The 72,089-nt window shown below is 39.7% G+C and overlaps 3 protein-coding genes and 2 pseudogenes across 3 annotated transcripts; all 5 read right to left on the bottom strand.

Annotated features, from left to right (window-relative positions):
* Window positions 1-25,207: 25,207 nt before the first annotated feature.
* On the bottom strand, window positions 25,208-27,616 carry LOC118716706 (spermatogenesis-associated protein 31D1-like). The gene has a single exon (XM_036434256.2). It carries the CDS (start codon window positions 27,614-27,616, stop codon window positions 25,208-25,210), a length of 2,409 nt encoding a protein of 802 aa, XP_036290149.2.
* A 188-nt stretch (window positions 27,617-27,804) lies between these two features.
* On the bottom strand, window positions 27,805-29,493 carry LOC118716745 (spermatogenesis-associated protein 31D3-like). The gene is given in 5 exon segments (XM_036434279.1): window positions 27,805-27,840; window positions 27,842-28,031; window positions 28,317-28,377; window positions 29,238-29,296; window positions 29,471-29,493. Coding segments are annotated over 5 exon segments (369 nt in total).
* A 5,968-nt stretch (window positions 29,494-35,461) lies between these two features.
* Window positions 35,462-37,754, bottom strand: LOC123652170 (annotated as a pseudogene).
* On the bottom strand, window positions 37,613-39,477 carry LOC123652179 (spermatogenesis-associated protein 31D3-like). Its single transcript, XM_045580300.1, has 4 exons — window positions 39,455-39,477; window positions 38,986-39,041; window positions 38,374-38,434; window positions 37,613-38,111 (listed from the first exon to the last, which is right to left on the bottom strand). Exons 1-4 carry the CDS (start codon window positions 39,475-39,477, stop codon window positions 37,886-37,888), a joined length of 366 nt encoding a protein of 121 aa, XP_045436256.1. The 3' UTR covers window positions 37,613-37,885.
* Window positions 39,478-47,762: 8,285 nt separating this feature from the next.
* LOC123652169 lies at window positions 47,763-50,395 on the bottom strand (annotated as a pseudogene).
* Between the last annotated feature and the right edge of the window lie 21,694 nt (window positions 50,396-72,089).

Below are 72,089 nucleotides of genomic sequence, written 5' to 3'. Positions count from 1 at the left end.
CCATGGCTGGAGGCTACTTTATTCCTCTGACATAGATGACTGAGAAGTCTTGGAACATAAATATATGCAATAAGCCAATAATTCTGCTTGCCTTCCTGCTGCTCCTACAGGGTATCTCAGTGCTGGCAAACAGAAGGGTAATGGGAATTAGAAGGAGGGGAAAAACAGCAATAAAAATATAAATCAGAGAAAGAAGGAAATCCATTTGCTCCTTGGCAGCAGAGACAGTGCTCAGCTAATCCATGCTGAGTGCAATCCAATACTCCTTTATATAATCCTGTGCCGATGGAAGAAAATTAAAGTTTAATGCAATAACGGCTGACACAAATCACTTTTGTTGCCCAGAAGCAGATTAAAGAATAGTTAAAAATCATACAAATCTAATTTCTTTTTGGAGGGTTGTTGTTGCTTTCTTCTGTAACATCTCGATGCTTTAATCCCTAGCATCGGCTTTTTATTATTAAACATATATTACCAACGTAAGAGAGGCTGTGGAAAAAAACAGTGACAGCTAGGAAATGATTTGTGCTCAAATGGTACATGTTAAAGCTCTTTCAAAATCCATAAATTTTTCATAGGTTCATAGAGGTTCGTACCTTTAATCAATCTGTGTCAAGGGAATTTTAAAATAAGCATAAAAGTAATGGAATGCTATCAAATATAATTGGAGCTGAAAAGAACCATTGCAGTCCATCAGCTATCACACTTGCATTCTGTGTGTGTGTGTGTGTGTGTGTGTGTGTGTGTGTATGTGTGTGAGTGTGTCTGTGCATGCGTGCACACACATATGTGCGTTGGCATGGTGTATTACCATTCTCTATTTTGATTACTGCCCTCAGTGGGACAATTTGAAAACCTTGTATAAAAAAAGACATGAATTTAAAAAAAATTTTTAAATGTTGTTTTCAACTTCCCCCTTTTTCTACTCCCTCTACAGGAATTACTGTCTTTGAAAAGGTAGTGACTTGCCTCATCTGTGAAATAGACTTGCTTAATGAGGAGAGAGGCATTTAAAAAACAGTGCCACGCCCCCCCCCCCCCCCCCCCCCCCCACACACACACTATAAGCTATATAAAATGTCCCTTTCTGGATACAAATGCTGTAAAAGGTTTAGAACTTCCCTGATCTACCCAAAGACTCAGGACCAACAAATGAAACGAAGATTCATGCAAATTTCTTCCTAACAACATTTTGATGAAGCTTTTGCAGAAACTCCTGTTGGAATTAAGTAAAACCTTTGCTGTGATGCCATGGGTTTCAGTAATGCTCCCCAGGTGATTCCTATAAATGGCTCTAAAATAATCTCTGTTCCATTTCATGGGGACTTTGTGGTTAATAGACATTATCCACATTTAACTCATGATGTCAGAAGGGATTTCCAAGGAAAGAGCATTCTAGATGCATACTTCATGTGTCCTGTCAGTAGGATTTTTTTCTCCCCTTAAATTTCATCTGTGTGTGTGTGTGTGTGTGTGTGTGTGTTAACTTTTATGATAGAAAGTTTCAAACACAAAAGCAGAAAGTATAGTATTACCCAACATGAGTAATTATCCACTAATGTCCAATTTTGTTCACCCATTCTTCTCCAGCCCTGACTATTTTTAAGCAAGTCTCTGATATCATATAATTTAATTCATAAATTCTTCATCAATATATCTCTTCAAATAAAGGATTTTTTTTCAAAATATGGCTAAAAACACTAGGTCAACTTAGAAAATTTTCTAAATATCATTAAATACCCTCCGTTCAGGTTTCTACAATATTATTATTTCAAAATGTTAATTTAAAAAAATTATTTGCTTTAATAGGATTGAAATAATGTTTCCAATTGCAATTGGCTAATACATCTCAAATACTTTTTTTTTTTATTTATAAGCTTCTCCTCTCTCCTATCTCAATCTCTCTCTGCCTCTCTTATTTTGAATTATTCAAACTTCTATATAGAATTTTCCATTATCTGAATTAACTGAATCCCCCTGGTGTCAGTTAATATGTGCCTTTCTTGGTATTTCTCATCTCTTGGTAGTTCCAGAGATGTGTTCCAGAACATAGGCTCCATGTGTTCTAGAATATGTCCTCTTAGCTTAGTACTCGTGTTCAAATGTTAACAGTATTTGATGGAAAATACTCAGGGTTGGGTTCGTTCAGACATAACCATTCAGTCTCCATACCAAAATTAATTATAAAAGTTGGGAGCTTTGTGCGGCAGTTTATTTCTGAAGAGCTCAGGCCTTCCGGGTTTCAGTACTCAGTAGTTGGCGCATATTATTTTCTTTCTTGCTCAACTTACCTTAGGGCACTATAAGAACATTTTTCAGTGGATTTATGCTCTTAGAATTTTTGACCTAGAAATGATTATAGAAATTCTAATCTGTATTACTAAATATTTATATTTAAAAAGAAACCGAGGCCAAGAAAAAATATATAACTTGTTCAAAGTTGTATGACTTTTAACACAAGCTGACTCTAGGATTGCCATATTTACTGAATCCCGAGGTTGGCTTTAGTTCGGTGGAGTTGGTATCTTCTCTGTTTTGTGTGACTCTAGTAGGGAAACACTACTATTCAGGGTGCCCTACAATTTAATATTTATTCTCTTATAGGAATACTAAGGGCCCAGTGCACAAAGATTCATGCACAGGGGGTGGGTCCCTCAGGCTGACCTGCACCCTCTCCAATCTGGGAGCACTCAGGAGAGCATTCTCCAATTTGGGAGTTTCAGTCTGTCTTTGCAATCATATGAGCAAATTGTCTGAGACCCCAACTCAGTTTAGTTTGTTACTCACAGAATAATAGAGGCTTTTTTTTTTTTTTTATTCACTTCGTTAATGGAGATTTCCTGGAAGTTTTAGGATATCTTCCCTTTAATTTTTCCTAGACACTCTGGTTTTATTTATGTCCCTCACCTTTGTTTACCCTCCATCTCCCACCACAACAGTAACTTGCTCCAGGCTCACTTTGTCTAGTTTCTAGGAGATCCTTCTGCCACCAGAACTACTACTCCCAGAATTCCAGGTGCTCCCCACACTCTGAGTTTTCCCTTCCTGCTCTGTCTTTGTCCCAAGGCCTCCCGCTCTACCAAGTCCTCCAAACCACCAGCTCTCCCTCTCTTCTCTCTGTCTGGCAGCTTGGGGAGCCAAGTTCCCCAAGCCTCTCCACTCTGCACCAGCTCTACTGCTCTGCTCTTCACCCAGCACCTGTATATGCAAATTAACCCACCATCTCTGTCATGTTAATTTGCATGCTTACTCCTAATTGGCTGGTGAGCATAGCAGAGGTACAGTCAACTTACATGTTTCTCTTTTATTAAATAAGATTGTTGATGGAACAAGGTTCAATAGTATTACTTATAGGATTGGGTTATACAAATTAGATTTATTATCAAAGCTGAAAAATAAATTCTGTAAGCAGATATGTATGGTCTAAATTTTATTTGTTAAAGACTACTTCAGTATCATTAGGCTTTGAAAATTAATAGTTTCATTGCATCATGCAGAAACTAATTTAGCCTTGTGATTTGCTGTATTTAAAACTAAAACACAATTTTTATGTTTTTACCATCTGTTTCTAGATGTCTTGAATTTAGAGCTTTGAGAGCAAGCCATTTCTGGTGGTAATGGTATTAATTTGTCTTCAGCCAGCTTGTTGTATGCCATACACTGTACCAGATTCCATATACATTTGGTTTAAATTAACATATATAACGTATATAAATTAACGTATATAACATGTAAACGTTAACATGTTTAACATATATACAACATATATAATGAAACTATGAAGTATATTGTCATTTTATCTATGAAGAATTGAGCTGTGCAGAGTTTAGGTAAAGTTTCTCAAGCTTGCACATCTTAATAAGTGAAAATGCTGAGATTTAATCAGTGTTATCTCAGTCTAAATTTCATGGTCCTTCTGCTGTGAAATGTTATCTTTGTGATGGTAGTACTTGGAGTCAAAAGATTGCAACTTTGCCTTTAATTATCTATGATAAAACTCTGAAAATCACTTGGCCTTAGGTTTATCAGTCCTAAACATTCTATATAATAAAAGGCTAATATGCAATTGTCCTCTCGGGAGTTTGACTGAGAGATGGGGAGTTCAATCACTATGATGTGCACTGACCACCAGGGGGTGGCATGGGACATGGTGGGTGACCAGCAGCAGCAGTGGGGCACTGAGAGAGGGAGAGAAAAGGGAAGTGGGGAGGTTGAGAAGCAGGGAACCTGATTGGCCCTGATTGCTGGCCAGGCCTAGGGACCCTACCTGTGCACAAATTTCATGCACTGGGCCTCTAGTGTATTATAAAAATAAATTTGTCATTAGAGTCAAAGGCTGGTGTATGTAAATAATACTTTATAAATGGTAATGTGTTGTACACATGCTTCTCATTCTTATCTTATACCCATGATAATCATTTTGCCTGTGTGGGCCACTAGAGAATTAGAAAAAAATAAAAATCTCTTTTTCAAAATCTGGTTTGACTTCCTATGTCAGTAACCCCTGAGAGTACTGTTAATCTGGTACAGAGGAGCTGTATAGTTTTGTGGTGATGTGTGGTGGGCATGGAGAAGCCGTCTTCAAATTCCCACTTAAGAAATGACTTGTCCAGCTTCTGGGAGTGCTATCAGCAGTCAGTCTCCAGCTCCCAGCCCTTTGGGATTTCTCCAGCTGCAGAAAGCTGTATAACTCAAGAAAAAACCTTTCCAGACTGGCCCAAATACCATGACTGATTGCAGCAAGGATATAAGGCCCAGCTACTCAGCCCATTTTCATGCCATGTAAACACCAAAGCTTCCTATGGAGTTGAATACTGTTTTGTGGGCCTGCATGACCTCTCTCTTTTCTCAAGCCTGCTTTTTTCTTCCTTCCAGATATGGATTCCTCATCACACCTAATCAGTATATAGCATGCCACACTATGTTTCATCATCTGCTTCTACAGAACCTAACCTGTGACAGATGTATTTTCAAAGATATCTCTGCTCACATTTTATTCTAGGGAAACAAACTATAATATGCCTGTCTGTTACAAACTTAAAGTTAGCTTCAAATGTAATTCCTTCAGACTTTCAATGAAATGCAATGTGTTTGAAAAATGGCAGATACTTTCTGATTCAGGTAGGGCATTTGAAGAGTACTTTCTTTGGAGAGCTGAAAAGGAATAAAAAATGCTTTCCTAATGTCTGCTCCAATGCCTGAATATATCAACTTGATGTCATCAATAACAGTGCCCACAACAAAGAGAGCATGTCATCATTCGGTTCTTTCTTGAGAAAATAGAGGAGTGTCTTTGTTGATAGATTTGATATTTTATTTGCAGCGGATTGGATTTGACTCTAGGAATATAGTATTGTGATTGAGAAATGAGCAGTGAAGGATGATGATTTCAAAATATAGTGAAGAAAATGGAACATAGAAAAATAACAGAATTAGAACCAGGCCGGAACATTGCCAGAGCTTCAAAATGTACCTAAAATCAAGTCGTTGGGAATAAAGAGAAAGAATTCATTGTACAAAATAAAGGGTGGGGGGGAGTGGGGTAAGAAAGTATGGTTAGACAATGTGTATTTTCTTTTTTTTTCCTTTCGATCCCATAGGTAATTTTAATTTTCATGCAAGTTTTTAGTGTTTGAAATATAGAAAAAATATAAGGAAGAAGTGGCCTGTTATTTCATTACTCAGGTAGTCCTTCTAGAAAAAAGAGAAAAGGAAAAAGAAAAATTTATAAAAGAGCAATAATAAAAAGCAAAGTTTAGAAATTTAGAGTAAAGATAGCCACGTTATGAAAAGGAAAAGCTTTCATTTTCTTTAAGCATTTATTCCTTAAAGAAGCCACTAATAAGAGCTCTTTATTAACCTTTTCAGAAAAGAAAATGTACACACTGTGTATGTGTGTGCACATTTACATATTTAGCCATCAATGTGTGTGCATAAATATGTGTATATTATTATCTTCTGATTATATTATTCACACATTTTACCCCAAAATTTAGTAGCTTAAACCAACAATCATTTTATTATATCTTATGATTTTGTGAATTAGGAACTTGAGCCAGGCTCAGCTTGGCGATTTTTCTCCACCTCGTGTGACATTGACTGGGTCTCTAGGAAACAGTCATCTGTGGCTGATCTGGTCTGGAGTATCCTCTTACGAGGCACTTAGAGAACTTGGGGCAAGACAGAAGCCAGAATAGACATTTAGGTCACTGTAAGTTTTCTGTTGTTCATCACAGTTACAGACTAGTTCAAATTCAAGGAGCAGGAAATAAGGCTGCACTTATTGATAGCTGGAGCATCACAGTTGCCAGGGGAATCTATTTTAACAGAATATTAGGTATAGTATGTACATATTATATACATATGTATATATAGTATGCATATGTATATAATATGTACATACTTATCTGTGTTCTGCAAGAAATGCACACAAAAAGGTCAATTAGATATTCAATAGTCTTAAAACCCAAGAGTATGTTTGATGTAAGATAAACTATCAGAAGTAAACTTTCTCTCTCAAATTTGTAAGATAGCCCAGAACTGTAACTTCATATTTTAGAGATAAGTCTCAACTTCTCTTCATGGTATTAAATGAATATATATTTCAGAACTTGAGATTGGACTCTGTCTAAATATAGCAGCATGTTCTACCTACTACTATAGAAGGTATCTATTAAACTACTTATCTTTTTATTTTAAATATATTAATCATTAATCTAAATCAAGCAACACAGTAAGAATATAGAGGAGCCTCATGATTGATTTTTAAGGATTCTTTTCTATTCCATTTACTCTTAATTTAGTTGTCATGTTATTACACAACATTCCTATAGTGTGGCTCTTTGAAAACTGATAAATCACAAACAGTAAATCCTGCTGCTATTTACTGCTTTTGGCAGCAAATTAGCATCTCTTAATTAGCTACAAGGGAATTATCTGAAGTGCGATTAAAGAGAGTAAACTCTATAAAAGTGAATTGAGTTTTTCTTCCCTCCCCTGGTAGCCTACTCTAAGGCATGAGTACTGCCTTTCTCCTCACTCAGCCCATTCTCAATGGTAACCAAACTGTACAGGACTGATGGTAGATTAGGGAATTGTCTATTCCTTATTGTAGACAATCTTCCTCACATATCCTTTCTTTCTTCAGAGAGATATATATGCTTGTGTATACTATTCAAAATATTTCTACTTATTTGTGACAAAAATGGCTCATGTCTTTATTCTCACCCAAGGAGTACTGTGCATTTGTATACACCCTTTTACCTCTTTAATTCTTTTTCACTGTCTTAGTTCTGTCTGTTCAGAATCACAGCAAAAATACAGAAAGTTTTCAATATAATAATAGTTATATTAAAGGAAATTAGATGTATAGATGGGATCAGGCACATTCAGGGTGGTATGGCCATAGACTAAATGTATACATTTTCTTCTTTTTTATTGTTATTGATTCCAAAGAGGAAGGAAGGGGGAGAAAGAGGTGGAAACATCAATGATGAGAGTGAATCATTGATAGGTTGCCTCCTACGTGCCCCCTACTGGGGATTAAGCTCAAAACCTGAGCATGTGCCCTTGAGTGGAATGAAACCTGGGGCCCTTCAGTCCACAAGCTGATGCTCTATCCACTGAGCCAAACCAGCTAGGGCCTAAGTGTATATATTTTAAAGAAGTGGCATAAAACAAGCACTCTTTGAACTCAGAAAAGCTATATAGAAAGATAGTGCTCCCACACTGTATTTCACATACTTCATGATTAATAAAATGAATTTGCTGCTATCATTATTTAATCAGAAAAACTGTGTTTCTATCAGCACACTTGAAAAGCAATGATGTTAGCCTCGATCCTTCATTAATCCATCAGTAAATATTTATTATATGTCTCATAGGCTAGACACTGTTTTAGAAACTTAGGAGCATAGCAGTGAATAAGACAGACTTAATTTTTTAAAAAACTTATGTTATTTATGTGTATGTAATTAGATATCAGGAGGGCACTAAAATTCTTTTTTTTTTTTTAATCTCTATTGAGGGCATTTAGATTTCAATCACTGTATTAAGCCAGCATTCAGAAGGCCTCATATATCATCATTTGTTTTATTTATGGCTCAACCCACATGGCTCTGTTTTATCTTTTGCTTCCAACAACTTTTTAAATTTTTCTTATTTATTGATTTATTTGAGACAGAGAGAGAGAGAGGTGAGGAAAATTGATTTGATGGTCCATGTAGTTGCACATAACCCACAACTTATGACACTAACCAGTAGAGCTATCCAGCTATCTAGCCAGGGCTCACCAACTTTTCAGATTTCATATTTCTAAATGACATTTGAGTCTCTTATTGTTCTGTTCATCTTATGAGCAAGGCATTTCCTGCTTTGTTTCAAAGTGTTTTTTCAAGGATTTTTATAGTGCTGATAGGAATAGTATTTTCCTCAGGAGCAAAGGGCAGGCATGCCCACTGTCTAGTATTATAAAGATGATTTCTCCCTCTGGACTGAAGGGAAGGGATGCTCATTATTAGAGATTTGTTCCCTAAGCCCAGGGTTCCTCTCCTGTAATGCAACCCTCTGTGTAAGCAGATGTCATCTGGCCTTTGTGTTACTCCATGGGAACTGGGGTTTGTAGAACTGCTGCAAAAGTGGCAATGTTTTGGTTACTGCTATTGCTATGAATTATAAATTGTCCTTCATCTATGACCTAGGGGTCTTATATCTTCTGCCTTCAATCAGGAAACTAGCAGGATAACTTGTTAGCATACAAGTAGGTAAACTCTCAGACCCTTCAGTTTTGAAGGTAACTTTGCCAAGGATGCTATATATCTAGAAATGATGGCTATTCTAAAAGTGTTTCTCTATTAAACTCTAAACTAGTCTAGAGTTTAATAGAAAAAAAGGCAGATATAGGCAGGGATAATGTTTCCTATACTCTAGTCCAGTGGTCGGCAAACTCATTGGTCAACAGAGACAAATATCAACAGTAAAATGATTGAAATTTCCTTTGAGAGCCAAAAACCGACTTCTGCGCATGGGCCACGAAGTTTCAATTGCACTGCAGGTGTGGTATTTTGTGGAAGAGCCACACTCAGGGGGCCAAAGAGCCACATATGGCTCATGAGCTGCAGTTTGCCAACCACTGCTCTAGTCCTTAAGAAACATGGCGATGTGCCCCACACTCATAGAGGAAAGCATTCAGAGCTATGAGGACAAAAGCAAACTGTTGATATGTCACTTTTGGCACTAATCTTTTTGGGGACTAACTATTTTCATGTATATTTTAATGAATATGTACTCTAATTTGATCTCTTCTTAAGCACACCTTATTCAACATGATTCAACTTTCTGTAGAATGCAAACTTCTCATTAAAAATATAATTTATTATAGTCATGCACCACAAAACAACATTTTGGTCAACAATGGACCACATATACAGAGATGGCCCCATAAGGTTACAGTGAGCTGAAAAATCTAGTGCTGTTGTAGCCGTAATAACGGAGTGCAGCACATTACATTCATCCATGGTGATGCTGGTGTAAGCAGACTACTGCATGACTAGATACATAAAAGTGCATAGTTATGTGCAGTACATAAAATACTTGAAAATAAATTACTATGCTATTGGTTTATGTATTTTATTTTTCTAATTTATTTTAAAGATTTTAAAATTTATTTTTAGAAAGAGAAGAATGGAGAGGGAGAAAGAGAAATAATAATTGCTGTGATAAGGAAACATCAATCAGCTGCCTCCTGCACGCCCCCATTGGGTATTGAGCTTGCAGCAACCGGGACAAGTGCCCTGAACAGGAATCAAACCAGCAATTTTTCAGTGTCTAAGACAATGCTCAGCTACACAAGATAGGGCCATGGTTATCATTATTTTAAAGTGTACTCTTTCTACTTTCAAAAAATATTGTTACTGTATAATAGTATGCTGTGCTATACCATGCATCTCATATTTACCTTTTTTCTTGATTGCATCATTTTCTCTTGTGCTTGATTAATCTGGTTTTGTTTTGCTCATCATGGACCCTAAGCATACAAAATTACAAAAACTGCTAATGTTGCCAGTAAGAAGCCACATCAAGTGATTCACTTGGAAACAAAATTAAAAGTGATTAAGAACTATGAATGTAGAAAATGAGTGACAATTACTACTTGCCAGTCAGGAATGCCCCATTCTACCATAGCTCGAAGATCAAGAACAAAGTAACAGAAACTATTAACGGATCTGCTTCATTGAAGGCTAACAAAAATTTAAGAAGGACCTACTAGTATATCAGAAATGAAGGAACTTCCAATGACCTGGATTGAAGACCAGCCACAGAAGTTTATCTCTGTCAGCACTATGATGTTCATGGCCAAAGCAAAGTATTCATATGCAATGTTGAAAGAAAAGGCTTGGCCTGACTATGATGTTGAATTTACTTCTATTTCTGGGTGGTTGAAATAATTTAAGAATTGTTGTTCATTAAATAATATGAAAGTGACTGGTGAGTCTGTGAGTACTGATGTGAAGGCGATTGAAGATTTTTTTGAAACTCGAGATAAGTTGATTGAAAAATTACTTGCCAGTGAAAATATTCAATATGAGTGAACCATCCCTTTTCTGAAAATGGATGCCTGAAAGGACTTTCATCTAGAAAGAGTGTAAGTCACTGCCAGGTTTCAAGGCTTCTAAGTACAGGATAACAGTCTTTTCTGGGAGCACTGTTGCAGGCTACAAAGTGAAAGCCTTTGTGACATGCCACAGTGAGAACTCCACGGCCTCCCAACATACCAATAAGCACACACAGCCAGGGTACTACAGAAACAGTGAGAAGTCATGGATAACAGTGCTTTTCTTCTAAGGTGCCTTCCTGAATTGCTGTGCCAGTGAAATGGAGAAGCACTGTTTAGAAGGATCACATACCTTTCAAGATTTTGCTTCTTATTGGTAATGCTCCTGGAGGTCCTCCCTTTTATTGGTGATATTCATTCCAGTAACAAAGTAGTGTTTCTTCCTCCAAATACCAGCTCTTTGCTCTAACCTATCAATCAAGGAGTTATAGCAGCTTTTGAGGCCTACCACCTGTAATGGACTTTGCCCAGGCTATTGATGCAACTGAGGAAGACACTGATGCAATTCTGGAAGAATTACAACATCTACGACTGCATCAAGAACCTTGTTTGGGCTTAGAGTGATGTCACTAAGGAGGGTATGAATGGCATATGGGAAAACCCCATTAGTTCATGTTATTGTTTCCTTACATATAGATGAGATCTGATGGTTAGGTTACTCATGCAATACTAGGCAGTCAATGCAAGGTGAAGTCTTCAAAGTCATCAATATTTTCATTCTATTTTACACAATGTCAGTCCAGAGTGGATGGGGGCGTGGAAGATAAAATAAACTGGTTCTTTACCTCAGAAAGTTTGAGAAACAGTTGCCTAATATTCATGCTCCACTATGAAACCTGGAGCTAGTCATGGAAGCACATAGAGAGACCATCCACATTAGAGGGAGCAATAGCAAATGTCCACTCTCATTGTGGAACCTAAATCAGAGAGAGGAAGGGCACTCCAAGACTCACTTTAGCTCTCCTACATTCTCATGTTTTCTTCCACATTGACCTGCTTTTATTGAGAGTCCTTGGTAAGAATTTACTCTGCTTAAGCTTTGCATATGGCCATTTTAATAGGCTAAACATTACAGGAGCATTCATCTATCCTCTCCATTGGAACTTTTATTGCTAGAATCAAAACATTCAAATGGCTCTCCTAAGCCATTGAGAGAAAAGCAGCGTTGAGCTAGACTAATGGGAGGTACTTACTAAACAAATCTGATTTTCTTTCCCATGTTCTTAGCAATGAGGCATGGAAATTACGGAACCCTATAAGAGGTCTGAAAGGAAAAAATGTAGAACAAATTTTGGTGATAGAAATTTCTCATTAAAAATGCATTTTAAAGAATATCGTTTTAGGTTAACTTGCTAGGGCAGTTGTATAGCAAGGAAATGTGTAACAGTTTGACAAATACTGGCTTATGATAATTTCTGTTTTTTCTTTTAAAGCACATTTTTATTTAAGCAGTGTAAAAATAGGAATAGAGAGATCTGGAGAAAAAGGCATCTGAAAGTTAACAGTAATTGTTTTGAAAGTGAGAATCTATGAGGTTCTTCCTTCACTTTACTAAATTTTCCAAATTTGCTGTATAATACTTTCTAAATGGGAAGAAAGCCACACACGCACACAAAAGGATCTCTTCCAACTTTTCCTAAAATAAACATGATGACAGTTACTAGTTAACAAAGAGCTGGGACATACCAGTAGGCCCTCATTAAATGCATGAATATATTTATCCTTGCAGTGAAGACCGTTACCTAGATGTTCTGTCTTATAGTAAGCCTGCAGTCTTGTCCCTGGGAGATGATTATGTCCCGCTGGCTTGTGTCCTGCTGCCTGGGATCTTGCAGGGTTTGACAGACCGATCTGCATCTACCTCTCTCTCCAGTGACACTGTGCTTTGATGGACATTTATCTGGGGTTCCCAGGAACCATTCCTGCTAGATTCACTGAGGAGCCCCAGGGGAGGTAATGATCTTTTTGGCTCCCCTGAAAACAACAAAATAGATGAGATGTGAAGCTTAGGTTACTTATGTAAGGCAGCCAGTGCAAGGTGAAGTCCTCACAGCTGTCAATATTTATACTATATTTATCATTATGACCACCTCCCTGGAGTTCCCTTGAGCCCCCTTCCCTTCCATGTTCCCGCAATCCCACCCCACAGCAAAAGGAAAGGGATTATGGCCATCAGCCATAGCCAAGTCCCCAAGCCTCTAGGCAGCCTCTGAGCCACAGGAACTCCCAGGTGACTGGCGAGGGGAGTGGGGGAGGGAGGCAGGTCTGAGAGAACTGGAGACTGGCAGTTGGCAGTTGAGGATGGAAATAACAGTTGAAAGGAAGGATCCTTCAGGTAGGGTAGAAAGAAGATAATTTGGGAGTCCAGAATCTCTCAGGGATTCTGTCTTTGAGTTAAATTTAAACATTTCTCCAAGTGATGGGAAGTAAACACAGAAGCCTGAGGTTAGGTACCCTTTGGTCCAGTTCGTATGAAGCCAAAAACTTTAAACCTCTCAAGCCCCACCCCCGGATAGAGCCACTTCCCTCAGTCCCTCAGCATCATTGGGTTTCTAGTTGGGTGGGGTACTTTGGGTGGAGCCTAACCATAGAAACTCTTCCCATTGCTGGTACATATCTCCAGAGATTTCTGAGCTCCACTGGGTACATCTGCTATGATGAGATAAACATAGTGTTGGTCCTCTTGGAAGGTAGATCATTAAGCCAGATATTCCACACGGTGTGAAACATTTTTTGAATATAAAACCAAGGATACAGCCTAGCTTGGGAGGATCAATGAAAGCATTCAAGAGAAACATTTCAATATAATTGAAAGAAAGGAGGTAAAAGAAATGGAAGGTTTGTGTCACAGTTTCAGTTTTGTTGTTGGTTTGAAGTTTTTGTGATGAAAAGTCCGGTCGGATGACCTCTCATTCACAGGTGGAAGTGCAGCATGTGCTCAATGAGAGAGGAGTATGTAGAAGTTGTAAAAAGGTACAATGTTTTGAGTGCTTAGGCCAGATAATTGATTACATTAAAGAGGCATAAAATCTCCACCAAGACAGACAGGTTTGTTTCCGTTAGTAGTGTGTCCCTAGTGCTTAAAACAGCCTAGTACATATTAAACACTGAATGAATGAATGGATTCTTTTCTTGCAGTGTTTGGATTGCCAATTAGTTGTAGGACATAAATTTATGGTGACACAAACATATTTAATTGTGCATTGAATGCAAGAGGAACTAGTCCCTTATCAGAAGACAGGTCTAAAAAAGGCAAAATTAACTTTTCCCAGTCAGGACAGATAAGAGGAGAATGGAGCAGGCTGTTTAGAGTAGAGCTATTTAGGTTTTGGGTTAAATGATGAACCATGAAGTTTTCTTTGGAGAGGAAATGAAGACAAAGGTTGTCAGATGGACTGGGAGAAAGTGTAAAGAGGCTTATCACTCCTGGATATGTTGAGGGGTTGGCGTACTGAGGGCATAAGCTGAAAGAATAAAGTAGAAAGGGTGCAGTGTTGTACTATATTTTCAGAAGGCAGAAGTGCTCCTGGTGTTATGTTCTAAGATGTGGCGTGGAATTGAGGTAAAGGGCTCTAAGCTAAGAAGGGGTGACTGTGAGAGGCTAGATTATTCGATGGTCTATTCACATGTATGTTGCGGCCTCTGACTGATTCCTCCCACTTTCAGATTTGGTCCTGGGCTCCATCCCACCTCTTTCCTGTCCCAAGGTCACCACAGAAAGCATTTCCTGAAACTCCAAATTATAAGAAATTAAATGACTTTGGACAAGAAGGCAATAATGGGGAAATAAGAGAGAGGGTTTGTTTTGTCTTTGCAAGCAGCTTCTACATACCTTTGGGAAATATTCACTACATTGTCCCTCTCTTGCCCTCTGGGGAACTAGCCTTACATCACATCTACCTGCATTTCACCTTTCTCTTCTTCTTTGGAAACTCCAGTCTTTTTGATGTTATTCTTGCCAGCCTGTACACCACATAACTTTGACCTTCATGACATGAATATGGAGGAGAACTACCAGCATCTGTTCATTACCTTTGGCCACTATTGTTGCTTCCGTGAACTGAGTGGGGTTTCTAAGAATACACTGTTATGTTAGGAAGACTTCTAAGAAAGTTGCAATGATTCCTACAGCTTTGGATACTTACATCCGCATGTGATTACTTTTTCCCTTGCGTGTAGGCTGGACTTAGTGATTTGCTTCTGAATCATAACATAAGGGAAAGGATGTCATTTTTATTACTAACTTACAAACTGTGGTAACTTCTGTATAGTTAGCAGATTATCTCCTGACTTTGATGAAGCAAGCTGCTGTATTGGGGAGGCCTAGAGGACAAGGAATTACGGGGTGGCCTCTAGCCATCAGCCAGCAAGGAATCCAAGACCTTAGTCTAAAATGCCTTTAGGAACTGAATCCTGACAACAAATATATGAATGAGCATGCAAGTGGGTTCTTCCCCAGTCAAATCTTCACATGAAACTGCAGTCAGCCCCAGCTGACACCAAAATGTGCTGCCTTGTGAGAGAACTTGTAGCAGAGAACTCAAGTAGACCTTTGCTGGATCATTGACTCATCAAACCTGAGATAATAAATGTATACTTTTTAAGACACTCAATATTGGGGTACCAAATATATAGTAAAAGATCACTAAAACATACCACATTTACTATAAACTTGGTATAAAATGTAGTATGTTAGGAAGGCATACAGCAAATAGGACAGCCTTCATGACAACATCCCTGGAATATTCTCTTCATGTTCAGTGATTATATCCCTTATTGTTATGCTGAAATGGTAACATGGTCCTCTATCAAGCCCTGACTAGTTTCTAGGAGATGAGGTTGAAGTAAGGTACTGTTGTGCGGAAATGATAGCCAACATGGGATCATGGGTTGCAATGATGACATTATTTTCCTTTTCACTTTTTTCTTAATTTCCAACTCTCCCATTGTATTTTTAATTTTTATTTTATTTTTATTTTCTGTCTTCTTTCACACCAAATTCTATGTGGCTGCTTGGTGACCAAATCTACAAGGGATGCCGGGTGACCTATTGATCTTGAGATATGCTACCAAGGTTGGTATCCCGAAGAGATTTCCCCAAGGGACAGCTCTTTCTGTTTTGTTGTTATTGTTGTTTTGAGGTATTCTCACAAGCAGGACAGCCTGCTGAGCTCAAAATGTCCCTCTAGGTCAGGTGTCGGCAACCTACGGCTCCAGAGCCGCATGCGGCTCTCTTGAAGCTTTACCGGGGCTCCGACAACTTGCAAGCCTGGGTGAAAATGAAGGTAACGTCTTACAGCCCTGATGTGCTGACACTGTGCACTGAGGTTCAGGAGCAAAAATCCCATTAACCAGGTAAATTAAATATTTTAATTAGCTATTAATTTGCAAAAATATATTTTACATTGTTAAGTGAAAAAGTCCTTTTTTTCTTCAGAGTGACAGCTAACTGCACGATCCGGTATATAGCATTAAGGTAAGAAACAATATATGCAGTGTTATATTTGTTTTAAATGTTGCAATGGTTTTGCGGCTCCCAGGTTGTTTTTTTTTTCCTTCGGAAACGGGTCCAAGTGGCTCTTTATGTCTTAAAGGTTGCAGCCCCCTGCTCTAGGTAAATTCACACCCAACTTATAGCAGATTCTTCAGCCAGAATATCCCCACCCTGACTCATTAGACCCTGTCCTGGCCAACCCAGTGTCCACAATTACAGAACCCATCTATACACACCCCAGCCAATGACCACCCACTTGTGAGATACTTTGAAATAGTATCAGTGATCTAGTAAAACTGCTTGCTCAAATGTAATCTCAGAGCTGTTTACATTTGACTCAGGTCTATGTTCTTTCCTAAAATATTTAATAACTAATTCCCTAAATTAGGGGTGTCGAACTCAATCAGAGAAGGGGCCAAAATCTAAAATCCAGCCTAAATCGCGGGCCGAATGGTTTACTGAACAGTCATAAACTGTCATTGTGATGGAAACGCAGCGGAGTGCAGTGATGACAGCGCGGTGCGGGCCACATTGCAAGGCCTGGCAGGACGGATTTGGCCCGCGGGCCTAGTGTTTGACACATGTGCCCTAAATGATTCCTTGAGTGACACACAGTGTTGCTTCTTGACCCCGAGGCAGTCCTCAGACTCTTGACTAGGTAGAATTCTTAGAGTCTTTGTGGGCTGCCTTATGGGCTCTTTTCAAGCATAGTCCCAAATTTCTCTTCATTTCTTGCTTAGCAGAAACTTTGTTGGGATTCTCTCATCAAAGACAGAATTCAGCCTTGCCTCATCCTTGATACTCTAACTCTGTAGCTCAGAGAATTGTAAGCATGTCTGCCTTTCTGCTGAGAGGTTTCTGTTAATTTTCACTAGGCATCATCAGTTCCAGAAGCTCTAGACTCCTACAGTCATAGGGTAGGGGGAACTGAGTGGGATTAGCCACCTTAAAATGTTGAGCCTCAGTTTCTCCTCATGTTCACTGGTGATGTATAATAATGGTTAGAAAGGATGGAAACTGGTACATAGGTTTGGGATGACTGGCTGTAAAATGGATAGTGGAAGCTAGAGGACAATCGCCTTTTGAGATTTTTTTGACCATGGGTACTAAACGTTACAAACCCTCCTGTTGCTTTTGTAACATGTGCCATTTCAGATGTTGATTTTCATTCAAGATATTAGACTCTGAATCATTCTGGGATCCACAGAAAAACACCCAACAGTCCGTAATCCTGGATAGAGAAGCAGATGGTAGTATTGGGTGTCAGAATTATAAGTGGGCTGGGGCTGAATTTCAAAGTTAGTGATTGGGATTGGTGCTTGGTTTTAGGCCAGGTTTTGGGTAAATACTGGGAAGGGGAAAAGGATGAAAATGAGAAAGTGTTGAAGATCTAGATCCTGCATTTGGACTGCAGAAATATTATAAATTCCATTGAGTAACAAAATGTGATACTCTAATGGGGAACCACCTCTAGAAACTAGGAGGGACTAACTGTGCAAAGAGGGAAGAACCTAAAAGACCTGGGTCTATTTCTTAATCAGTTTTCCCCCAAAAGTCTTGACACAAAGAATTTGCTCACAAATGCACAGATTTTCTGGTTTGCCTTCAATGTTCCAGCCAGGTGTTGTTGTTGTTGGTTTTTTTTTTTTTTTTTTTTTTTTTTTGGGGGGGGGGGTGTTTAAATCAGCTTTTATTGATTTCAGAGAGAAAGGGAGAGATAAACAGATAAATGTTGACAGAGAATCATCAATGGACTGCCTCCTGCATGCACCCTATGGGGTCTAAGCCCACAACTCAGTCATATGCCCTCACTGGAAATCAAACCAAGACCCCATAGTTCATGCCATTTTGAGGACTGGTATGGCCTATCAAGTGGCTACAGTTAACTTTATAAGGTTATCCATTGGTAATCTGACCCAATTTGTTTTGAAAATGGTTCCACATCTTTTTCTTTCTTTGTGAAAATCTGAAAAACCATCTCCCAACCCCCTCCCCCATTTTTTCTTTTTTCTTTCCAAGAGTGCCTAGACATTAAGGCCAAGGAAAGAATAACTTTGATGTGCTTTGTAGCAGATTTTCCCCAGAGATAGGTATCTAGTAGATGGAAGGAAACATGGTCTCACTGAAAATAAATGTGCAATTATATGAGGAGGAACACATTATTGGCATAACCCTGCCAAAAGGAGGAGTCTGAAATTGAGTTCTGAATGGACAGTGCCTATGATTGTTGGAACATGACTAGACAACTCATCAGTGCAATCTGGTGATGAATTCTTTGAAACAGGCTTCTTTAAGATGAAAATCCATTTGCAATGATTCACAGTTAAAGTGAAGTCTGGTGGTGGTGAATCAGACAGGATTGGTAGTACCTTATAACAAGCAAATGAAGTGGGATTCCTTGTCTGAAAAAAAAGTTAAGGAGTAGATATCTTGGGAAAGAGAAGGCTCAAGTGAGACGATAGTATTGACAAAGTAGACTGTGATTAGAGAATAGGGTGTGCTCTCTTAGTGTATTGTGGTTATTAGACAGAGGAAAACTTAAGGGGTTGGGGAGGGGAATAGTCCTCTGTGAATTGAGACTCCAAGGGATAAAAAAAGCTTTGGAGACATAGTTTTACCAGGTGATGAAGGTGACAGAAAATTACCCAAGGGTGTCATTGAGTTGGAGGAGTGAACAGAAGGAAATGATAGGAAAGGCTCAGGCAGAGGAGGTGGTACTAGGTCTCCAAGAGGGCCTGCAGAGAAGTCAGAAGACTGAGTGAAGGATGACTCAATCATAGAAGCTGTGTAAGTTAGAGGGGACACACACAGAGACGGTAGCATCTTCTAGTACCTTTGGGAGAACCAGCTGATTAATTTAAGTGGTTGCTTTATTTCATACCTTACAGGAGGGGTCTAGATATAACATTTGATGAAAGCAGGTGGTATCATGGTGCTGACCCAGGAGACTGATAGAGATGGGAGGTACAAAGCTGCAGGCCAAGACCAAAACCAACATATGAGACACTGGCAGGTCTGGCAAAGATGGCGTTACCCACTGTATAATGTCCTTTCACATTGCCCTACTTTTAAAATTTTTCTTTACTGTTGAAAATATTACAGATATCACCATTCTTTTCATACTACCCCCCCCCCCATCTTTCCCTCATCTATCCCATCCCCAGGCCTTCACCCCATTATTGTCTGTGTCTACATATGTTCTTAGGTTTAATCTCTTCACTCACCTCCTCCATTCTCCCCTGAGGATCCTCAATCTGTTGCATGCATCCATGACTCTGAATCTATTTTGTTTGTCACATTCCACATTTTTTGTTCATTAAATTCCACATATAAGAGAGATCATGTGATACTTGTCTTTCTCTGACTGACTTATTTCACTTAGAACCCTTCTTAATCGCACAATATACCTATTTATCCCTCTCCCAAAGGCTTTCACATTCTGACTCCAAGACTTGCCTCTCTTGTCAATACTAGGCTTTCCTGTGGCCCTACAAATCCATAGACTGTTCAAGAGGGTTACAGAAAAGCAAAGGGTATTTTGCTTTCCTACAAAGGTTTGTAAAGGTTTTCTACAAAGGTTTAAACACCTTTGTAGAAAAGAAAATATTTTTGTTGCCCCCTCTATTTGCTTTGGCAAGCTCTCTATGTGAAACCAGAATAGTGCTGAAGGTGAAGCTAGGGAATCCTATAGGAGGTTGTATAGAAGGATCTGCAGACTTACTATTGATAGAGGAACATGAGAAGCTTCTGTAATTGAAATAAAAGATCATATACTTAATGATAATAATAAAGTTCATATATGTATGTAGCATGATCACAAAGAGATTTCATACATATTATTGCATGTGATATTCAGAAATACCCTGTGAGGAACCTAGGTCTATGTTCACCTCAAAGAGGAATCTATCCTTCTAGGAAGTCAAAGTTCTTTTTTTATATCCAGGAGACAGAATTTCTGACACTTGACCACCTGACATGGCCACCTACTGGACAACACCCATGGTCCAGTCCATCAAAACTCCATGCTCAGGGGCAGGTAGAGCCAGAAATCTGAGAAGGGTCTCAATTCATGAGTGTCTTCCCATGAGCCTCTTCAATAAGGGCTCTGTTTTTTGAGAGAGACTCTATTTAGCAGCAGCCATCTTCAGGTATCATGGACATGAGACCTCATAAAGAGACAAAGAGGAAAGAAATTACAAATGCTTCATTTAATAGGTAAGTCTAGATAATGGCTTTGTGTTTTATCATACATGCAAATTTCCACAGGTTTAATTATATTCAAATAAATACATTTTTTAAATGGACCATGATAGTCTTCCTGCACTTTAAAAAGTTAAGATTTCTGACTTGAATATTTTCGTGGCTGCCACCACCACTATACCCAGACCCTGGAACTGTGCAATGCCAACTGTAAACAATTTTCTAATTCTGTACTAGGCAAGAAATCTGTGGTCTTCTGCACATTGGACCTTGTTAACATTCCAAACACAGGATTTTACAAATTACTGGAGATCACACTCAACCCTAAAAAAATAATAAAATATTTTTAAATTAAACATTATATAAACAAAAATAAAACACTTCAAGATATATATGACATCTTGAATTTCTTTCAAGTCCACCAGTTCATTGGTCTTCTGAGGTTTTGTGGAGTGGATGAGTTTGTCAGCACTTCCTCTGCTCTGCTGGTCACTTCCCACACCCTCCAGAAATGTGTTGACATTTTTTGTCATATCCTCTCCCTATTTGTCATTCCCAAATAATTTTTGAATCCTTCACCTGTTTTAACAACTAAATTGAAATACAGTTCACATGCCATACAATTCACCTATATAAAGTGTCTAGTTTTACAATTTTAGTAAATTTAAAAACAGCTTCATGACTTAATAAAGAAACTTTATCTTTAGAGATCATCCCTCTCCTTCCCTTCCCACCCCCAGGCCTAAGCAACCACTAATCTACTTTCTGTTTCCCTAGTTTCTCCTGTGTGGATATTTTACATGAAAGGATCATATGTGATCAATTGCGACTGGCTTTACCCACCAACCATAATGTTTTTAAGGTTACAACCCATGTTGTAATATGAATGCTTTTTATTGCCAATACATGTTACATCGTATGGATATTTATGCATCTTTTTCCCAATTCATCAGTTAATAGAAATTTGAGTTGTTTTCTTCTTTTATTATTATGAATACTACTACTAAGAACATTGGTTTACCAGGTTTGGTGGGGATAGGTATTTTCATTTCTCAAGAATGCACACTAGAGGTGCAAATGCTAAGTCATATGATAACTCTATGTGTAACATTTTGAAGAAGTGCCACACTATTTTCCAAAAAGGCTCCCACCAGCAATGTATGGGAATTCTACTTCCTCCACAGTCTCACAGTCTCAGTGAGAATTACCTGAAAGTTTTTATCTTACCTTATTTTTTGTTGTGTGTATGTGTGTGTGTTTGTTTCTCTTAATCCTCACCTGAGGATATATTTTTATTTAATTTTAGAGAGAAAGGAATGAAGAGAGAGAAACAATGGCATGAGAGAAAAATATCACTCAGTTGCCTCCTGAATACACCCTGTCCAGGGATTTAACCCACAATCTAGGTATGTGCTCTGTCTGACCAGGAATCAAACCCACAACCTTTTTGATGTGTGGGAAGATGCTCCAACCAATTGAGTCACTGATCCAGGACTCTTAGTGTTTTTAGTTAGCATTTTCCTAAAGGTTAATGAAGTTGAGCATCTTTTCATCGAATCTTTTCATTTTAGTGGCATTTGGGGAAGAAAAAAGATAAGGGTATCTGATCTACTGTGTTTAAATTATTTTAATATCTGACTGGAAAATCTTTTTCTAAATATTTGAAAACACATATAGAGATACCATTTCTATAGTTTTGTGCTTCTCTATAGTTAGCATGTTAGTGTCATCACTGCGTGATAGGAGCAGTAATATTGTGCACGGGATTTGCTCTGTAATATTACTTCTTGCATGGAGTTGAGAGAACTCACTCAAATGACTCCTCAGGATTGATTAATAGGTAAAGCAGAACTGATTCCCAAAGCATTTCAAACTCAATGTTTTTTTCCTCACCAATGCTGTTTACATCTGCGGTGCATAAGTGTGTTCCACATGTGATAAATATCAATTAAATATAAAAGCTTTGACATAGGCACATAAGTCTGTGAGAAGGATGGTTAAATGTTCTGATGGACTTTTTCACTGTACTGTATTGTAAAAATGGTATTTATTACACATAACAAATGATAATTTTTGAGGGTACATGGGAAGATATATTGTTGTATCTGTTGTTGTGTATGTTTAAATATATATTTGTTAAGCTTGAAAAAATTAAAGATGTTAGCTGCCTTATATGGAGAGGGAGGAGCAAGACCTGGCAGGGGTGCTATAGTCCAAGAAGACAGGAATATTAGCTCTCTCTCAAAGTGATTTCAGAAAGTGTCATTCCTTTGAGGTTGGGAAGGAAGCCTTTTTCCGTGTAATAGGAAGGAAAAATGACAGGAGGAATGTGAAAAGTGATATTTTTAAAGTGTTTTATTGAAAAGTTCCCATCTCATGTCTTCTCACTCCTCTCTGAATACTGGTCCAGCACATCAGTTGAGCCAGTGGAGATGATCTCAGCTTGAGGAAAGTGAGAGATTTGAAATAGATTTGAGTAGCTTTGGAGAGAGAACAGACTAAGTAGTCAGGGACCTAAGCTTCATTTGTTTTGTTCACATGTTAGTAAACAAGAGATAATTATATGTGGAATGAATTATATGTGGAATGATTTCCAGGTAATTCTAGGGGCACCAGTAGAATCAATTGTGTGATTTAATCCAAAAATGATCAGTTATATATAGGAAGACATTTCCGGAAAAACAGAGTTGAAATTTTGCCAGACAGGAAGGATTAAAGGGGACTGAAAGGGACCCATTTGCAGTGGAGTATTTAAAAGTTGGTTACCTGCCAAAACTGGTTTGGCTCAGTGGTAGAGCGTCAGCCTGCGGACTGAAGGGTCCCGGGTTCAATTCCGGTCAAGGGCATGTGCATTGGTTGCAGGCACATCCCCAGTAGGGGGTGTGCAGGAGGCAGCTGGTTGATGTTTTTCTCTCATTGACTTTTCTAGCTCTCTATCCCTCTCTCCTCCTCTCTGTAAAAAATCAATAAAATATATTATAAAAAAAATAAAAAAATAAAAGTTGGTTACCTGATAGACCATCAAGTCTAACTTGGTAAGGGAGGGAAACAAGAGCTTCATGAATTGACTGGGAGTTAGTGAGAAAATAAATGACCTGGAGTTGAAAAATTATCAAGGGGCATATAAGTTAGAAGGATAAAAGATCAGAATGTAGTATTCCAGATGGCAGAGGTTTTCCTGGGAATGTGCTCTGTAGTGTAGAAGTAACTACTTCAGAGTTGAAGATCCTAAGATATAGGGACTGGGGCCTGGGTTATTGACTATATGGTCCTCTTGAATATTAAAGCCTTTACCGCAGGCTCACCCCTTCAGGTTCAATGCTTTAGGCTCCATTTTACCTTTTCATCCCTCCCAGGACTTTCACAAAATCTGCATTATTTTTTGACTTCAAGATTCAGACATTGTAGAGTTGATGGCATAACTGTAGACAAAATATACAAGTGTGGTAGAGAGAGAGATTGTGGTGGACATCTATTTTGTTTTTTGTTGTTGCTGTCTGTCTTTGACACACAGGACTCACCACGCTTACTGGGAAAGCTACCTTAAGTGCTGTCTAGGGCAGTCATTCCATTTTTATGTTTTAGTCTGAACAAGTGGGGTTGACTCTCCAGAGGACCCTTATATAATAGTATAAGTGTGTATATGTGTAGATTTGGCCAAAGAGAACATTCCATGGAAGTCCAAGGTGAGCCCCCAAACATCTGTAACCCTGGTGCATAGTCTAGAACTCACCTCTAGTACATGAGCTGCAGGTGTTCTGAGATTTATTGTAACTTTCCCAAACCCCTGAATATCAAAGGTGACATCTCCATCCTGATAGGTGAAATGTACTTGCTAAGAGAAAATTCATGCATATTCTCGTCAAGCATGATAGAAGGAAGGCACAAATTTCACCATCTGCAAAGACAGGGATGCCATGCCTGATTATATCCCTGAAAATATTATTTTAGTGCTCAAGGAATAGCCCAGGTCTTTTTGATGAGCCATTAATAGGCTGTGCAATCTTCTGATCAACCATGACTGGTGGAGCTTAGATCAGTTTGGAAGCAAGACAGGGTCACACAGTGGGGATGATGGGCATAATCTTTGTTCCACCAGCAATGTCACTCTTTCCCTCCTTTATTGGTTCTTACTTTCCCACTCAATCTAAGGTGTCTTTTCCTACTTTCAGCCTTGTTTTACCCTGGGAGGAAGGTGGCTACTTAGTTACCGGTCATCACAACTGAAGTTTTTGCTCATTAAAAAAAAAAGTCAACCTGGAAAAATATCCAGAGATGGAACAACTTTCCAGTGTCAAGATTAAAAAATCCTTCCCACAAACATCAGCATGACCCATGAGATAGATCTTGAAGCAGATCTGTGCTGTTCCGAGACCCTTCCCCTACCAGCCCAAGATTTACTGCAGCCGTATTCCCCAAATGCTCCCATTCAGGGTTCACTAACTTGTTCTAAACAATGATTTAACCTCTGTCTCATCATTATTGATATTTTCTGAAAAATATACCTGCCTTCAATCTTCTTGGAATAAAGAAGGCCTGCATTCTGTAAAATTTGAAAAGAGCTTAAGTATTTCCTGATGGAAAAGGTGTGGGCTGCTCTGCATGTTCCTTAAGACTAACCTAAAAGGCAGGAGACAGAGCCCATCTCCACAAACTTCATCAAGGATGAAGTGGGCTTTGGCAAGGGTAACATGATATCTACAATATTTTTCCATAGAGCTCTATGGGCTGTTCACTTTAGAAGCTAAAGGAAGGAATCAGGAAGAGCTGAACTAACGCTTTCCTTTCCCTGAGCAAAAATCCTAAGACACTCCTGCCCCCAACACAATACATGGAGAAGACATTACTATTATTAGGGAAACATTTATTAGGGCAAATTAATATTCTTCACATGGCAGGAATTATATTGTTGTGGTAAAGTTTCTTCTCTTGAAAATATCCAGAATCATATTCTGTCTTACTCGTAGAGACGGATCTCTAAACACCGTGGATACAGCGGTGGTGAGAGCAGCCTGAGCCCACTGGGCAGCTGGAGGCCTGAAGGTTGGTCTTGGACGGGGCACACGCCCTCTGCAGGGCACAGATTGGAATTGCTTCTGATATATCTGGTTATTTAATGCCACAACTCTCCGGGGGTATCTGTCCTTGTTCCTGAAGACAGCTTGGGGGAAGGTATTGGTATTTGTCACTTTATTGGAGCCAGCACTGGAGTGAAAAGGATGCCCCTGGACAGGCTCTGCCTGGGCCCACACTGGTACCTTCTGCGGAGCTTTTGCAAACTTCACTGCAGAGGGAGTGGGCTCCTGAGGGCAGGTTATATCTACTGGATGCCGACGCCCAAATTTCTCCTCTAGAAAACTCCCAATGTCTGCTCTACTTTTAATTGGGCCTCGGTTCTGTGTAGATGATACGGTGTTGCCCTTTTCCTGAGAGTATTTTTGCTGTTTGTACATTTTCCAAAGATAAAGCTTTTGAAAAAAACGGTTCATTTGTTTTCTGAACAGGCTTTCCGGAGGAGGTTGTGCCTTCTGTGATAGGGTCTGGGGAGACTTGGTCCCAAGCCTCTCCTTTAATGGCAAGTCCTGAGTAGGAAATCTCTTCCTTCCTGGTTGGGATGTTCTCAACCCTGCATTCCCTCTAGCAAGATCCTCTGGTTTGAACCCTGTGGGCCTCTCTTTCTTTGCAGCAGTTAGGAAATTCTTATCCTGGCATAATCTTAAGATATTCTTAGGGTTGTGAGCTTCCTGTGGCTGCTTTATACTGGCTCTTGTGTTCGCCAAATGGACATGCAGCTCCCGGTGAGTTGCCCTGTCCACACTGGAGACACTCTGATCATGAGTCAGGGAGGCTGGGTAAGTCAATCTGTCTGAGGCATGAGACACATTATTACACTGGCCTTGGGCCTGACTCTGCTTCTTCTTCTCTATCTTTGACTTTAACTCAGAAATTAGTTGGTTCTGAAGGTCTGCTGAGTTAGGATTTTGCAGAACTGATGTTTCTGCTGGAAGGTTTTTAGTTTTCACAATCATTATTCCTTTATTCTCACTCACAGTTAGCCTTTGGGGGATTTCCAGCTTGCTGGTTGTTAAAATGTCACTCATTTTGGATTGAAGAGCATTAAGCTCCTCAGCCCTGGGCACATTGGGCATGGAGACAATTTCTGATTTCATCTCCTCTTCAACCTTTCTGGAATTTGCACTCTGATCTTTTAGCTCATGTTCAGCCCAGGATTGTCTTATGAGCAGCTTTAAGGGGAGAACTTTGGCTCTTGGAGAATGTTCCTGACTTGCTTTGCCAATGATGGTGTTTGCCACAGGCAGAGGAGTAGGTCCAGCATCCAGAATTCTCACCCCATGGGAGATTTCAGAGGGCACTTGTCTCAGGATCCTCTGTCCTTCATTGCCCACAAGTGAGGTAGCAGAGCTACCTCGAAGGGGCCTGAAGCCCCCTGATTTGGAGACCACATCAGCTATCAAGTTGGTTGAGGAGGATTTGGAATCATACTGGGAATAGGAGGAAGCATCTTTCAATCTAAATATTTCAATCGATTCAAGGACTTTGGGGGGAAGGCCACATATCATCCTCAAATGAAACTTGGTAATGTGGGCTTCCAGAATCTCCTGGGAACCAGCCTTAAGGAAGTAAAGCTTCTGGCATGTGTTCAGGCTATATTCCCTAACTACTGCTGGTGCCAAACTTTTCTGTTTTATTTCTGCAAGTGAATTCGCAGAAAGTGCCTCTTGGATAGCATGCCATGGACTAAGCATACTTGCAGGGAGCTGACGCTCACTGATTTCCTTTGACTTCTTCCTCAAATGTATTTTCCGGGCATTTTCTTGTTCTCTCCGCATCACATTCTGGCCTGGCATCATGGGATTTGCTCCTGTCAGACTCATTGTGTAGGAGTTTAAGTCTTTGTCAGAGTCATACCCCACATCCTGAACTTGATAGAAATCACGTGTCAAGGTGGACTGCAACGGATCTCTGGCACGAGCTTTCTGAGAAGGGAAGTGTGAAATCGACAGGCTTGGATGGTCAGAGCCTTGAGGGGCATAAGTGGTCAATGCTCCAGTGCTGTCTAGAGATGAGTTCTCCAGAGCAGGCTTGGATGAGATGTGAATGGGTTTAGGTCGAGTCACAGTTAAACTGTAGTGTGGTTGTGGTGAAACAGATAAGGTGGGTTGGGCATGATGAAAAGTAACAGATTCTGTGGAATTAGCTTGAAAGGGATTGGTATCTTGGGTAATGGAGGAGTCAATGAAGATGGTAGTCAGAATCAGAGAGGCTTCTGATTGAACAGTAGCATCCATAGTCTTAGTACTGTGTGTGGTAAGTGAATGATGCACTGGAAAGTCAGATGTCAAGAGAGATAAATTGTCTGCTGGCAGAGAGCGAAGCTGTGATGAAGGTAATGGAAAGTGACTTAAGGGCGTCACTGGGTTAGGACAGATATTGGAGGGTGGTGGTGGTGGAAAAGGCTCAGGCAGGTCAGGTGATATTAAGTCTCTTGGAGGGACTGCTGAGAAGGCAGGGGACTGAGTGAATGATGGCTCAGTCACAGGAGCTGCAGAAGCCGAAGGGGACACAGAGAGAGTAGCATCTTCCAGGGCCAATGAGGACAGCAACTGATCCATCTCAGCAGTTGCATCATTACATACCTCACAGGAAGGATCTGGACATAAAAGTTGACGAAAGCGGGTGGAATCATGACGCTGGCCCGAGGGGCTGCAGGAGATAAGAGATACAAAGCTGCAGCTAAGACCAACAGAACAAAGAAAAGAGGACCTATTGACCTGGTGTGGTTTGGGTCACCTTAATTCTGCTTTCTTTTCACATTGCTCCACATTCATGACTTCACAATGCTCTCAATAGCACTCACCCCAAAGTCTCCTTCATGTACTAATTTCTATGGCAACCCCAATTCATGACTATAGAAAGCTGCGATGAAGCCCTGAAATTGCATAGAACATGCTAAAGAGGGATCAGGGAAGGGAGATAAAAGTTTCTCACCTTTTAAGGAAAGAAATAAGCATCTTTTTATCCTCTTCTTCCCTCTTGGAATATCTTCTACCTGGGAAGCCAGAAGAGTGTGTTATATGTGGTGAAGGTGTAGAATCCCAATAATTAAAGAGGAGTGCCTTTATGGGAAACCATTGGTATATTAGACATTGAAAGCCCCATGAGTTAATATATGAAGACAAATGATCAATTATTATATTAATAACACTCCCATGTGTGTTGTTACTTTTATAAAGTACTTACACATCCTATATATTGAAAGGATAATATGCAAATTGACCGAACAGTGCAACGACCAGTTACTATGACATGCACTGACCACCAGGGGGCTGACATTCAACATAGGAGCTTCCCCCCTGAGGTCAATGTGCTCCCACAAGGGAGCACTGCTCATGGGTGATGAATGCATTGGTGGTGGCAGGAGCCTCTTCCCCATCCACAGCTGTGCTAAGAATATCTGACTTCCCCGAGGGCTTCTGGTCTGCCAGCGGGTGCATGGTGGGCTGAGAGACCCCTCCTGACTGCACGAATTTCATGCACTTTAGTACATTATATTATTTATGCTCAAAACCACTCTGCAAAACAGAGAAGTCAGTGTTATGTCAAAGAGGAATCTGATAATTCTGAAGTTAAAATACTTTCACAGGGTCAGGAGTCAGAAGTTCTACTCTGGACACCTTCTGGGTAATACCCATTGCCCAGGGCCATCAATACTTCATACCCATGAACAGCAAAGCAGGGAATCTGAGAAGTGCCTCTGGTTCTGACAGAAAAGCCTTTCCTCTGAGGCCTCTATACTGAGAGGAACTGTGTTGAGCAACTGACCTCATAGAGATCACAAAACCGGTTCCTCATGGATAGGAGAGAAAGGGTCAGCCTTAGGGAGCTCACATGGAGGGGGCAGAACCTTACCTTTCTGTGTCCCACCTTTCCTCCTTCTCTTGGATATTCTGCCCTGATACTGATGCTGAGAATGAAGGTAAAGAATAGGAGGTTAGGACTCATTTCTGTCACTCCTCCCCCTAGAAACTCAGGCATTGATTATCCTGAATAATATAAATAATTAATTGAACTATGTGTGCCTTCTTTTTGTCAAATTGTAAATATTTAAAATGTTTTCAGGTTTTTTTTTCTTTAAAAACTCAATGTTTGTGTCCATGAGGTTCATGGTTGGCCCTCAGTCATTAGTCCTATGCTTAAGGAGGGCATAAAATCTCTGCTCCTTTAGGTAGGACCCTAGGACAGAACTCTGGCACCGGCCTATGCTGTCTCCCTGGTGCTCAGCACTTCTTTCCAGATAAAGCCCAACAGAGAGGAAAGCTTGGTTCAGTTATGCCTGACATGGGAATATGATCGTGATGAAGTGCAATGGAACTCTGATTTCTTCGCAGAGATCCCAAACTCAAAATAACACAATCCAGGGCAATGAAGGTACTGATTGGGGTTCTATTCAGGAATTCTCCACCATACCTAGATGGTCTGTGAGCTTCAGATGGTAACCTGAGTCCTCCCTGTACCCCTAGTCTTGCTTATTCTCTTCCCCTACAAGATTGATGTTCTGGTTCTTCCTCAGATATCCCACTTTAAATGTCTCTGACCCAACTTAACTCATTTATAAATGTGGAACTAGAAATGGAAATTAAAAAAAAATCTTTTGGGGGGCTTGTTCAGGGTTCCTTACCGTTTGTGTATGTTCATTTTTCCAGAAGATTTTGGTTAATAGAATTTTCACCAGGGAAGGGAAGAAGAGGAGGAGCAACCCCAACCCCAACACACAGAGGTAAGTTAGGGTGCGGTAACAACCTAAAGATTCTGAGCAGAAGCTCAGATAAAGCTCTGAGAGGCTATTCAGAAATAGGCTGAAAATCATTTTCTGAATGGCAATGCTGCCTGAGGCAACTGAGCTCTGAGTGTGCAGACTCTTGATTTTATAGCCAAGCCTGCATCACAGAGCACTGAGGAGTCACAAAGGGTTTTTGAGGGTGTTAAAGGGACACCTTCAAGAGGGTATGTACACAGATCCTCCCAAATCCAACATCCCAGAAGATTCTCCATCCATATTATGTCTCCAGGTCCCTCTGCCTTACTCTGCTATACTTATTTTTTTAATCTGCCTTTTAATATAGCATCAATGTACCTTAATATTCTGCTTATTCTATTTGTAATCCATATATTACTTGGGTCCCTCTTTATGTTTGGACATGCTGATGTTGGCCTCACTATGTACTTTACTAGAGTAATGTGCTGCTATTTAAGGAGACACATTTGAGATAAGTCATTAGTTTAGGATTCTCATAGGTTCTCATTTTCTATGGACAGTCCTCAGTGCTCTCTTACTCCCATCCTGGCCACTGTCTTTAAGATGAGCCACAGAGTAGAGACATTTCAATATACCAAAAAGGTTGTGCCAGGGCTGATCAAGAGCCCCTGAATGGCAGATGAACAGATTATTGTGACACAATTTCACTGTGGGGGTGAGGGCTAAGGGGCTTGCCCAACTGAAGAAGCCAGGCCGCTTTGATTGCCTGCCTCATTAAGCCTTTATTGGAATTTTTATCTTTAGATAAAGTCAGTAGGGTAAGTAATCTTGGAAGGACACATGTGTTTATATCTCCCTATAGGCAAGGGCACCCAGGGATTAAGTTTAAGGATTCTACTAAACACCCGGGGGTCTGTATATGACAGGCTTGTTAGGAAAGGTCAAGGAATAATTAGAGGTGCCACCTTTGACACTCCCCTAAGTCTTCCCTAAATTGGAATTCCCATAAACAGGGCAGGTGGCCTTCCACACACTTCCCTTTTCTCAGAATGTCCTCCTTACATCTTTCCAACCAAGTCTCTTGTGCTTCCCAACAAGGCAGAAGAACATATTCGGGAGAAAGTACTTTAAAACTGCATTTAGGAGAAACAAAGATGGCAGCATAGATAAACACCTAAGCTGCTGCTTCACACACCAATATCAAAACGACAACTAAAAGACAAAACGGACACCATCCAATACTATAGGAAAGCTGGCTGAGTGGAAATTCTACAATTAGAAGGAAAGAGAAAAGCACATTGATACTCAGAGGAGCTGCAAAAGACTGAGGTATGGAGACGTGGAGAGGATGGGTGACTGAGGGCACAGGTGGCTGAGGGCACATGTGGCTGAATGAGTGGCTGGCTTTCTAAAGCGGAAGGGAGAGGGAAGCTCCCAACTGCACTGAATTCCAGTTCCAGGAGCGTCTCTGGGAATCCAGACTCATTCGAGGGGAATCTGGAATGTCAGGAAAAGAGAGAGCACACTGAGACTCAAGAGAGCTGTGGAAGGCAGAAGTCCAGAGACGTGTGCACAAAGAGAGGACCAGTGGCTGAGGGCACACACAGCTGAGTGCGTGGCTGGCTTTCTAAAGCAGGAGAGAGACAAAGGCTCCCGACTTTGCTGAACTCCAGTTTGGGGCTAGTTTCCGGGAGCCCAGACTCATTCAGGGAAAAACTAGAATGTCTGGCAGTTGGGGAAACTCAAGGGTGGCTTTCTCTCAGATGTGCTTGCAGCGATTACTGAGGGACACTGAGACCCAGAGGCTTCATAGGGCAGGGTTGACAGGAAGCCAAGGCTGTCTGCTCTGCCTTGAGACTCCACCCTATCCAAGCTGAGCAGAGAGGCTTTTGCAATTTTGCAACACTTGTCTCAAAAGGGTTTCTCCAGCACAGAAGTTCTCCCAGCATAGACACAGCTGATCCTCACAACTATTTGGCCTGGAGGTCAATTCCTCCCAGTGATATCGATACCAACAACAATCAAGACTTACCTAGAGCAAGGCTGTGCACACAGTCCACAAAGGGGTGCACCAAAAGTGTCCACCTCAGGTAACTGGGGAGGCAGAGCCACTGGGCCCTATAAGACATGTACCACACAAAGATACTCTACCAACTCAGGGAAGCAACAAAAATGTGGAAACAAAGAAACAGGTCACAAATGAAAGAAATGGAGGAAAGCAAACAACTGGATATATAGTTCAAAACCAGTTATAAGTTTTTTCAAGAATTTCCTAGAAAAGGCTGATAAATTTAGCTGGACCCTCGAGGATATGAAAAAGGACCAAATAGAAATTAAACATGCACTGACTGAAATAAAAAATATTATACAGAGACCTAACAGCAGACTAGAGGACTACAAGAAACAAGTCAAAGATTTGAAATAAAAAGAAGCAAAAAACACCCAATCAGAAAAGCAAAAATATTCCAAAAATTAGAAGATAGTGTAAGGAGTGTCTGGGACAACCTCTAGCATACCAACATCAGAATTATGGAGGTGCCAGGAGAAGCGAGAACAAGATACTGAAAACCTATTTGAAGAAATAATGACTGAAAACTTCCCCCACCCGGTGAAAGAAATAGACTTACAAGTTCAGGAAGCATACAGAACCCCAAACTAAAGGAATCCAAAGAGGACCACACCAAGACACATCATAATTAGAATCACAAGAGCAAAAGACAAAGAGAGAATATTAAAAGAAGCAAGAGAAAAACAGTTAATTACCTACAAGGGAGCACCCATATGATCGTCAGCTGATTTCTCAACAGAAATTACGTAGGCCAACAAATACATATACATATCTATCAACAAGTGAATCTAAAAATCAAGTGAATAAAAAATCTGATGAACAGAATAAACTGGTGAATATAATAGTCATGGGCATAGAAAGGGAGTGGACTGACAATTCTTGAGAGGAAAGAGTTGTTGGGGGTGTGGAAAGAGACTGGACAAAAATTTTACACATATGGATGAGGACAGTGGGGAGGAGTTAAGGAAAGAGGGTGGGGTGGGAACCAGGTGGAGGAGAACTATAGGGGGAAAAGGGAACAATCTGAAAATAAAGATTTATTAAATTTAAAAAACTGCATTTAAAATAACCAAGATATTCACCATTCACACAACAAACTTTTATTGAATTCTACTATGTAGTATTTCTAGAAGAAATATTAACATTATAAGGCCTTGTCTCTGCCCTCAGTCAGGTCTTAGTGCAATAAGAGAGACCTGCCTACAACTTTAATGAAGTGATATAAATTAGGAAAAAAATAAGAATAAAACACAAAACAGAGATGAAGAAGTAATTAAATTTTGTGCAAGGATGGAGATGAGAGAGGGATGGAGGAAAACCTTAGAATTGGTACCAACACAGGTGGGCACTTTCTCATCCTCCTCATCATTGTCCTCTTCTTCCTATCTTAGACTCTTAGAGCAATTATTGGTTCACAGTAGACATAGCAGAAAGTGAAAAGTTGTTCACATGCTTATAAGTATGGAATAATTGTTTTTGGAATGAATAAATGATTTCCAATTAGTTCTGGGGCACCAGTAGAAATGACTGTAAGATTTAATCCAATAGTGATCAATGACTTATAGGAAGACGTTTCTGGAAAAACACAGAGCTTAAATTTTTTATAAAGAGGTTTCAAAAGGAGACTAGGTGGGCCACTTTTGTTGTTGCTATTTTTCCTTGACACTCAGGATTTACAAGGCTTACTGGGGGGAAAAAACTACCTCAAGTGCTGTATAGGACAGTCATTACATTTTTGTGTTTCATTCTGAACAAGTGGGGTTGGCTCCCCTATGGACCTTTATAGTACAGGTAGATATGTGCTCAGGTTTGGCAAGAGAGAGCATTTCATAGAAGTCCAGGATGAGACCTAGAACATCTGTGGTGCATAGTCTAGAACTCATCTCTGTTTCATGAGCTGCATGTGTTTTGTGGGAGATTTATTATAACACCCTTAAAACCATGACATCTCCATCCTATAGGTAAAATGTCTACACTAAAGCCAAGATCTTGCACATTTACATCAAGCATGGATGGAAGGAAGCACCAAGATCCCCAAAGACTGGGATGCCATATTTAATCACATCCCTGCAAATATTATTTTAGTGCTCAAGGAATAGCCCATGCCTTTTCGGTGTGAGGCATCATTAGACTGTGCAGTATTCTGGTCAGCCAAGGCAGGTCAGGCTTATGTCAGCTCAAGGAAGATTGGAGCGAGACAGGATCACACTGTGTGGATGATGGGAAATAACCTCTGTCCTACCAGCAAGATCACTCTTTCTCCCCTTCAGTCGTTCTTACCTTATTGCTTAGTCTAGATATTTTTAGATTTTTCCCCCCTGGGAGGTAGATATCTGCCTGGTTAACATTCATCCCAGTGGCAGTTGAGTAATGTTTTTGCTCAGAAAAAAAATTAAAATAAAAAAATCATAAATCCCACAGCCTATAGAAATATCCTGAGTTAAGAACCACTTCCCAAGATGACTTTTAAAATGGAGAATACTTTGGAGTCAAGGCTAAAATATGCTTCCCCAAATATTAACATGACCCAAGAGACAGATCTTTAACCAGATCTGTGCTGTTCCTATACCCTTCCCCAGTCAGGCCAGGACCTACTGCAGCCATATTCCACAAACACTCCCATTCAGGGTTCACCACCTGTGGGATCCTCTGTTCACTGACTTCTAAATAATAATTAACCCACTGTGTCTTCTTCACTGATAGTTTCTGAAAAATATACTTGTCCTTGATCTTCAGATACAGAGGCCTGTCTTATCTACTTTTGAGAGGATATAAAGTTTTCCCTGAGAGGGCGGGAAGGTGTGGGATGCTCTGCATGCTCATAAAGGCTAAGCTAAAAGGCAGGAGACAGAGTCTATCTCCTCAGCCCCGTCAGGAATGAAGTGAGCTTTGGCAGGGGGTGCATATCTATTTTTTAATAAGAGTTATAAGAGATGGTCACTTGATCAGCTAAAGGAAGCATTCAGGAACTAAACTAACTTCTCCTTCGTTTTTCCAAGCACAAGCCCTGAGATTCCCCAAACCCATGACCCCAACATAGTACACAGAGAAAACATTACTCTGAGAAATATTTATTGGGGCAAATCAATATTCTCCACATTAGCAGGAATTATTTTGTGGTAGAGAAGTCCTTCCCATACAAAAGATCCAGAATCATTTTTTAAATCATAGAGACGGACCTCTGAACACCTTGGCTACAGCAGTGGTGAGAGCAGCAAGAGGCCACTGGGCAGCTATAGGCCTGCAAGTGAGGCACTGTCCCTTTGGGGGCATAGATTGGGGTTGCTTCTGACATAATAGCTGCTCTTTTCATGCCACAGCTTTCTGGGGGTGTCTGTCCTTGTCTCTGAACACAGCTTCTTGGCCTTAGGACTTCGTATTTGTCACTTGACAGGAGAGAGCCCTGGAGTTGAAAGAATGCCCCTGGACAGGCTCTGCCTAGACACACACTGCTGCCTTCTGCTGTGTTTCCCCAACATCACTGCAGAAGGAAGGGGCTCTTGAGGTCAGGTGATATCTACTACTTGCCGAGGCCTCTGTTTCTCCTCTAGGAAATCCCCAATGTCTGCTCTACTTTTAACTGGGCCTCTGCTCTGCACAGATGATACTGGGCTGCTTTTTTCCTGGAAGTTTTATTGCTGTTTGCATTTCACAATATCTCGGGATGAAGCCATTGAAAGCAAGTGGTTTATTTTATTTCTGAACAGGCCTTCAGGAGGAGACTGTGCCTTCTGTGATGGGGCCTGAGCCTCTCCTTTAATGGCAGGTCCTGAGTAGGAAATATCTTCCTTCCAGGTTGGGATGTTCCCAAGCCTGCCTTCCCTCCACCAAGCTCTTCTGATGTGGAGCCTGTGGGCCTCACTTTCTTTGCAGCTGCTGGGAGATTTTTATCTTGATACAACCTTGAGACATTCTTAAGGACACAAGGCTCCTGCCACTGCTTCATACTGACTCCTCTGTTCACCAAATGGACATGCAGCACCTGGTGAGCTGCCCCATCCACACTAGAGACACCCTGAACATGAGTCAGGGAGGCTATCTAAATCAAGCTGTCTGAGGCCATTGGCCTTGGGCCTGGCTCTGCTTCCTCTTCTTAAATTTCCACTTTAACTCAGCACCTAATTGCTTCTGAGAGTTGCTGATTTAGAATCTTTAGAACTGATGTTTTTTGATGGGAGGCATTTAGTTGTGATAGTAATTACTCCTTTACTCTGACTCACATTTATCCTTTGGGAGTTTCCCTGATTGCTGGTTGTCAAGAGATAACTCATTTTGGGTTGAAGAGCATCAAGCTCTTCATCCTTGGACATGGAGATAGGTTGGGCATGGAGACAGGTTCTGATTTCTTCATCTCTTTGCCCTGACTGGAATTTACACTTTTCCGTTGGCTCATGTCAGACCCAGGATTGCCTTATGGGAAGCTTTGTGGGGAGAATGTTGGCTCTTGGAGGGTGTCTCTGACTTGCTTTGCCAGTGATGCTGTTTGTGAAAGGCAGAAGTGACTGTCCAGCATCCTGAATTTTCTGAACTTCCTCTGTCAGCCCATGGGGAATATCAGAGGCTGACCTTATCAGGGTCCCCTGTCCTTCCTTGCCCACAAATAAGGTGGCAGGGTGAGGATGATTCAGAGTTTCAGAGCTTCCTTGAAGGGACATGTAGCCCTATGACTTGGAGCCCACCTCATAAATCAGGTTGGCTGAGGAGGAAGATTTGGAATCATACATGGAATTGGAGAAAACAATTTTCAATTGAAAGATCTCTATGGATTCAAGGTCTTTGGTGAGAATCCCCCTCACCATCCTCAAACATAGTAATGTGGGCTTCCAGAATTTGCTGTGAATCAGACTCAAGTAAAGCTCCTGAAACATGTTCAGGGAGGATTCCCCACCCACTGATGGTGTTAAATTTTTCTGTTTTATTTCATGTGGGATTTCACATAAAGTGTCTGCCGGATAACAAGCCATGAAGTATGCCCAGTCACAGGGAGTTGAACCTCATTGATTTCCTCTGACTTCTTGCTCAAGTGTATTTTCTGGGCATTTTCTTGTTGTCTCTGACTTACACTCTGCCCTAATACCATTGAATTTTTCCAGAGACTCATTATGTAGCTGTTTAGATCTTTCTCAGAGTCATACTCCACATCCTGTACTTGATTAAAATTACATTGTGCCAAGATGGACAGCAGTGGGTCTTTGACAGGAGCTTTCTGAGAGGAAATGTGTGAAATCTACATGCTTGGATGGTCAGTGCCTTGAGGGGCATAAGTGGCCAATGCTCCAGTAATGTCTGAAGATGAGTTCTCCAGAGCAGGCTTGGATGAGATGTGAATGGGTTTAGGTTGAGTCACAGTTAAACTGTAGTGTGTTGCTGGTGAAACAGACAAGGTTTGTGGCATATGATGATAAGAGACGGATTCTGTGGAATTACCTTTCTGGGCCAAATCTGGGAAGGGGTTGATATCTTGGTTAATAAAGAAGTCAACAAAGATGATCTTCAGGGTCAGAGGCTTCTGGGTGAACAGCAGCACCCGTAGTCTTAGTACCAGGTGCTAGGGAAAAGGTTTATGATAAGAATGATGATGCACTGGAAATTCAGCTATCATGGGAGGTAAAATATCTGCTGGCAGAGTGTGAGCTGGCGATGATTTTAATGGGAAATGACCAAAGGAAGTCGCTGGTTTAGGGGAGAGAATGGAGGAGTGTGTTGGGAAATGCTCAGGCAGATGAGGTGATATTAGATCTCCTGGAGGGACTGCTGAGAAGGTGGGGAATGGATGAATGATGGCTCAATCACAGGAGATGCAGAAGCCAAAAGGGACACAGAGAGAGTAGCATCTTCCAGGGCCAATGAGGACAGCAGCTGATCCATCTTAGCAGTTGCATCATTACACACCTCACAGGTGGGGTCTGGACATAACAGCTGACGAAAGCGGATGGTATAATGATGATGGCCGAGGGGGCTGTAGGAGATAGGAGGTAGTCAGGACTAGAACAATAATAGAGGATCTAATGACCTGGTGTGGTTGGGGCCACCTGAATCCTGTTGCCCCTTCACATTGCCCCACATCCATGACTTCACAATGCACTCAATAGCAATTGCCCTAAAGCCTCCTTCATATACTAATCCTATGGCAACCCCAATCCATGACTATAGAAAGCTGCACTAAAATTGCGTAGAATATACTAAAGAGGGATCAGGGGAGGGGAATAAAAGTTTCTCACCTTTTAAGGAGAGAAATCAGCATCTTTTTATCCTCTTCTTCCCTCTGGGAGTATCTTCTATCTGGGAAGCCAGGAGTGTGTGTTATATGTGGTAAAGGTGTAGAATCCTAGCAATTATAGAGTCCCTATATGGGAGACCATTGGGATATTAGACTCTGAAAGCCCCATGAGTCAGTAATTGAGACCAAATATCAATGATAGTATTAATTTGATTCCCATATGTGTTGAGTATTAATTTGGTTCCCATATGTGTTGATTCATTTATAAAGTGCTTACACATATATTATCTGATGGCCAAAACCATTCTGTCACAGAGCAGGGCCTATGTCAAAAAGAAATCCGATAATTCTGAAGTTCCACTCTGGTTACCTACTGGGCAATACCCCATTGCCCAGGGCCATCAATACTTCATACCCATGAACAGCAAAGCAGGGAATCTGAGAAGTGCCTCAGGTTCTCACTGTCTTCCCATAAACCTCTCCTCTGAGGCCACTATACTGAGACGAACTGTGTCGAGTAACTGACTTCATAGAGATCATGAAACTGGTTCCTCATGGAAAGGAGAGAAAGGGTCAATCTTAGGGAGCTCACATAGACGGAGCAGAACCTTACCTGTCTGTGTCTCCCTCTTCCTCCTCCTCTTGGCTCTGTCCTGACACTGACACTGAGAATGAAAGCAAAGAATGGGAGGTTGGGACTCATTTCTGTCACTCCTCTCCCTAGAAACTCAGACATTTAATTATCCTGAATAATATAACTAATTAATTGAACTTTGTATTCCTTCTTTTTGTCAAATTTTCAATATGTAAAATGTTTTCAGTTTTATGTTTTTTAAAAACTCAAAGAATGTCCCTAACCAGTTTGGTTCAGAGGATAGAGCATTGGCCTTTGGACTAAAAGGTCCCATATTTGATTTCCAGGCAAGGGCATGTACCTTGGTTATGGGCACATCCCCAGAGTGGGTGTGCAGGAAGCAGCCGATTGGTATTTCTCTCTCATCGATGTTTTTAACTCTCCGTCTCCCTTCCTCTCTGTAAAAAATCAATAAAATATAAAAATAAAAAATCAATAACCTCAAAGAATGTTTGTATCCATGAGGTTCATGGTTGATCCTCAGTCATTAGTCCTGTGCTTAAGAAGGGCATAAAAACTCATCTCTGCTCCCTTAGATAGGACCCTGTGACCTGGGACAGATCTCCAGCTCCTGCCTCTGCGTAGAGGCTCCTAAGTGCTCAGCACTACTTTCCTGATCAGCCCAAGGAAGGGATGTTCCAGTGATGCCTGACATAGGAATATGACTCAAGAGAAGTGCGATGGAATTCTGAACTCCATCAGAGATTCCAAACGCAATTCAGGGCCATTCAGGCACTATTTTGAGTTCTATTTAGGAATTCTCCACCATACCCAGATGGTCTGTGAGCTTCAGAGGGTAGCCTAAGTCCTCCCTGAACCCCTAGCCCTGCCAGTTCTCTTCCCTTAGAAGATTGATGTTCTGTTCCTTGCTCAGACATCCCATCTTAGGTATCTCTCTGACCCAACTTAACTCATTTATAAATGTGGGACTAGAAATGGAAATAAAAAATCTCTTTTGGGGCTCATGAAGGGTTCCTTACCTTTTGTTTATATTCATTTTTCCAGAAGATTTTGGTTAATAGAATTTTCACCAGAAAAGGGAAGAAGAGGAGGAGCAACCCCAACACACAGAGGTAAGTTAGGGCCCAGTAACAATCTAAAGATTCTGAGCAGAAGCTCAGATAAAGCTCTGAGAGGCTATTCAGAAATAGGCTGAAAGTCATTTTCTGAATGGCAATGCTGCCTGAGGCAGCTGAGCTCTGAAGGTGCAGACTCTTGATTTATAGCCAGGCCTGCATCACAGAGCACTGAGGCGTCACAAAGGGTTTCTGAGTGTGGGGGAGGGTGCACCTTCCAGAAGGTAAGTTTAAGGACTCTCCCCAACCCACCAACCTAGAAGATCCCTCCACTCATCTGGGGCCTCTGGTCCCTCTGCCCTACCCTGCCATGCTATTTTCCAACCCACTTTGTATCATATATATTTACCTTAATGAATATTTAGCTTGTTCCATCTGTAACCTCATAATTACCTGATATTCTATTTAATGTTTGAAGGTTTTTACTTGGGTCACCAAATCCAGTACTTTGAATGTCTGAAATAGTGCTAGAATATTTGCTTGTACTCAGACATTTACACTCAGGAACATGTATGTCTTCAAATCTGTCTTTCCTATACAATATTTTTGCATTACCTGAACCTATGTACAGGACTTAAAGTTATTTTACATTTTTTTATTTTTGCAATGAAATACACAATTTTATTGTTTCAGTAAGTTATAAATCAATAATAAAATTTTAAAATGTGATCTCTCCCAGGAATACATCTCACATATTTTACATATTTCTAACCCCTAGATTTTGCAGTAAGCTCTCTCAGGGCATTTTAGCATGGAGGTGGACAAGCTGGTGGTTAGTAGAGTCAGATCACTATTCAACCCCAATTAGGGTACATCACCATACAGTCTAGTCCAGATTTCATACTGTACTTGGTTATATTTTCACCAAGGAGAAGTATTTTTCAGAACTTCTGCTAGAATACTATGCTTCTATTTGAGGAGGCACATCAGAGAAGTCATTAGTTTAGGATTCTCATAGGGTCTCAGTTTTCTAGGGAGGGTCCTCATTGCTCTCTCACTCCCATCCTGATCACTGTCCCTAGAATGAGCCACAGGCTGCAGACATTTCAGGGTACCAAAATGGCAGAAAAACACATTCTGGGGCAAAATACATTAAAACTTTAGTTAAAGCTAGCTGCATGGCACTCAACATTTGTACAACAAACTTTTATTGAATTCTATTATGTATATTTCTAGTAGAAAATATTAACAAAATAAGGCATTGTCTATGTACTCAGGCAGGTCTTGTGCATAAGAGAAACCTACAAACAACTCTGATGAAGTAATAATTATGAAAAAAGTAGGCATAAGAATTCAAAACATAGATAAAATAATTGGTTAAATGTTGTGCAAAGAGGCAGAGGAGAAAGGGATCAGGGAAAAAACTTCAGAGTTGGTGCCAACTGAGATAGGCATTATGAGGTCTCCTCCTTCCCATTCCTCTTCGTCCTCATCATTATCCTCCTCTCCATCCCTCTTTAGATTTTATTTTTAGATTTACAGTTTTAGGTTCACAGCAAATAAAGCAGAAAATACAAAGTTTTTGATTGCCCTCTAACATCACACCACACACACACAACATCTTCCTCACTATTAATATTCAGCACCAGATTGGGACATTTGTTAAACTGAATCTCCATAGATAAATCATTATCAGCTTGCATCCATAATTTAGATTATGGTTCACACTTGGTGTCATGTGTCATATATACTTTGGGTTTGGATCCGTGTATGATGCCATGTATTTACTATTGTAGTATTGTACAGAGTAGGGTCCTTGGTCTAAAAATTCTGTCTGCTCTGCCTGTATATCCCATTCTTTACCCTAACACCTGGAAACCACTGAACCTTTTACTATATCTTGAATTCTGCCATTTCCAGAATTTTATCTGGGGGGACTAATACAATCTGTAGCCTTTTCAGAATGACTTCTTTCACCTAATAATATGCGTTTAAGATCCCTCCATGTTTCTGAGCATAATGGTATGAAACTTTAAACCAATCACAAGAAATAAACTAACACACAAAGACATGAAAGCTAAATAACATGTTACTAAACAATAAATGACTTAGCAATGAGATCAAGGAAGAAATTTAAATATACCTTGAAAGAAATGAAAATGAGAACACAACAACCTCAAATCAATGGGACACAGCAAAGGCAGTCTTAAGAGGGAAAGTCATAGCATTATAGGCTTATCTCAAGAAACAAGAAAATTCTAAAATAAACAATCTAACTTTACACTTAAAAGAACTTGAAAAAGTGAGTAGTAGAAAGGAATAATGATGAGAGTAGGAATAAACAAAATAGAGTCTTAAAAAAAAAAACAGTATGAAAGTTCAATGAAACCAAAAGCTGTTTCTTTGAAAATATAAACAATACTGACCAACCTTTAATAAACTCAACAAAAAAAGAGAGAAAACCCAAATAAATAATATCAGAATTGAAAGAGGAGAAGTAACAACTGGCACATAAGCCTCACAAAGGTTTGTAAGGAATTATTATGAACAACTATATGCCAACAAATTAGACATTCATAGAAACAGACAATCTTCCAAAATTGAATCAGGAAGAATTAGAAAATAAGAATAGACAAATTGTATAACTAGTGAACCTAAAGCAGTAATTAAAAAAAACAAACAAACAAACAAAAAACACCACAAAACTCCCAACAAACAAAGTTTTGGACTGGATGGCTTCATAGGCGAACATCACCGTTCAAAAAAGAACTATCATATATCCTCAAACTATTTTTAAAAATTCAAGAAGAAGGAAGACTCCCAAGCTCATTTTATAAGGTAAGCATTATCCTAATTCTAAAACCAGATAAAGACACTACAATGAAAGAAATTATAGGCCAAAATCTCTGATGAACATAGATGCTAAAATTCTCAACAAAATATTAGCAAGCTGAATCCAGCAATACATTAAAAAGATCATACACCATGATGAAGTTTGACTTATTATGGGGGTGCAAGGTTAGTACAATATCTGAAAATCAATAAACATGATATACCACATAAACAACATGAAGGATGAAATAGTCCCTATTGGCCCTCTGTTTCTTTCTGGAGAAATAATCTCATATCGCCTCTCCTCCAAATGCCTTTCCCTTCTTCTTTGGATGCTCCAATCTCTTAATTTTATTAACTAAAAAATCTTTCAGGAGACTGTGCCTCCTGTGATAAGGTCTGGGGAGACTTGCTCCCAAACTTCTCCTCTAACATGTCTTGAGCCCACCTTAGAAATCAGGTTGTTTGAGGACAAAGAATTGGACTGAAACAAGGAATGTGATGAAATAACTTTCAATTTAAAGTTCCTATGATTCAAGGAAGGCCCCACACCATCCTCAAATAAAACTTGGTAACGTGGGCTTCCAGTATCTACTGTGCACTGGAATTAAGGAAGGAATGTGTTCAGGCAGTTTTTTCCACCTACTGATAGTGCCAAATTTCTCTGTTTTATTTTGATGTGGAATTGAATCCACAGAAAGTATATGCTGGATAACATGTCATAGACTATGTATGCACAGTTGCAGGTAGCTGACCCTCATTGATTTCCTCAGAATTCTTGCTCAAGTGTACTTTCAGGGCATTTTCTGGTTGTCTCTGACTTACATTCTGCCCTAACACCATTGAATTTGCTTCTCAGAGAGTCTTATCATGTATCTAGGCCTTTCTCAGAATCATATGCTACAACCTTTCTGAAGAGCTGTCTCATCACTCAACAGATGATATATTTTCAACTGAGCTGCCTTCTCATCCTTTTTCTTGTTGTCCTCTAGCTGAAGCATTTCTGAGTCCCTCTCATAGAAGCTTCTTTGTTTGCCTAATCCAACATTTAGATTTTTGCTACTCTAACCCTTATACACAGAAATTCATTAAAGGATATACTTTTTCTTTGACTCAGATATCTCTGAACAATTGCTCAGAAGCCTCTTCAGTGACAAAGACTCATGGATCCCTCAGAGCAGGCCCCACCAGTGTTGGATGAGCCTCTTTCAAAGGTGATGCTTTAGTTTCTCCCGAGGTTCACTGCTGAGAGGAAACTCTACAGTAAGGATGGAGATTGAAACATGGGCCTGGGAGCACCAGCAGTAAGGAGAGTTGGAAGCTGAAGGACAAAATTCTTCCTGAGATTTTTGGACCACACAGGGTAAACTCCACAAACTTTCCTGTTGTTTCTGCAGCACAGTCCATACCAGAAAAGGTGGAACAGTCTGATCCATTCAGGAATCTATAGAAATACACTCCACAGCTACTAATCTGGGATATAGGACTTCATGGTAGGATTGGGCATGGGCATTGAAGATGGACATGCGGGTTGGATCTGAGTGAGAGGTAGGGACTGGGTTTGGGGAAGGGTTTGAGGCAATAGTTATGGATGGACCTCAGGTAAGAATGCAGGTAGAGGGAAGGGAAGTACTAGAGATTCTTGGCCTGAAGATGCATTTGAGATTTTATTGAAAATACATGTTGAGGAATAGCTACCTGAGACATTGGGTGCAAAATACAAGGACTTCCTATGCAGAGAAGGAAGATCACCAAAAATCTACATATGTACATTTTTGCTAAATGGTCTTCCCAAATCTTAGGCTATGAGTACAATGGATGGACAGGAAGTTCTTTTGATTTTTCTTTGTTGCTCCAGAAAGGAAGGGGCACTATTGAGTCATGCTCATCAGCAATGGAATTTATCACTTTTCCTGAAGAATTTAGATTGTAGTCTGACTTAAATTGTTTTGGAAAAGAATCTTTTTTCTTTTTCTTTTCCTCCATATAAGGAACTCATCTCTCTTTTGCACTTGTCTTTCCAGGAGTGTTAGCACATCAGGGCTGAGAAATGACAAGTGTCCAAGTTTGGCTACAGGGTCTCCCACAGAAGAGGTCTTTATAAAATTGAGGGCAAGAGCTTTGTGGTTGAAATCACATTGTCTTTGGCAATAGCATGCTGACAAGTAAAGTCTGAAATTGGGTGTCAGTGCCTTGTGTTACAGAAGTGAACAATGTCCCATGGCTGTCCAGGGATGAGTTCTCCAGAGCAGGCTTGGAAGAGATATGAATGAATTTAGGTTGAGTCACAGTTAAACTGTAGTGTGGTGGTGGTGAAACAGACAAGGTTGGTGGTACATGAAGATAAGTGGGATTCACTGAATGGGCCAAATATGAAAAGGGGTACTATTTAGATAATGGAGGAATAAAGAAATATTGTATTTAGGGTCAGAGGACTTTCTGGTTGGACAACAGTGTCTGTAATCTGAGTATCGTGTGATGGGAGAAAAGGTATAAAAAGAGTTTGGAGTGGGAAATTGTCAGTTGGGAATTTGGATTCTAAGGAAGGAAAAGGCACTTGAGGCAAAGTTTGACCCAGAGCTGAGGTTGATATAAAATTACCCAAGGGAGTAATTGGGTGAGGGCAATGTTTTTCAACCTTTTTCATCTCTTGGCACTCATAAATTAATTACTAAAATTCTACAGCACACTAAAAAAATATATGTTTTGCCAATCTGACAAAAAAGGCATAATTTTGATCCATTCACAACAGGTAGCTACTGTTGTGTTGGCTATTATATATTTTTATTTGACAATATAAGGGAAAAGAGGCCAATCCCCTTGACTAAATAGGCAGGTATTGCATATTTTAAAAATTCATGTGGCACACCAGTGTGCATCTGACAACATATCAGTGGGCTAAGTCATACCCGTTGGGTTAGGGAAGAGAATCGGGCTTGGGGGTTACAAAAGTCTCAGGCAAAAGAAGTGGTGTGGTATTAGGTCTCCTGGAAGGAGTGCTGAAAAGTCAGGTGACTAAGAGAACAACATCTCAGTCAGAGGAGCAGCATCTTCCAGGGCCAATGAGGATAGAAGTTGATCTATTTCAGTGGTTGTATTATTACACACCTCACAGGAGAGGTCTGGGCATAACTGCCGATGAAAGTGGATGGCACCATGATGCTGGCCCAGGGAGCTGTGGGAGACAGGAGATACAAAGCTGCAGCCAGTACCAGAACAAGGAAAGAAGGACCTACTGGTGTGGTGGGATGGGGCCATCTGAAGCCTGCTGCCCCTTTATATTGCCCTGCATTCATGAATTCACAATGCACTCATTCCAAAGCTTCCGCTCACGTCTCCATTCCTTTGGCAACCCTCTCCCATGACTTTGGAAGGCTGCACTGAATCTCTGGAGGTGCATAGAACATGCTAAAGAGGAATCAGGGAAGAGAAGAAAGATTTCTCACCTTTTAAGGGGATAAGTCAGCATCTTTTTACCCTCTTCTTCCCTCTAGTAGTATCTGCAACCTGGGAAACCAGGAGAGTAGGTTATATGAGGAGAAGGTGTTTAATCCCAGTTGTTATAGGGGAGTCCCTTTATGGGAAACCATTGAGATATTAGACTCTGAAAGCCCCAATGAGTCATCAGATGATGTCAAATGTCAATGATCATAAGGTTCCCCTGTGTGTTGCTTCATTTATAAAGTACTTTCACATACATTATCTTATTTGATGCTCAAAACCACTCTGTGGAACAGAAGTCAAAGTCTTTTTACAAGGTCAGGAGACAGAAATGCTGATTTTTGATACCTACTGGGCAACACCCTCTGCCCAAGCTCATCACTGCTTCATACCCGGGGACAGCAAAGCAAGGAATCTGAGAAGTGTCTCAGGTTATGACTGTCTTCCCAAGAGCCTCTCTTCTGAGGTTTTTTTTGTTTGTTTGTTTGTTTGATTTTTTAGAGGGACTGTGCCTAGCAACTGACATCATAGAAATCATGAACCTAGTTCCTCATGGGAAGGAGAAAGAGTTACTCTTGGGGAAGCTCAGATGGAATAGGCAGAGCCTTACCTTTCAGTGTCCCACCTTTCTTTCTATTCTTGGCTCTGTGATGATGCTGGAAAAAAAAAAAAAAGAATAATTTCTGTTACTCCTCTCTCTAGGAAACTCAGACATTCATACTCTAAGAGTCATACAATGCTATTTAATTACTAGAATTTTATGTTCCTTTTTATCAATTTTTACAACTTCAAAATATTTTCATTTTTTCTTATTTGATAAACTGACAGAATAATTGTGTCTATGAGGTGCACAATTTATGCTCTCAATAAGGACATATAATCGGAGCCCTATAGTGACATATCTGTTCCTTCAGATAGACCTGGGGCAGAGCTCAGGGCCTAGCCTCCACACAGAGGCTCTCAGTGGCTCAGTATTACTCTTGTGATTAGCTCAACACAAAGACTCCTCAGCGAAGGAATTATTTTGTGGTGGGAAAAGATCCTTCCCCTGTAAAAGATCCAGAATCATAGAGATGGGTTTCTGAACACTATAGTTATAGCAGTGGTGAGAGCAGCAGGAGGCCATTGGGCAGCTGCAGGCCTGCAGATAGAGCTTGGATTGTGCACAGTTCCCTCCGGGGCACAGATTGAGGTTGCTTCTGACATAATAGCTGCTATTTTATTTTATTTTATTTTATTTTAATTATATTATATATTTTATTGCTTTTTTTTACAGAGAGGAAGAGAGAGGGATAGAGAGATAGAAACATTGATGAGAGAGAAACATTGACCAGCTGCCTCCTGCCCACCCCCCACCGGGAATGTGCCCACAACCCAGGTACATGCCCTTGACTGGAATCGAACCTGGGACCTTTCAGTCTGCAGGCTGACGCTCTATCCACTGAGCCAAACTGGTTTTCAGCATAGCTACTCTTTTAATGCCACAGCTTTCTGGGGGTGTCTGTCCTTGTCTCTGTATGCAGCTTCTTAGGACTTCATATTTGTCACTTGACAGGAGAGAGCCCTGGAGTTGATAGGATGCCCCTGGGCAGGCTCTGCCTAGACCCACACTGCTGCCTTCTACTGTGCTTTCCCCAACATCACTGCAGAGGGAAGGGGCTCTTGAGGGCAGCTCATATTTACTGCGTGCTGATGCCTCAATTTCTCCTCTAGAAAATCCCCAATGTCTGCTCTACTTTTAACTGGGCCTCTGCTCTGCACAGATGATACTGGGCTGCTTTTGTTCCTGGAAGTTTTCTTTCTGTTTGCATTTTATCTTGGGATGAAGCCATTGAAAGCAAGTGGTTTATTTTATTTCTGAACAGGCCTTCAGGAGGAGACTGTGCCTTCTGTGATGGGGCCTGGGGGGACTTGCTCCCAAGCCTCTCCTTTAATGGCAGGTCCCGAGTAGGAAATATCTTCCTTTCAGGTTGGGATGCTCCCAAGCCTGCCTTCTCTGCACCAAGCTCTTCTGATGTGGAGCCTGTGGGCCTCACTTTCTTTGCAGCTGCTGGGAGATTTTTATCTTGATACAACTTTGAGACATTCTTAGGGACACAAGGCTCCTGCCACTGCTTCATACTGACTCTTCTGTCCTCCAGATGGACATGCAACACCTGGGAGCAGCCTTGCCACACTGGAGACACCCTAAGCATGAGTCAGGGTGGCTTTGTAAGTCAAGCTGTCTGAGGCATGGGACATGTGAATGTCTTAGCCTTGGGCCTGGCTCTGCTTCCTCTTCTTAAATTTCCACTTTAACTTGGCAATTAGTTGCTTCTGAGGGTCTGTTGATTTAGGATTTGGAGAACTGATGTTTTTGCTGGGTGGTTTTCAGTTGTCACAGTAATTACTCCTTTACTCTCACTCACATTTACCCTTTGGGAGATCCCCAGCTTGCTGGTTGTCAAGAGATCACTCATTTTGGATTGAAGAGCCTCAAGGTCTTTGTCCTTGAACATGGAGATAGGTTGGGCATGGAGACAGGTTCTGATTGCTTCATCTCTTTGCCCTGATTGGAATTTACACTTTGGTCATTTGGTTCATGTCCGCTCCAGGATTGCCTTATGGGCAGCTTCAAGAATTTGGCTCTTAGTTAATGTCTCTGACTTGCTTTGCCAATGATGCTGTTTGTGACAGAAGTACCTGTCTAGCATCCTGAATTTTCTGAAATTTCTCTGCCAGCCACTAGGTGTTTTGGATAGTGTCTCCTGTCCTTCTTTGCCCAAAAATGAGGTGGCAGAGGGAGAATGATTCAGAGTTTTAGAGCTTCACTTTAGGGACATGAAGCCCCCTGATTTGGAGGCCACCTCAGAAATCAGGTTGGTGGAGTAGGAAAATTTGTAATCAAGCAAGGAATGGGATGAAGTATCTTTTAATTAAAACATCTCTGGATTCAAGGACTTTGGCAGAAAGACTTCAAACCAACCTCAAATTAAACAAGGTAATGTGGGCTTCCAGAATCTGCTGTGCACCAGACTCAAGGAAGTAAAGCTCCTGATGGTACAAAATTTCTTTGTTTTATTTTGGAGTAACATTTTACAGAAAGTGTCTGCTGTATAACATACCATGAATTATACACAGTCACAGGAAGCTCCCCCTCACTGATTTCCTCAAACTTCTTACTCACATTTACTTCAGGGCATTTTCTGGTTGTCTCTGATTTACACTTTCCCCTCACATTATTGAATTTGTTTCTAACAGTTTCATTATATAGCTGGTTAGGTTTTCCTCAGAGTCATACCTCACATCCTGAAAATGATTGAAATTCTGTTGTGCCAACGTGGACAGCAAGCTTCCTGACAGGAAATGGCTGAAATCCACAGGCTTGGATGGTCAGTGCCTTGAGGGACATAAGTGACCAATGCTCCAGTGCTGTCTGGAGATGAGTTCTCCACAGCTGACTTTGATGAGATGTGAATGGATTTAGTTTGCGTTACACTTAAATTGTAGTGTGGTGCTGGTGAAACAGAAGGTTAGTGGTCCATGATTAGTGACTGATATTGTGGGATTCAAAGCCAGGGGAAGGGATTGATATTTTGGTTAATTGAAAGGTCAAAAAAGATGGCATTCAGAGTCAGAAGTATTTTCTCATTCTGAGTATCTTGTGGTGGGAGAAAGGGAAAGGCAAAAGGTGGAGGTGGAGACCTGCCTACTAGGAATGAGTAATCCAAGGAAACAGGAATATCTTTAGACGGAGAGTAAACTAGTGATGATGGTGAAGGAAAATCACCTAAGTGAGTCAGTAGGTTAGGGAGAAATTACAGTGTGGTGGGGGAGGTGGTGGGAAAGGCGCAATCAGAAAAGATGGTATTAATTCTCCTGGAGGGACTGCTGAGAAGGCAGGGGACAGGGTGAAATTTGATTCAGTCACAGGAGCTGCGGAAGCCAAAGGGGGCACAGAGAGTAGAATCTTAAGGGCCAATGAGAACAGCAGCCAATCCAACTCAGCTGGTTGCATGGTTATACACATCACAGGAAGGGTCTGCACGTAACAGCTGAGGAAAGTGGATGGTGTCATGATGTTGGCCTAGGACAGTGGTCAGCAAACTCATTAGTCAACAGAGCCAAATATCAATAGTACAACGATTGAAATTTCTTTTGAGAGCCAAATTTTTAAAACTTAAACTACATAGGTAGATACATTGTTATTAACTCAATTAGGGTACTTCTAAGCTGGCCTTTGCTAAAAATTCAAGGGATCAAAGAGCCAAATGTGGCTCGTGAGCCGCAGTTTGCTGACCCGGGGCCTAGGAGACTGCAGGAGACAAGAGGTGCAAAATTGCAGCCAGGACCAACCAGAGCAAGGAAAGGAGTACCTGCTGGGTTATTTGTAGGGTGGGGCACATAAGCCTGCTTAATATTGCCCCACATCCATCAGGTCACAATGCACTCAAATGCACTCATCTCAAAGCCTTCACTCACATACCTGTTCCTATGGCAACTCCATTCCATGACTATAGAAAGCTGCATTGAATCCTTGAAATTGCATAGAATATGCTAAAGAGTGGTCAGGAAAGAAGGAAAATTACTGGTCACCTTTTAAGGTGAGAAATCAACATCTTTTTCTCCTCTTTTACCCTCTGCAACCTGGGAAAGTAGGAGAATGAGTTACCTATGGTGAAGGTGTTAAATCCCATCTTTTTTAGAGAAGTCCCTTTATGAGAGACCATTGGTATATTGGACTCTGAAAGCCCCATGAGTCATTAGAGGATGTCAAATGTCAATGATCATATTAATAGAGTTCTCATATGTGTTGCTGCATTTATAAAGTACTTTCACATATATTATCTTATTTGATGCTCAAAACCACCCTGAAGCAAACAGGTCAGTGATTACAACAAAGAGGAATCTAATCACCCTGAAGTCTAAGTACTGTCACAAAGTCAGAAGACAGAAGTTCTACTCTTGACTTCTACTGGGCAACACACATTGGCCAGACCCAAGGACAGCAGAACAAAGAATCTGGGAAGTGTCTCAGGTTGTGACTTTCTTTCCATGAGCCTCTCCTCTGAGAGTTCTTTTTTATTGAGGAACTGTGGCTAGCAACTGACATAGAAATAATGAACCCAGTTCTTCACAGGAAGGAGCAAGAAAGAGTCACCCTTGGAGAGCTCGGATATAGGCAGAGCCTTACCTTTCAATGTCCTACCTTTCCTTCTCTTGGCTCTGTCATGATGCTGAAAAAAAGAAAATCATACCTGTCACTCCTCTTTCTAGGAAACACAGATATTCATGATCCAAGAATCATATGATGCTATTTAATTACTAAAAATTTGTTCCTTTTTATTATTTTTACAATGTTTTAAAATATTTATATTTTTTCTTCTTGGGAAAAAACTCAAAGAGGGACTTTTGTCTATGAGGTGCACACTTTATACTCTCAATGAGGGTATATAATTGGAGCCCTTCAGTGGCATATCTGTTCTCTCAGATAGAAACGACCTGTAACCTGGGACAGAGCTCAGGGTCTAGCCTCCACAGAGAAGCTCTCAGTGGCTCAGCACTACTCTCCTGATTAACCCAACACAAAGGCTTGGTCTGGTGATACCTGACATGGAAACCTGACTCATGATGAAATGCTGGTTGACTCTGATGTGCAGCAGAGATCCAAAAGTCTCTAAATACTCATCCAGAACTAAAGAGTCACTCGACATGGGTTTTAGCCAGAAACTTCCTGTGAGGGACTAGAAATGAAAACAATAGCAAATAATCTCTGTAGGGGTTCATAATTGTTTCCAGAAAGCTGGGCATGGTGGACACCCCCTTGCAAGGTAGCATATTAACATAAGGAATAACCACATCCTATCCATGCAAGTTAGGTTGGAGTCAATATTTAACGATGTTGAGTGGAAGTCAGACACAGTTTAGTAAGGCCATTCAGAAATAGGAAGCATCCCATTTTATTGACTCCACTTTCAGAATCACATTGCTGCCTGAGGACACTGAGCTCTGAGAATGTAGACTTTTGCCTTTATTGCCAGGCCTGCATCATAGAATATTGAAGAGTCCCAAAGTGTTTTGAAGTTGTGGGGGGCATACTTTATTTTTTTTCTTTTTTAAAAATTTCTTTATTGATTACGGTATAACATATTTGTCCTCAACCCCCATTCCAATCTCCCACCCCCCTAATCATGCCCCCACCCCACTATTGTCCTCGACCACTGGTTAGGACACTCATACGTATGTATGCACATAGGTAAGTCCTTTGGTTATTCTCTCCCTTTTGGACATGTCTACTGGAGCTTACCTAACTTGATCTGAAATTGCTTTCATTTCCTATGTGCCTAGCTCGCAACCTGATCTAGTTCAACTCTTCTTCTTGACGTTCAGGCATTGTACAGTGAATGGTAGTGTACTCTGCTGCATGCTGTCATTGTGTCTCCTTTTACATTTTCCTTGTAATCATTGGAGGACCCTTCCAACTGACTTCACAGGATTTCTTTGATATTTCACATTTCTTCTCAGTAATCTTTCTCACTTATGCTTGAGTATGATGAGCTGAATTTATTTGAAATGATGTTCTTTAGTCCTCACCTTCCTTTTTCATAAGCCACATAGCTACCCAAAGTTGCAAGAGTGGGGTTCCTGCATGGCTGGTGGGAGTGAGGTTCTTGGGAACCCCTGGAATGAGCTCTTCGGGAGGCCCCACAAGAGGATGTGAGATGGTAAGAGGCTTTGTTTTTGTGGAGTTATGTTTCTCGGGTTGTGAAGCCCCATATCCCTTATCCCAGTCCTGGAAAAGGGTGCAGCCGGGGCTTTAGTAGAGCTAAAAGCAAAGCTAGTGTCCATAGTTTTTGTTCTATGGTGAAACTGAGTCTGGTCTAGCTTTAGGGTAATCATAGTCCATTAGTCAGTCCATTGCATAGGGATCAATCACATGGTTATGAGCCAGTGCAGAATGTGCAAGCCCCAGAAGCCAGGGGTCAGGGGAGAACAGTACTAGGTAAGAGAGAGCAAGAGGGCTCCATTGTTCAGGAGTTCAATATAGTATTCAAATGGATAAATATACGGTAGCGATTTATCAATTATTATATCTCGTTGACAAGCATTTGGGGGCTGTTTCTAGTATTGTGTTAGTTGTAAACATTGCAAATGAGGTTTGTAAATTTCAATATGCATTTTAATGATTTTTTTATTATTGATTTTGTATTTAATTGCATTGTGGTGAGAGAACATTATCTGTACGATAATAATTCTTTTGATTTTCTTTGAGCCTTGTTTCATGATGGCTTCTGTAGTTATTCACTGTAGGCTTGAAAAGAGTCTGTTCACAGTCTACAAGTTGGGTGCAGGGGTACGAATCGGTTGTCCACATATTCCCTCTTCTAGTTTTTTTGTTTGATCTGTCAATTAACAATATATTTTTAAACTTTCTCCTAAAACTCTCAGTTTCTCCTTATAATTTTGAAAACATTTGCTTTATTTTAAGTACTTACACAGTCAGCATGGCTATATCTTCCTGCTGAAAAACTTATGCTCTTTTTCATGTGTAATGATCCTCTTCATGCCTATTATTATTGTTTTATTATTATTTTATTGATTATGGTCTTACATAATTATCCTTATTCCCCCATTCCCATCCCAAACCCCCCCCCCAGATATGCCCCCCCCCCCCCCCGTTGTCCATGGCCACTGGCTAGGCCCATATGTATGCACACAAGTCCTTTGGTTGATCTCTTCCCCTTACCCCCATCCTCCCTTACTTTCCCTCTGAGGTTTGAGAGTCTGATCGCTGGTTCTCTTTCTCTTGGTCTGTTTGTGTTGTTCATTATTTCCTCTAGATGTGTGAGATCATGTGATCCAAGAAATACCCTTGTAAGAACCTAAACTGCAACAAGCCATAACAGTTATGCTGAGAGGCAAATGAATCTGTAGTGAGTTCCTTTCTGGGCCAACAGTTCTTTTGCGTCCCAATTTCAATGCCACATAGTTCCTTATGTGTACATGCCAGCCATGATATTAAATATTTCAGATCTGGTTGGTAGACAAATGGCGGTAATGCAGATCTGCCCATCTCCGGTTTGGTCCTGGGCATCCTTCAGCAACCCACAGCTGCTGTCTGCTGGTATGCTGAGGCGTCATCAGCATCTTCCATCTCTGAATTGGGTCTCTTCTGTCTTCATGGCTGGAGCGCTTCTGTCTATTGCTCTCCGTTACAGAGTTCCAGATGGTCTCGGAGTTGTTTTCTGAAAATATACAAACATATTCTCGACCAAAAGTTAATAAAGGGATATTTTCTTTAAATTTTATTTGGGATTCTTTTCCATTTTTCCCCCCAAATGATTTTCCCCTGGCTTGTTTTGTCACCATGTGTGTATTTTCATGGGTATCTTGCTATTAGCGTTTCTAATGAAGGTTAATTTTCTAAAGCACAAATTTTTTAGATGTAAATTATTCTCAGGATATATTTCCTTACATGATATTCTTCCACTGTCACCTCCTTTTTTACTTTAAATAATAGGAAAATTTTGGAAATTTTATACTGTAGTCTTGATAGCTTTTACATTTTAAATTATTTGCGCTACACTATGATTACTTTAGATTCATAACATGTTGTGCAATTTTACCATGGCCGCTCTGCCAATAAGAATTTTTGTTAACCCATTAGGAACAGCTTTTTGAACAGTACAATTAGTTTTGTTTTTGTTTTTTAGAATATTCATTTATTTATATTAGCCACATTACTTTTCTCTGAGAAATTGGCTACCATTCATCTGTCATACTCAACACTCTAGCATCAATCTCATTTACCATGTGTGTATTAGTGGAGTTAATTATTTCCCTTCTTGAGAAGGGCCTGAGCATTCCTGCTGCTAGGCTGGACTTGGATATTAAAAACCCACTTTCCCACACCATGGGTATGAAACCTCTCAAATAAGTCTGTTGCAGTGAGAGGGCTGCTGCTGTCAGCCAAGTCTCTGTCTGTTACCTGGGTCTCACTTTGAGCTGTGCATGGGAAGCGAAGCAGCCAAGGGGGCAGGAGACCTCCCTCAGAATGGGAGAAGGTTCAGGCGCCATGTTGCAGGAGAAGTTGGTAAGGGTCTGTGCCCCACCTCTGTTGACTCCCAAGTCTCTCCTGATGGCCCTCTGCGACTGTGCCTGTCTTAGGTTGTTCCTTCCTTGAGGAATCTTACCCGTCTCTGGCTAACCAGCCATCCTCCGGGGCCAAGCAGGGTGATGTGAGGTTTAGTTCTGTCTCCTTTGGGGGGCATACTTTCAAGAGCATGTGTCAACAGTCTTTCCCTCCACACATCATCTCAGAAAATCTCTTCACTTATCTTGGGCTTTTAGGTCACTTTGCCTTACTCTGCTGTGCTATTTCCCAATGGCCTTTTATTAGAGCATCTATTCACTTTCATGGTTGGAGACCTTGATTTTGGTTTCACCATGTCCATTTCCTTGACAGTATAAAATACAGGGATTTTTGCTTATACCAAGAAATTTATACTAATGAACGTGTATATCTTCAATATATATCTCCCATGGAATATTTTTGATGTATAGTAATCTAGATAAAGAACTTTAGTTTTGTGAATGGTGAATATCAAATTTTAATTGTTTCAGTAAGTTATAAATGAATAATAAAAGTTTAAATATTACTTCTCACCAGAATATATCTCATGTGTTTTACATATATCTAATACCTAGATTTTGTAGTAAAGCTCTCCCTAGAACATTTCAGGCAGCCCATGACATCTTCCTTATTGGCGTACATTAGCACACCGAAGTCTGGTCCCAGATTTCAGACTGCACTTGGTCATTTTGTCATCAAGAAGGAGTATTTTCTAAAAGCTCCACTAGAGTAATGTGCTGCTATTTAAGGAGGCACGTTAGAGATAAGTCATTAGTTTAGGATTCTCATAGGGTCTCAATTTTCTAGGGACAGTCCTCAGTGCTTTTTCACTCTTCCTGATCACTCTTTCAGATGAGTGAACATTTCATGATACCATAAAGGCTGAAGAAAAAATTCAAAGGGAAAATCTTTTAAAATTACATTTAAAACAACTATAAGATGTTCATCATTCACACAACAAACATTTATTGAATTCTACTATGTAGTATTTCTAGTAGAAATATTAACATTATAAGGCCTTGCCTCTGCCCTCAGTCAGGTCTTAGTGCAGTAAGTGAGACCTGCCTATAACTCTAATTAAGTCTAATACAAATTAGAAAATAATTAGGAATAAGAGCTCAAAATAGAGATAAAGAAACAAGTGTTGTGCAAGGAGGGAGAGGAGAGAAGCATGAGAGAAAACTACAATTGGTGCCAACTAAGATGGTCATTGTGAGGTCTTACCATCCCTCCTTGGCCTGGTTGTTTTCTTCCTCCTCTTCATTTTTTAAACTTTATTTTTAGCACAGTTTTAGGTTCACAGCAAATATAGCAGAAGGTGCAAATTTCTTGTGTGCCCTCTGACACTACCACAAACACACACACACCCATCTATATGTCTATATTCATCAACAGAAGTAGGACATTTGTTACAATTAATGAACCTACGTAGACTCATCATTACCACCCCACCTCCATAGTTTATATTATGGTTCACTCTTGGTGTCATGTGTCATACATTCTTTGGATTTGGTTCAATGTATAATGACATGTATTCACCATTTCAGTATTATACAGAGTAGTGTCATTGGCCTAAAAAACTTGCATGATCTGCCTGTTCATTTCATTCTCTGCCCTAACATCTGGCAACCACTGACCTTTTTACTCTTTTGAGTTTTGCCATTCCAGAGTTTTATCTAGGTAGGCTCATACAGTGTATAACATTTTCAGATTGGCTTCTTTCACTGAGAAATATGCACTTAAGATTTCTCCATGTCTTTCTATTTCTTAAAAGCTTGTTGCTGCCCACCTCACATGGTTCAGTGGTTGAGAGTCAACCTATGAACCAGGAGGTCATAGTACAATTTCTGGTCAGGACATATGCCTGGGTGGCGGTCTTGATCCCCAGTGTGGAGTGTGCAGGAGGCAGCTGATCAATGACTCTCTCTCATCATTGATGTTCCTATCTCTTTCTTTACCTCTCCCTTCCTCTGTGAAATAAATAAAAAAATATACATTTTTAAAAAGCTCATTGCTTTTTAACATTAAGTAATATTCCATTGTCTGAATATACCTCAGTCCATTTAACCACTGATCTTGGACATGTTAGTTGATTGCCAAATTTGGCAAATACAAACTTGGTCTTCTTTTAGTTTACTTTATTGAGACATAATTCACATACCATACAATTCACATTAAAAGTACACTATTCAGTGAATTTTGGTATATACACAAAATACCACAACCAAATTTAAAACATTTTCATCACTATAAAGAAACTCTGTTCCATTTAGTCTTTACCCCTCAGTCTTATTTCCCCCAGCCCTAGGTTACCACTGTTCTACTTTCTCTGTAGAGGTGTCAATTCTCAACATTTCATGTAAATGGAATTATATAATATGTTTTTCTTTTTGTATCTGGCTTTTCAGATAGTATGTTTTCAAGGTTTGTTTATGTTGTAGCATATAGTGTCATTACTTCATTTCTTTTTATAGAAAATATTTTATTGTATAGCTATATCAAAATCTGTTTAAAGATTAATCAGATGAACAATTGAGTGTTTATAATTTTGCCTATTTTGAATAAAGCTGATATGAACATTGTGTACATATTTTAGTGAGGATATATATTTTTATTTCTTGCTAATTTATTTTTGCACTAATTTAAAGTCATACTTTGTCAAAGCTTATTTTCTGAAATACAAGTGGTATGACCACTAGACTGTCTAGGAAATGAGATCGTTAGAGTCTAAATGCAGTTTTTATCCAATATCTGGGTCACCAATTTGCCCTCCTGCCCACACTCTCAAAAACAGTTACTGAATCAGCAGGAATGATAGTGATGTCTGATGTTTAACATTTAAAAATAGTGAACATCCTATCTCTTCAAGGTTCTAGTCTTAGAAAGTCAGAAAAGGGTATGGGTAAAGGAAGTGTAATGCAACCCAAAATAACATGAGTAAACCTATAATATATGTAAAATGACATGCCTGGTCACAACTGGTCACAATAAAAGATGAGGTAACAACCTAAAAGTGAGAGTAGCAAATTAATCACTGTGTCACATAGAACTCTTTCCCTTGGAGATGATAGAAAACAAGATGAATTCTGGATTCAGCCAACATTATGCTTTATTAGTATATATTTCTCCACAATACAGGGAGTAGATTGAGCTTCTGGCTCACCATCCCTTGGTTCTGCTTCCTCAGTATTGACTCATTCCTAGTCCACTTCGTTTATGGTCCCAAAACGGCATCCTGACAGGAAAAGCAGAATTGTTGTTCCAGTGTTCTCAACCAAAGTCCCAATATTCCACTGAATGAAACCAAGTCAGTCATAAGAACATCTTTGAAGTAATTACTGTGAACCAGAGATTACTATTAGTGTGGTCCCCCAATGCCTGTCCTCACGTTTCTGTTAGTATCAGCAAAAAGCTAAGTGTATAGAAATTGAGGATGTTTAGAAACTTCTATTGCAATTTGACAATGTAATAATAAAAATTTGAGGCTTATATTTTGTTGTTGTTTTTTTGTTTTGTTTTGTATATCATTTTCCCAGTGATTCTATTTTATTCAATTTTACACAATGTCAGTCCACAGTGGATGGGGGCCATGGAAGATGAAGTAAACTGTTTCTTGACCACAGAACGTTTGAGAAATGATTATCTCATGTTCATGCTACACTGAGAAGCCTGGGGTGAGTCAGCATCCTGGAAGCCCACAGTGAGAATATCCACATTATAGGGGGCAATAACAAGTGTCCACTCATTGTGGAGCATAATTTGGAGAGAGGAAGGGCACTCCCAGACTCACTTTAGCTCTCCTCATGTTTCTTTCACATTGACCTACTTTTAATCATTCGTTGGTAAGAATCTACTCTGCTTCAGAGTTGCATATGGCCATTTTAATAGGCTAAACATTACATGGGCATTTGTCTACCCTCACCATTGGAACTTTTATTACAAAGCAGAATGGCTCTCCTACGCCATTAAGAGAAAATCAACTTTGAGCTACACTAACACAAGGTACTTACAACACTGACCCAAATTCCTTTGCAGTGCTCCTGGCACTGAGCTATGGAAAGTCAAGAGCCCTATAAGAGGTCTGAAAAGAAAAAAAAAATAGAACAAGTTTCAGGAATCTACATTTGTCATTAAAAATACATTTTTATATTAACTTGCTAGGGCAGTTGTATTAGCAAGGAAAGGCATGTAGCGCATTGGCAAATTGCAACTTTCATTTCTTCTTAAAATACAATGGAAACAACAAAAAAAAAAACAACTAAAAATAAAATTAAAAAACATTGTCTGAAAGTGTCTTTTGACTCTGCTTCTATTTAATGCTCTGCAATTAAAGTTTTGCTGGAAAGCAACCTTTGTTATTAATCTCACTGTCCATCAAGGGCTAATACAGGCACAGGACTAGAGATGTATGCTCCGCTTAGAGCTGGAAGTGACCTTGGAGAAAATTCTAGTCTGGCTTTCTCATTTTACAAATTGAAAAGTGATCCCAGGGCAGGATTACTTCTATTCTCCTTGTTTCTTCATTTTGTGTCTGGGTGTGAGTTTGTGTGCGTGCGTGTATGTTTCTGTGTTTTCTAAAAAGGCTTAGAACCTTGGTGTCTGCACAGATTTAACAATTTAGACACCCAATGTGAGACTTCTGTTTTTCCAGGGCCCTAAACCACCTCCAGTATAAATACTCAAAAAGCTCCAGTACAGTCTCAAACGTGCAATTTTTGCCCAAGTGAACTTTACAAACAATTGAGACAGTAATATTTTTTTGTGTGAAAATGTAATGGAAATACAGTATCTGTCTTTATGCCTTCTGAAATAAAATAAGCTTATTGTAACAACAAGGATCATTGACAGCCCAAGCTTAGTCTAATACACAGTTGCAGTCCTCCAGAAAAGCAGGTGTTGACAGTCCGGGATATAGACACATATGTGCATTGATGCCAGCAGTGGCCCCTAAACTTGCCATTGTTGAAAATAAGTTACTTGTATTTTAGCAATTTACCATTTTTCATATAAACTCAATGCTTGTATATCCAATAGGCATAAAAAACAGACCTGTGGCAGAACTGCATTTAGTGTGTTACAGGGCCACCCTTAAGAGCTAATGTAGTTTAGATCACTTTATCCCCTCAAAGCGTGAGGGAAATGTAGGGATGAAATAGAACAAAAGTAATGTCTAATGGGTACTTAATATGTGCCCCAAATGTTCAATTATTTCATTTCTTAACTATCTTGTGAGGGAAGAAATAGGTTTCTCATTTTATAGATAGCAAGACTGAGCCCCAGAAATATTAAATAGCTTTCCCAAGGCCACAGAGGTTAAAAAAAAAATAAAATGAACACAGTAGCCTTTGCCTGTATGGCTCAGTGATTGAGCACCAAAAGGTCACTGTTCAACTCCCAGTCAGGGCACATGTCCACATGTCCAGGGTTGCTGGCTCATTCCCTGGTAAGGGGTCTTTAATTTCTCTCTCTCTTCCTCTCTCTCTCTCCCTGTCTCTCTCTCTCTCTTTCTCTCAAATCAATAAAAACTTTTTTTGTTAGTGAAGGTTTGGACTAAGCTTGCTGTGGTCCGAGGCCTACATGTCACTCTATACAATGCTATTCCAGAGAACAATCATTGGGTCTTGATCGCTGACTTTTCTACTCCATTATCATACAGCAGCTATCTTTTACTGTGTGAAATGCCACCCCACAACTTACTGGCTTAAAACTGAACATTTTTTGCCTACAATTCTGTAGTCTTAGCTGGGCTTACTGAGCTGATTGATCTTTCCCTTGATCTTGCCAATAGTTACTCATGTGGATTCATCCAGCTGGTAGGTCAACAGGAACCTGGGCTTAGTTGGGACACTGGGATGACTGGGCTTTTCTCTCAGGGCCCCTCTTGTGTATGTGGTTTCCTAGGACCTCTCCACATCACTCCATCATGGTACCAAATTCTCATAATGCTGTTTATGGTCTCTAGACCATAAAGGAAGAACTTAAAGCTTAGTCCAGGAACTCTTAACAGCATTGCCTTGCCACTTGTGGTTAGTTAAAATAAGACACATTCCAACTCAGGTTCAAAGAGGAAGGACTACACGAAGGAAAACACAGAAATGTGGATCACTGGAGGCCAGCAATGTAACAGCATTATCATAACATCCCTCCACATTGGCATCACCAACTCAAAAGGTTACTGTTTCTTCTGTTCTTTTCACTTTTCTTGCATCAGTTTTTCTCTCTTCTGTTTGTTTCTTCACTTTCTCCTTCCATTTCTGAGCTTTTCCGCAGTGTAAGTGGAGCTTCTTAGCCAGCTACAAATGGAGGGTTCCCTTCCTTCAGCTCAGACAACTGCAAATCACATCATGTCAGCTCTATTCTTGTCAGCCTTTGCAGCTAGAGTGTCCTATCTATAAAAATTCCTTTGGTTTGGTTATTTTATTTTTATTTTATATCTATGTTCAAAACTGGAAGTCTAGTTTAAAGGAAAATAACACATCACTATATGGGTTGGCAACTTATATAAAGACACTTTTACCCTTGTAAGTAAAAGCTAGGATCTGTGATACCCTTCATCAGCTCTACTTGCAAGAAGGCAAGATGACTAGGTCAGTGGCCAGGTCAACAGATCAATGTTTATCATGCTTTACATTGTTTAAATTCCTTTAGTAGTCATTCACCAGGACAAAAAAAGAAGAGAGGCCTGCAGGAATCAGATAATTCCCAGCATTATAATTCTAGTTCACAGCAGGTTGTCTCCTACAAGAGATTAAAATGAGATCAGGTTGTTTCCACTGAATCATTCACCTTGTCTGATCACTGCTTTCTGCTGTTTAGAGGGATTCCGGAGTATCAAAAAGTAATCAGGGCAAGGAGATCAGATATCACCAGCATGAAGAGGGCAAAGGAAATGAGAAAAAAAAATATTTAAGCACCCAAGGTGAAGATCTTTACAGAAAAAAATCATGGGTTTCTGTTTTAAATATTAAGGAATTAAAATGAAAGTTATAATCAGAGTTTCTAAATCCATTCACTGGCAGTGTTTATCATTGTCTTTTTTATTCTGCTCTCTGATGCCAGTCAGATCCCTGATTGTTGGATCATATCTTCATCAGATATTTGGATGCAAAATTTAAAAAAGGATTAAATTCAGTTTGGCTATTTATACCGTACATAATTTGCACAAGTGAAGGAAGAAAGTGAGAGAGATGTATTTGTTATTATTTTAGACTAATGCATTGACTGTAGTTTTATCTGTACTATGTACAAAACTTTACAAGTTAATTAAAAATATACATAAATTCATACATAAATGAATTATACATAAACTTATTAAACCACTTACAACAATTTACACAAAATCTAATTAACAGTCTATGATAATTTTGGAGAATAACTATATTCTTATGTTCTCAGTAAGAATAAATAAATTTACTAAAGAAAATTTTGAATGAAGAATCTGAGATGGGGCTAGCCACACTAGATATTTTAATATATTACAAATATGTAATTTAAATAAGACACTACTGAAGGAAGAAAAATATATAGATATAGAAAACAGACTAGACAGTGCTGAAATTTTTTGTTGCATATAAAAATATGCTAAAAAATAAAAGCAACTTTACCAGAAAGGAAGAGCTATTCACTAACTTTAGAAGGAATAGCTGGATAAGAATTTCAGGGAAATAAAATTAATTTAGATCCAAACTTTCATAGGGTAGAACAACATGAATCCAAGACACATTTTAAAAATTAAATATTTTAAATTTTATTTATTTATTTTGTTAATCATGACCTGTAATATTTTTCCATTGCTTTTTAGAAAGTGGAAAGAAAGGGGATATAATAATATAAAAATAAAACATATTTTTAGGAGTTTGCTTGATAGGATATCAAAATCACTTGTTGGTATAAAACCATATTTCAATGGAAGCCTTTTATACCAGTGAGCAAATATGTATAATCTATAATTTTTCTCATTTTTAAATCGTATTGAATGAAGCAATTGGCACTTTGTTTGTGGCAATAGCATATTGCTGAGAATGGAAAGGTTTGTTCAAAAGCAGGACACCTGAGAAGCAAATACCGCTATGTCTATATTTTACCTTTTTTCCTAATGACATTTGAATGTAAGATAAGATGCTCTTAATAAAAGATGACTCATTTTCTAAAATGTTGTACTGCTGATTGGGTAAAAGAGGTTTTAGGGAAAGAGAGCTATGGAAATGAAAAAGGAAAAAGTAATTTCTGAGAGTTACTGAACTGTAGATGGATTTCTAAAAATAACAAAAGTTGTACTGGGTCAGCCAATTAGCTGTATTTAAAAGAGGATTCCAGTAAATGCTGGGCATTGCTTTGTAAATAGCCACCTCTAAATTTTACAAATAATTATGTCCAGTCACAAAATGACCCATGGGTTTTCCAAGGTTTCTTGCCTTTTGGTCTGAGTGGATTTTCTTATAGAGTGTTTACAATGGATGACTATGAGAATTATTTTTAAAAGTAAATGAGAGCTTATGTTCGGAACGTAGGCCACCTGATGTATGACAAAAATGAAACCACAAAATTTTGGGAAAGAATGGTCATAACAATAAATAATACAGAATCAACTGGATATCCACAAGAGGGAAATAGTGTTGAATCAACTACTTTAGATTGAAAATAACCACAATGTGCATGTGGCATCTCATTGCATAGAGCAGAGCTTCTCAAGTGTGGCCCGTGCACCACCTGCATCTTAGTCACCCAGTGATCCTTAAAGACACAGAGTTCAGAACCTGCCTTAGACTTACTTGTTGGTTATCTAAGAACAAGATGTAAAAATCTGAATTTTTTCTAAATCCCCTACATAAATTTTAGTACACTAAAGCTTGGGATCTACACGCAGTATTTTGCAGTTAAGAAAACAACTATTGGAACCCCAGCTCTGCCCATTATGGGAAAAGAATCTCTGCATTTCAGTTTTCTCATCAGAAAAGTGTTGATAATAATAACCTTACAGGTAGACTGTGATGGTTAAATGAGATATTGTATATACAGTAATCCCCTGCCTTACTCCCAGTTCTGCTTTCCGTTGTTTCAGTTAACTGCAGTCTGAAAATATTAAATCAAAACTCCCAGAAATAAATAATCCATATGTTTTATTTGCATGTTGTTCTGAGTAGCGTGAAGGAATCTTGTGCCGTCTTGTTCTGTCCTACCCAGGACATGAATTGTCCCTTAGCTCAGGGTATCCAGGTGTATGTCACTCAACTGTTGATCATTCAATAGTCATCTCAGTTATCAGATCAACTCTTGTATTATCACAGTACTTGTGTTCAAGTAACTCTTATTTTATTTAATAACAAGAGGCCTGATGCATGAAAATTTGTGCGAGAGTAGGACTTCCTTCCTCTGGCTGCCAGCACCATTTTCTCTCCAGAACCCAGGATCTGGGCTCCCCACCTTGGGCCGCTGGCAGGCACCCAGGACCAGGCTGGCTTTCCCCTGGCTGCCTGCAGGCACCCGGGACCCTGGCTAACTTACCCTGGGCCGTCCGCAGGCACCAGAGACCTGGGCTGGCTTCCTAACAGCCAGGGCTTCATCAGGAAGGATGTCTAGAAGATGTCCAGTCTAATTAGCATACCTTTTTATAATTATAGATGACCCCACATCACCAGAGTGGGGTATATTGGCACTTCAGATATACCAAAGAGAAGCCTTGAAGTGTATGTATGCATAGGAGAAAATATAGTATATATTTATGGTTCGGTACTATAAGCAATTTCAGGCATCCGCTGGGGTCTTGGAATATATCTCTTGCAGATAAAGGGGACTACTGAATACTCCATATCTAGTAAACCAATTAGAAGTGAAGTGTCACTAACTAAAACTTTAAGTGTAAAATGATAACTTTATACTGTGTCCCTGCATATAAAAGACAGTATCTCCACTTGTATGCCAATATGCTAAGATAAGATGTGGAGGAGGAAGACAGTGATATTGATGATCCTGACTCTGTGTAGGCTTAGGCTAATGCGTCTTAGTTTTTTAACAAAAAGTGTAAAAAGTAGAAAATTAAATATGAAAATAGAAAAACAATTATACATTACGGATATAAAGAAAATATTTTTGTGCAACTGTGCAATGTGTTCTAAACTAAGTATTGTTATACAAGAGTTGAAATGTTTAAAAAATTTACAGTTTATAAAGTAAAAACATTACTACAGGCAGCTAAAGGTGACTAATTATTTAGAAAAGAAAAGAATTTTTTTACAAATTTCATGCAGCCTAAGTGTACAGTGTTTATAAAATCTACAGTTGTGTACAGTAATGTCCTAGGCCTTCATATTCACTCACCATTCACTCACTGACAAACTCAGAGCAACCTCCAGTCCTTCCAGCTTCATTCACGGTAAGTACACTATACTGGTAAACCATTTTTTAACCTTTGACACCATATTTTTACTGTATCTTTTCTATGTTTAGATAAACAAATACCATTGTGTTATAAATGCCTAAGATTGAGTACAGTAAGTAGCATGCTGTACAAGTTCGTAGCCTCGGAGCAATAGGTTATACCATATGCCTGGGTGGGAGTCTACACCACCTAAGTTTGTGAGGTACACCCTATGGTGTTTGCAAAAGGACAAAATCACCTAATAAAGACTTCCTCAGAAGGATTTCCATTGACAATTAGGACAGATTATTTATTGAGTAAATGTAAGAATGAAGGAGTGAATTTATGCATGGATATATAAGTACATTTCCACTTGACTGTATATTACACTAAAGGCGTGCTCTTGTTTCTTTGCTGATGCTTCAGGGAGCTGACAACTAAACTTGTAACCATCCCCAGAGAGAAGCCCACCAGACAAGATGACCCCAAAAACAAGAAGGCCATGAATTATTGCTATGGTGGGGCCTAAGAGGGTGAAAAATGGAATCATGCAATGGGGCAGACCTTCTACAACTAATGGATGTGTCTCATGAGGGAGCCAGCATTTGAACACCTACCAAACAGGTGGTTTTGAGGCCAGTCTGTGTTAGAAAAGCAGGGGTAAATAGGAAAGAATTGCAATCATATACCTGGTTGACTAATAGGTCCTTGTCTTTTGCTCCCTTCTTTCTTCTCTTGATCCCTGACATGAATGACGTCAAGCTTTGTAAAGGAAGGAGAACAACTAACCACAAAATAAAACCGTTTCCAACCAAACTTAACTCCAAGATAGGGGTAGGGAGAAAGAGCAAATGAGCACCTGTGCGTAAGCGATAGTGCAAGAGCACGCGGGCCCACACACACACACACACACACACACACACACACACACACACACACAATTTAGTGTCCTCATTGGCCATGGGGAAATAGCACTTTAAACCGGGTGGAGCTTTGACAATTGGGACAGATTACTTATTGAGTAAATGTAAGAATGAAGGAGTGAATTTATGCATGGATATATAAATACATGATGTGATAATTGCATTAATTAAAGGTATTCAAAATAATTATAAAACAGGCAGATAACAAAACCGCAGTTGTTTGTTTTGAAAGAAAGCATATATGACCATTATTCTCAAAGAGTTACCTATATACCCAGCACCATAAAATCCTGAGCACTAAAGTTTATGTGTAATGAAAGTGCAGTAAAACCCTCTCAAGGTCTTTAGTAAAAAGTGGCTGCTAAAAACTCTTAACAGAGAGAACATTCTAAGAAGAAATAAAATGTGCCCATGTGTATAACCTAAAACCATGCATGTGTCATGCAAGAAACCTTTATAAGTAGGAACTTGTTAAACATTTGTACTGTAATTTTTATTCATTTATTAGCTTGGGTTCTTGCCTGGCATTGTCATGTTTCTCTTTGTTGAAGAATTTTATGCTGGCCTGTCTATCTATTTGTATGAACATTTATGTTTATGCCAGATATTTTTTTACTCTATATAGTATCTAACATATCACACTACACACATTTATACTTAATAAAGGTTATTTGACCATGAAGATTTGATTACTTGGAAAATGATGATTGAATATTTAATAGAAAATGACATCTTTGCATTTAAATGTACACTCTTTTTTTTTAAATGTTAACTAGAAATAGTTGGGGAAAACCTTAAATGAGCTATCGTGTTTCTGGGTTATGTCAGCAATAATTCTCTACTATGTTAGTTCCTTCAAAGGTGAGTGGTTTTTTATTATAATAGAACCTCAACTTGCCATCTATTATGAAACAGTGTATGAAGCTTAAATCTGGGATTTTCAGCTTCACAAGCTCTCCAACAATTATGAACTCTAACTGACTTCATAATTAGGTCTAGACAAGGTTAACAATCGCCTGCCACTCTGTTAATATTATTGTTCATCTGTGAACCTTGCAAATTCTTGTAAGTAGCTGTGATATTTGCTTTCAAAAACAAACATTCTTATAACCTTTCAGGAGTGAAAAATCTTACCACAAATCAGGAAGACTTGGAGCTTGAGAGGTGCCTTCAAAACCAACTCTGTCCACTTGGGGGAAGAGAACTCCAAATTGAAGAACACGAAAAGTAAGGAACTTTTTCTTTTTTATTGTTGTTTTTGTTGTTGTTGTTTGTTAATCCTCACCCACTGACATTTTCCCATTGTTTTTTAGAGAGTGTAAGGGAGAGGGAGGAGGAGAGGGAGAGGCAGAGAGGGAGAAATATCAATGTGAGAGAGACACATCAATTGGTTGCCTCCCCAATGTGTCCCAACCTGGGTCCAGGAATCAAGTCTGCATCCAAGATACATGCCCTTAACTGGAATCAAACCCATGACCCTTCAATCTGTAGGCCAATGTTCTACCCATTTGGCTGGGGCAGAAATTTTGTTAATATCAACCCTGCCAGCAGTTTGGATCAGAACTCATGTCTTTCTAATCCAAAATTCTTGGCAGTGTCTACCATAAATTCAAGGAATATATTTTATAAAACAAGACAGAAGTTACTCAGGGTAAAGCATTCAGGAGCCATGCTTTTATGAAACAGTATTCTTGTGATTAGGCTACTAGATGACTCTTAGATGGTCAGATAATTTATAGAAACTTCCTCCTGTGGGCAGCATCTGCTGTTGCTATATATGATCTGCTGAGTGTTTTTTCTCAGTAGACTATATACTTTGGTTATAGTCAGCATCCTATGAACTATATGTTCATATATATAGTTCTTATGAACTATAACTTACTTTCCACATAGTTCTCAGTAGTGACCAGGAATTCAATAATAATCACAGGTGTTTGCCTCTGATATAAAGAACATTTCCCAAGGTGATATTAAGCTTACTACCATTAAGAAGGAAGCCTTTCTTATTTTAGCTCAGCTCAATCTCTCTCTCCTCAATTAGTAAGAGTGGAGAAAGAATTCTAACAGTAATGTTTGACCTCACACTCTGTGCTTTTATCCATCATTCTGCACTGCCATCAAAGTGACCTGTTCCTCCATCCTCCATGGATAAGCCTGAGCTAATGGACACCTCCAGTAATCTGATGCATACAATTCAGGGTCCTTTCTCAAATGCACCATTACCTAGGACTCTCTTTGATCCTGTCCCTGTCATGCAGGTGGGAAACACAGAAAGCTGCTTGCCATGCATGTTCAATATTTTGTTCGCCTTCAAGATTATAATATTTTACCCTTGGATGAAAGTCTTCTGGAATCAAATTTTCATGGTCACCAGCACCTCAGTTCCTCTAGAATATGTTCTTTCATGATAAAAAGTATTCTTTATCACTTAGACCTGTCCTTCCCATGCATACTGAATGCAAAGCAATCCAATTTAACGAGAACATGGCTAGACGACTATAGGCCATAAATGAATAAGTCTTTATTCTGGATACACTGGGCATAATAGACATTATTCTCAGAGGAGAATTATCAATTTAAGATATACAATTTGTGGAGATAGACCACAGGTTCTACTGCTGAGCTGTTCTTTCTGGCATAGTCAAATGTGTCTTTACAAAGAGCAGGCTTCACACTGCAGTCAGAGTGTGAACATGGGAGGTCCTGGAATAATCAGGAAACCACTCAGTTGTATAGACTTTCATTCTCTCATTAGGTCATTATCTTCCCCTTTCAGCCTTTCAGAAAAAGAAAAAATATTATTCCCCATGGCAACATCTACATTGGGCCCATTTAGAAAGGCATTCCAAAATAAAAGCAATATTTTCTGAGTAATGGAAAGATAATTTTGAAGTACTCTGGCATAGAAAACATTTAAGGATAGAAAGAGTTGGAGACCTAGGGTTTGCAAGAGACAAATTGTCATTTATCACTTCTTCCCACCCAGCCCCTCTCCTCATCCCCTTTTCTTTCTACTTTTTATTCTTATCACCCAAAGTTTCCTCATTCCTTCCTTCCTTTTGCAGAGTTGTATTATGCATCTCCTAAATTCTAGGGAGATTTAATAATAGTTCCTCAAAATGAAGATAGAATGTAAACTAGAAGGTAAAAAGCATGATTTTGGACTCAAAGGAGCAGAAGCATCTAAAAGAAAAAGAAAAAAGAAACAAAGGAAAAAAGAAAAGGCAGGGGGAGGGAGAAGCATTAGGAGGTAATTTTATGGACTGTCAACCACCCCAAGGTATTATTGTGGATCCTTAGTGATTGTTTGCAAATGAAGCACAAATAGAGGCAAGGACACATAAGATGTTAACTGGGAAATTATGTACTTCATTTGGTAATACAAATTGTTGGGTTTGGCTGAGCTAGAGTGAAGGCTATGAAATGCCCTTGCTATTTGGGGTCAAAGGAGGGGATGTGACACCTCTTGGCTCCTTATAAATTTATACTGCTAGTTTTTGTGAAGTTATTTTTTTCTTGGCTTAGCAGATAATTACAGAAGATGAGACAGGTAAGTGCTGGAGGAAGATGCTACTGGTGTGATTTTTATATCCTGCTTGGAGGGCTGACTGTTTAAAGGACCTGGTTCCTTCCAACCTGAATTGGGTTGCTCCTATGGTATTCAAAATTAAGTAATGCAGAACAATTTGGTGTTGAACTCTGTCTCTGTAAATGTCTTTGTGGAGTAAAGCAAGAATACATTTCAATTGGCACAGGTGGAATTTTACATCACGAGAATGGCTTTTCCCACTGTTGATCAATTTGGAATAGATTATTACTGAGTCAGGAATATGGTCTAGAATAAATCTTTATCCTTGAGAAAAATGCTTCTCTCCTCCCTGACTCCTCCCATGAATGGTGTTTTGAGCTCCAAAGCCTAGGTACTCATATTCCTGGTGAAATGGGTCAACTGATCTCTATAGGGTGGGGAAAATTTATAGGCTAGAAAGGAAGTGAAACTTTTGATGAACAAGAATATGTCCTGCCCATCATCCTTGTTGTTTAATTAAATCACTTTAAAATATTACAATCTTGTCTTAAAGATACTGGGGAGAATTAGGGAAAGAGCTTGCTTCATGCATGGAATGGCAAAGTTAGATGGAGGTGTGCACACCCACCTCTCCTAGCCAAAGAAGGGTGGTAGTAGCAGAAACAGGCAGTCTTAAAGGATGACTATACCCAGCAGAGTGATGGTCCTGACACAGGACCTTTGAACTTGCAGTTTACAGAGTCCTGGGGACAGTGAGAGCAGAAACAGAGGATATGCACCAAAGGACATGAAGGCCCTGATTTTGAATATTAAGAAAGCAGCAATGGGATTCTTAGAAAGAACTGGAAGGCAATGAACAAGTTCTTAACGTAATTAAATCTGAGTATAAATGGAAAAAAAAATAACTTCAATTAGATCCAAATTAGTGAAGTTTGTAATCTGACTGGCAAATGTCCTCCTGACATGATCCAGGTGCCAAGCAAGTATTCTAAATACCCCACCAAACATTGTCATCTGTTGTTCTTACAAGCCAGCCCTGATGATGAAAACTGCCAACAAACCTGTATTACATGTTTTTCATGTTCCACATACAGTGCTAACACTTTAAATTTCTTAGGATAACATTTTGAGTTTCATAACACAAGTCTCCTTTTGTCAACGAGGAACCTGCAGCTCTAAAAGGTTAAATAAATTGCCCAACATCAACAGCTAATAAGTGGTGGAGCAGGGACTCAAACAGAGATCACTTGTTCTAAAGCCTGAGCTCTTGACCAAGGTGCTGTGCTGCCCATTAAGGACCAACACCAAAGGCAAGGGGGAGGGGAGGGATCAAGAAAGAAGGATGGAACTAATATAATATAATTCCTCCATTTTAGGACATATCTACGATATAATCACTTTTTAAGGAAAATAAATAAAGTATTTAAAGTATATAAATTGTAAGATAACCCCTGCTTTCAGAAATATTAAAGTAAGATAAATGAGTATCATAGGCTATGGGAAATATGGCATATTAAGTGCTTCCCAGGTTCCAAGCCTTTGTATATCATCTTGCTTAATATTCATAATGATCCTCATTGAAGAAAATGACTTGCTCCAAGTTATGTAACTGCTCAGTGATAGCATCAGAATTAAAACCCATGCCTGCCTGAGTATTAGCTCGATATTGAGGGGATACAAAGTTTTCATTCCTAAGCTTCTCTTCTAAGACAGGATCCCATGACTTCACACTTGAAAGAGTGTTCTTAGATGTCATTTCTGTAATGGCTGCTCCTGAAAGCAATGCAGGTGAGAGTCCTACAATCACATTCAGACTTTTTGGACGCATTAGAGAAAATGATCGTGGCTTCTGCAATTTAGTTAGTAACCACCA

Source organism: Pipistrellus kuhlii, unplaced genomic scaffold (assembly GCF_014108245.1).
Source record: "Pipistrellus kuhlii isolate mPipKuh1 unplaced genomic scaffold, mPipKuh1.p scaffold_m20_p_12, whole genome shotgun sequence".
Lineage (NCBI taxonomy): Eukaryota > Metazoa > Chordata > Mammalia > Chiroptera > Vespertilionidae > Pipistrellus > Pipistrellus kuhlii.
This window is presented reverse-complemented; position numbering and strand designations above follow the sequence as displayed.

Coding starts and splice junctions, on each gene's coding strand:
- LOC118716706 (XM_036434256.2), bottom strand. CDS start 27,616: ATGGATGCTACTGTTCAATCAGAAGCCTCTCTGATTCTGACTACCATC.
- LOC123652179 (XM_045580300.1), bottom strand. CDS start 39,477: ATGAACCTCATGGATACAAACAT. Junction 38,435..38,985: donor GAAGAGGGAGACACAGACAG/GTAAGGTTCTGC, acceptor CTGGCTTCCCAG/ATAGAAGATACTCCCAGAGG. Junction 38,112..38,373: donor CTGATTTCTCTCCTTAAAAG/GTGAGAAACTTT, acceptor TATCTCCTACAG/CCCCCTCGGCCATCATCATT.